This window comes from Oreochromis niloticus, linkage group LG3, assembly GCF_001858045.2.
Source record: "Oreochromis niloticus isolate F11D_XX linkage group LG3, O_niloticus_UMD_NMBU, whole genome shotgun sequence".
NCBI classification, from domain to species: domain Eukaryota; kingdom Metazoa; phylum Chordata; class Actinopteri; order Cichliformes; family Cichlidae; genus Oreochromis; species Oreochromis niloticus.
In genome coordinates, this window is record NC_031967.2 from 21,507,619 (window position 1) to 21,579,707 (window position 72,089).

General features: G+C 39.7%; 1 protein-coding gene across 1 annotated transcript; it reads right to left on the reverse strand.

Annotated features, from left to right (window-relative positions):
- Positions 1–21,611: 21,611 nt before the first annotated feature.
- Positions 21,612–54,256, reverse strand: LOC102078640 (uncharacterized). Its single transcript, XM_025904725.1, has 15 exons — positions 53,912–54,256; positions 53,698–53,800; positions 53,345–53,579; positions 52,542–52,557; positions 44,790–44,865; positions 44,640–44,672; positions 27,957–28,220; positions 27,172–27,435; positions 24,136–24,255; positions 23,961–23,976; positions 23,790–23,881; positions 23,513–23,560; positions 23,204–23,263; positions 22,165–22,205; positions 21,612–22,060 (listed from the first exon to the last, which is right to left on the reverse strand). Exons 1-13 carry the CDS (start codon positions 54,254–54,256, stop codon positions 23,211–23,213), a joined length of 1,665 nt encoding a protein of 554 aa, XP_025760510.1. The 3' UTR covers positions 21,612–22,060; positions 22,165–22,205; positions 23,204–23,210.
- Between the last annotated feature and the right edge of the window lie 17,833 nt (positions 54,257–72,089).

Here is a 72,089-nt window from a genome sequence, read left to right on the forward strand (position 1 = left end):
TATCTGTAATCAAAGTAGTTGAAATTATGATACTGCTGTAGATCATATTATACCCCTTAATATAGAGTGTGTGATCAGTATGTAGTTTTAGTTTGCATTATACTTCTGACTTAAAAGAGTGTGAAAATCATTAGATCTATTTGAGTGACCTGTATTATTCGACACTGTTGAATGTGTTACACTGTTTCTTGACATTTCATACTGCTGAATCATGAAGAGAATGTTGGGTGCAGAAGACCTTGTGTCTAAAATAGAAGAAGAGACGACCACATTCCATACCCCCACCCTTACAGAGAGCAGAAAGACAGGGAGCCGAGGTCATAACTTAGGCGCCGTAAGAGAGAAAACATGTGAATGTTTAGGCTTTTACGACTAGGTGGGGGCTACTAGAGGCTATAAAAGGCTGAGTAACCCGTCACCATTTTGAGACTTGCTGTGACCCTCTGCAGGCAACTCTCCCCATCATGATGGTTCTTATGCTCTTAAGTGTTGAATTATATGGAAATAAAATATTGTTGATTGAGCATATATACACCGAGTATTGTCCTTCCTTCAGCCCAAAGATTAAAAGAACTGGGAGATTTTAACAACTTGGTGCCGGTGACCCGGATCTTTGGCGTGCTGAGGAGGGGCAGATTTGGCCTGTGGTGAGATCGTGGGGCGAGGCGAACAGAAAGGACCGGTCCAAACAGAAAGGTAAGCACAGCCTGTTGTATTATAAATACCAAATGTGCATATTGGGCTTTCCAAATCAATCTGTTCGCTGAGTTACACGTATTTTCACATTAAATTTGTCGGTGTCTGGTTTTTGGCGCAAGATACTAACAACATAAGTTGAGCCTAAATTCCAGTGTGTTAAATAAACTGCTTCTACCAAGAAACTAATAATATACTACGTTGAGCTAGTTGCAGTTTAATTGCATCTACCAAGAAACTAATAATATACTACGTTGAGCTAGTTGCAGCCCACTTTACCTTCCACATTTAACTTTGTCTAAGACTGGCTTCTGTAGCAATAATACATTAGAATCTTTTGGAGACGCGGCCATAATTTCAGTACATTGAATAGAGGTTTTGAAGTGGGTTATGATGTCGGTTGAGTCCTCGTTGATGCGGTCATAAAATTAGTGTGAAATTAAGGTTAAGCAGATACTGGCTTACGGTGTCGGTTAAGCACTGGCAACGCGTAATGCGAAACACGTCCGTAGGTTTTGGTTTATGATACGGCCGTGTTCCGGTGTGGCGGCCATAAGTACAGTAGTGAGGGGTTGCTGGTTTCAGCACGTTGAAAAGAGGTTAGACGGTGGTTTATGGTGTCGGTTTTGAGCCTCGAGGGCTGCGGTCATAAAATTATAAGTAAAATATTTACTTCACCCCGATTAAAGGTAAAGTAGACGCTGGTTTATGGTGACGGTTTTGAGCTTCGGGGACGAGCATCACTTCTGTTTTATGATGCGATTTTGCCCCGTTGTGGCGGCCATAAGCGCAGTAAAAGGGGTACATGGTGTATGGTGCGATTGTGCTTCAGAAGAGTTCTAACAGTTGAGTTCAGAGGTTTCTGTGTAAATTTCCGCTGATGAGAAGCGCTCTCTGTGGGTCTCACTGCTGGTGAAACGCGCTGTGTGTGTGAGGCGCGCACTGGGTGCTGTTCTGTGTGTGAAGCGCGCTCTGGGTGCTGCTCTGTGGGTGAGGCGCGCTCTGGGTGTGTTTCCGTGTGTGAAGCGTGAACACAGTGACAGTGGCGGTTGATGTGTGAATAGGAGGACATTAGTGCGAAGAGAATGCTTTAAGATCAAAGGTTGACGCCTAGTGTACCTGTGGAAATTAATTTTGTCCTGGGGTTGGCTCCCCCACCGTGTGTCGGACGCGACGCACGGACCAGCGGCGTCTGGAGGTCCAGGCTTATCACCTGAGAACTCAGGGCCCTCAAACGATAACAGAGTAACACTGGAACGGCCGTGTAATCACGGGTTCACATTTATTCTGGAATAGAACAAGAGAATGCTTTGACATCTAAGGTTGAGTTCTATAGTAGTCAAAAAGAAAACCGAGGTTAGAATCCTCATTTCTTAAAATAGAGGTTAGAGTCCTCGTTTCAGTGACGTTTCAGTGGTTAAAATTGTTGTGTGCCTGTCCCCTGATAACGTGAAATTAAATAAAGAGGGAATTTGGAGCCACATAGAGATAGACGGGCATAATTGGGTGTATTACTCTGTGGTGTAATAAAAAATAATAAAAAAAGGAGAGAGAGAGAGTAAGAGGTGCGTAGTGGAGAATTATTGAGGAGCAGAGAGAGGAATGTGTTGGGAGACTGGCGTGCAGTTTGCGCTGTCAAGGTGGGCGTGTTGCCTGCTTATCTGTTTAACAGTGATGAAAATGATATTAAATAAATCTCTTAGTGTGTTAATACAGGAAGCTACGGACCTGGACCAACTGCCCCCACAAGCACAGCGGCCGAAGCAAAATTATAAGTAAGGGGAACCACACCCAGCAAGAATCAGCAGCTGTGAAACAGACAGCAGCGAGGAGAGAATTAGAGGAGAAACTAAATCTGTAAGAGCACATGAAATTGGGTTGAATTTTGGGGCCAACAGACTTGTGGAGGTTGGGAAGGCGTCCGGAGCATCACAACAAGAGGTGGAACAAAAACACACACGAGCAGAGAAATGTGAGAGAAAGGCTCCTTTTAAGGTAATGCCTAGTTTGAGAAAAAGTTAAAATTAACCTGCCTAAAAATGCACACACATGCAATGAAAAAACAGCTTACACTCATGAACATGTGAAGATTTTCCAGCAAGGTTAAAGCAGCAAAAATTAACATACTTCTGTTGTTAAATGATGAAGTTTATCCATTACTAACAAATAAACCCTCTGGGTTGCAGGACAACAATTTAATTTCAAAGAAAAAAAGAAAATAAAGAGACTGGTATGACCAACCAGTGAGGAAACAACAAATTTAGTGGTTAAGAGTCAAATTGTGAGATGTTTTCTGATGATTGAACAACAAGTGATTGGAAAGAAAATTTCTCTTTTGTGACTTTAAACATGATCTTAGGAATTTGAACATGTGCATGTTGTCCTGTCAACTTGGTGGGCTATGAGTTAATTATATCGTGAGAAAGAAAAAAAAAAAGAAAAAAAGGGGGAGAGAAGGCTGACACAGGGCCTGGCCCGGTGTTTCTCCCCTCTCGTTGTAACACAGCCAACACAACATCATTTTCCTGTTCGTACACTTTTGTTTGTTTTTGGTTTGTTTTGTTTTGTTTTGTTTTGTTTTTTTTTTTCTCTTTATGTTTGATTACAGGCTGCTTTGCTGGCCCTGAAAGCCGAGGCTGACCTGGACTCCTGCTCTCCCCTCTACGTGACCCTGACCAAATGCTGCAACAGCTGGACCCACAACAACAACCTGAAAATGTCAACAGTGCTGCAGGAATGCGATCTCATGCAGCAGAGACGGAGAGCATTAAACCTAAGGCCCGTTTCACTACAGGGGGGAAAATTCTCAGACAGCTTCAGCTGACAGAGCTGTGACGAGACGCCCGCCAAGCCCGAATGAAAAGTAAGGTCAAGCAAAAGGATGCTGATCTTGATAACTCTGCATTAACACTGTGCAGGACAGTGATGGACCAACACGCATGATCGGGCAGCAAAAAGGGGCGCGACAGAGACAGGAGGAGTAACTGAGGTCAAAAGGCACCTCAGAATGGACAAAATACAGGAGAAGAAGATGCAGGTTTCACCTACGGTGAGCATGGACATTGGAGAAAGGACTGCCCCAATTGGGGTTAGAACCAGGACGGACTGAACTTTGAGCAGCAGCAGCAGCAATGGTCGCAAACAGACTGAAAAGGAGGAGGGCAGGACCCCAGGGCACGCTTCAGGCTGTGGTTTACCCAAGATACCAGAACAGGAAAGTGATGAACACACACACACACACACACACACACACACGCACATTGGAATGCTGATTCACTGAGAAGTGATCCACACACATACACACACACATACACATACACATGCACACGCTTGTGCAACGAAGAGTGATGCGCGCACACACACATACACGCTGACGCAATGAAGAATGCTTTGCTAACAAATGCTTATGCTGATATGCAAAATGCTGCACACAAATATCCCAATACATAGTTTTTATGAGGGGCCATTGATTATCGTTGATTACTTAAAATGTGTTTTATGTCACCCAGAGTACATTTATGTAGATTTAAGGGGTAAGGTCTGAAACAGTTTGGTTATGAAAACAATGTCTGTGTGTGATGTCTGTTTATGGTTCAAGGCCTTGACTGAATTCTTTGCTGTGCTTCACACAGCCTGATGAGGAGCAGAGGCACAGAGTGAAAAGGATGAATTAATAGTGTAAGTTTTAGGTCGAAGTACTGCATTTTCTGTGATTGAAATTTAATTCAAGGAGGAACAAAAGGTGTTACGGTACCTGAGGTTCTCATTCCCACACAATATTGTCCCGACAGGAAGCAAAACGTTCCTGTGAATTTCTGGTTGATTTTTTGGTTTTGCTTAGCGCTAGCTTGATTTTATCAGTGAGCTTTGGGTTGTGTTCTTTCTCGTAAGCGAGAGAGGGATGAGTTTATGTTTGGACATGTCTGCAACGGGCCCTAGTTTGTGTTATTTTTATTAGTATTTTGTTGGTTACGTCTGTTTTTGTTTTTGTTACAGTGCACTGAGGAAAATCTGAGAGGTGATCCACCGGTGGTGATATTTTGTGAGTTCATGATTTAACAATCAGCTCTTTAAACCAGGCCTGAAAGATTGAGATTTAAAGCGCTATAAAATATTATTACTGTAAACAGTTGCAAAGTGTGCTTCTCCATGATTGTAATTGGCTTGAGAGAAATTCACTTATATGGGACACTGATCACGTGAGAAGTCCTGAGTCTAAAAGGATTGCAGCGAGTCAATCCAGTCCGAAAAACAAAGAATTGTTTTCTTTTTAAAATGATGACGTCATCTTGCTGGTGATGGATGCTCGAATAGGTCACGCGTGAGACTCCATTATCAGCAACATCTGGTATGAATGTGTGTGAATGAATGCATGTGACTGGACTGGGATGGACTGACTAAAAGTTTTGACTGACTTGATACTGAGACAATGACTGCACGAACTTTAGGATTAGTAAATGCTGACAAACAATTCACCCAGCCGGCAAGAGAAGGGTGGATGCTTCGCTTTGTTTTGTTTTGTTTTTGCAGGAGCAGGAGGATAAGAGAGACTGAAGAGGAGACGGTAGCTTCACATGAGAGTGTGGAACTGCAGATTTAACCCTTTGGTTGCTAATTTTGAGTTCTGAGATATGATGTCACTAACCTTCTCTTTTAATTTTCTAGCTCCGATGAATTGACACATGGGAGTGTGTCAAAAAGGGGGGAGTGGAAGTTGAGTTTTAACATCAAACAATGGTTTTATGAACATTTTATGACTTTATTTGTGTTTAATAATTTAGGTATGGTAAAACTTAAGCTTATAATGTGTTAGAAAAAAATGGTTAATTTGTTTTTGTTTTTGATTTCTTGATTAAACTAAGCGGTTATAATCACTTTCATAAACACATTGCAAATGTGCTCATAATGAGTTGACACTCAGTCTTTTGAAGGGCATAAGCTTCGTTCGGCGTGACTGTCCGGACTGATATATTGTAGGTATTGACTTTGAGTGCAGAGGATGCAAACACGCTTACACACATAGATAATGATTAGAATGAGTCCCTGGGTCACAGAGTTCTGAACATAATATTTTATACCAACTTTGAATCACTAGAGGAGCAATGGATAACAACATTAGATTATCAAGGCTAGGGAGAGAGGTGTTTTGGTTTTCTGTCTCTTACAGAGAAAGGAACAGACACCAGACGAGGTTACGGAGATACGAGGATCCTCCAGCAGAGACAGATGTAGGGACTGCCGAGACAGCAACTGGGGTCAAGTGTCATGGCGTTTGGGCTCCTCGAGAAGATGGATCCCATAAACACAGCAATAACCATGAAGGGGTTGGCGAAAATCTAGGAACACCAGACCAACGAGGTTCGAGAGGCTCTTGGCAAAAAGGGGGACACGGCGGTGACCCCAGAATACACAGATCTTTGTTTGAAATCGGGGCAGAATAATCCCCTGATCTGTGCAACGACTAAAGGGTGGTCTAACCCCAGAGGTCGAAGAAAGAAGCTGAGAATCACCCAACTGGAAGATACTGGTAGCTGCAGCAATAAAATAAAGGTTAAAAGCTCCTTAGACAGAGGTTCTAGTCTGAGTACATTTGAAAGGTATAAGGTGGCACCAAAATGGGGGTGGGAAACTGGAGCACCAAAATAAAGCTGTGGGAGAATTGGGGAGTGATGGGAGTGTCATCTGTAACTGCTGTTATGGTTGTAAATCTAATTTTTCTTGCATCTGAACTGTGCAAACACAGAGGTCATTTCACATATGGTCGACCCGTTAAAGGGGGACAGAGGGCCTCAGGACCAAGAAGAGCTGGATCTTGTAACGCTGGAGTGTATGTTATAAGTGATCTCTTTTTAAGAGATCAAAAGGGGGAATTGTGAGAGTATTCTGTTATCATATGTTACCTTATATCTGTAATCAAAGTAGTTGAAATTATGATACTGCTGTAGATCATATTATACCCCTTAATATAGAGTGTGTGATCAGTATGTAGTTTTAGTTTGCATTATACTTCTGACTTAAAAGAGTGTGAAAATCATTAGATCTATTTGAGTGACCTGTATTATTCGACACTGTTGAATGTGTTACACTGTTTCTTGACATTTCATACTGCTGAATCATGAAGAGAATGTTGGGTGCAGAAGACCTTGTGTCTAAAATAGAAGAAGAGACGACCACATTCCATACCCCCACCCTTACAGAGAGCAGAAAGACAGGGAGCCGAGGTCATAACTTAGGCGCCGTAAGAGAGAAAACATGTGAATGTTTAGGCTTTTACGACTAGGTGGGGGCTACTAGAGGCTATAAAAGGCTGAGTAACCCGTCACCATTTTGAGACTTGCTGTGACCCTCTGCAGGCAACTCTCCCCATCATGATGGTTCTTATGCTCTTAAGTGTTGAATTATATGGAAATAAAATATTGTTGATTGAGCATATATACACCGAGTATTGTCCTTCCTTCAGCCCAAAGATTAAAAGAACTGGGAGATTTTAACATCCGCTAATGTGTACCTAATTCTCTCCATATGTAGTAGAGCAGTCAGTTCTGTGAGCCACATTTTGAATTGAGGTACAATATCCTACTTCCAGAGAGTCAAGATAATTTTCTTAGCAATTACCATTCCGAACAAAACTGTAGTTTGTGCAGCAGAGCTGAGGTGTAAAAGGGAAGAGGAAGATCCAAACAATGCAATTATTGGGTCCGGCTCTAATGTGCAATTATAGATATCAGAAAAACAATTAAAAATGTCCAACCAATAGTTATACAATTTGGGACAAGTCCAAAACAAATGAGTTAGAGAGCCTTCTCCAAGTTTACAACGATCGCATATCGAACTGATAGAAGGAAAAATCCTGTGCAGTTTAGTTTTTGAATAATGAAGTCTATGAAGCACTTTAAATTGAATTAACTGATGCCTTGCATTTATAGAGCAAGAATGGATCCTACACAGACTCCTCTCCCACACCTCATCTCCAATCAGCAAACCAAGCTCTTCCTCCCATGCCATCTTCAAAAAGTCAGATTTAAAATTTAAATACTCAGAAAAGGCTTTCACAAAACCAGAAACCAACTTTTTAGAATCCAGGGAACTCAGAAGGAGTGCAAAAATTGACCCCTCTTCCGGAAGAGATGGAAAATTAACAATACTCTGACGAACATAGTTTCTTATCAGTAAATAATGAAAAAAATGTGACGCAGGAAGAGAGAACTTGTTCTGCAACTGAGTAAATGATGCAAATTGCCTGTCAATATATAAATCTTTGAGAGTAATAATACCTTTCTGTGTCCAGACCTCAAAAGAGGCGTCTAAACATGAGGGTGGAAATGCATGATTACCGTATATTGGAGTGTGGATCGAAGTGTCTGGTAGACCACAACCTTTTGTGATCTGACTAAAGATTTTAACGCAGTTCGAAACTATAAAATTATTGACCTTGGTTCGCGGATTAGAGGATGAAAAAAGAAGAGCAGGGAGGGAACTATTCTCAACCCCACCACTCTCTATGACCACCCAAGGTGGGGTATCGGCAGACTTAACTTTTTGTACCCTTCCTGCCAGTAAGCAAGAGTTCTAGCATTTGCAGCCCAATAATAAAACTGAAACAGTGGCAAAGCAAATCCACCCTTAAGTTTTGACTTACATAGATGAACTTTTGATATCCTGTGAGTTTTAAAGCCCCAGACAAATGGTAATACTACTGAGTCGATCACTTTAAAAAATTGCTTATTCAGAAAAATAGGTAAGTTTAAAAATAAATATAAAAATTTAGGAAGGGAAACCATTTTGATTACATTAACGCGACCTACCATGGAAATAGGGAGAGCCCTCCATTTCTCAACATCTATTTTCAATTTTTCTACTTGTTCAAGATAATTCAACTTAAAGATCAATTTAGGATCCTTAGGCAAAGTGACACCCAAGTATTTCAATCTGTCTGTAATTTTAAAAGGCAAAACTTTTAAAAAATCAACATCCAAATTTGCAGTTAAAGCCACAAACTCACTCTTCTGCCAGTTAATTGTGTAACCTGAGATTTCCACAAATGACCTCACCACATCTAAGAGTACAGGAACAGATCGCTCAGGATTTGACAAAAACAAAACAACATCATCCGCATATAAGGAAATGTAGTGCTTGATATTCCCCAATCGGACAGGGTCAATAGAGGGCTCATTCCTAATGGCTATTGCAAGAGGTTCAATAGAAACTGCAAAGAGCAAAGGGCTCAAAGGGCAGCCTTGTCGTGTCCCGCGGTGTAAAAAAAAAGGCGCTGATCTATCTTGGTTAGTAAGAATGGAAGAAGAGGGATGCCTATATATCATATCAACCCATGATATAAACTGTTCGCCTAAACCGAACTTCTCCAGTACCTGGAGCATATAGGCCCACTCGACCTGGTCAAACGCCTTTTCAGCATCTAAGCTCAGTACTGCGATCTTGGAAGCTCCCCAATGCCTATGATACATAATATTCATCAATCTTCGAACATTAAAGAAGGAAAACCTCTGGGGAATAAACCTGAAAACTGGGTTTATTCACCAAAGAGGAATCTAAAAGTAGGTAGGTGATGTTGTGTTGGAAATGGATGAACTGGCACCCAGAGGGGAATGGAGACTTGCAAGAGTTGTAGAGACTGTCAGTGGGAAAGATGGACTTGTGCGAAGGGTAAAGATCTCACTTGGAGAAAAGAGACTCAATAACAAAGGTCAACGCTCTACTAAACTATCAGTTGTGGAGCGTCCAGTACAAAAACTTGTGTTGTTGTTAGAAAGTTGTTAAGGTAACTCCTACATGGGTTATTTTGTTTGGGGAAAATTATTCATAGTGGTTCTTATGTAAACCAATTATTCATAATTTTGGTGGGAGTGTAAATAACCCTAAATGCCTTTATTTAGTTCCCTGCACCTTATTTTGACACTCATCGTTGTTTTCTACTACTAACTTCCTGTTTGGGTGTAGCTTTTATTTTGATGGGATGATTTCCCATAAGACTGTTTTTGGCGCAGTTTTCAGCAGCAGTCGCGGGAGTTTGAAATGTCATGGTTTACCGGAGCCTATGGAGATTTCTTTTGTTATTAGCAGCCCCCTTGATAGAGGCACAAGCTCTTACGGTGAGATTGATGGTTTACTGCCATTAAACCTTCAAAATGTCATCAGTAAAGTGTCATCCTTCATTCGGGGGGGTTCGCTACACATAACTTATACTTATTTCATTTTTCTATAGGCATATAGATGGAAACCACAAACTTGTGAGATGGAGGATGGTGTTCCATGGCTGTGTGGATGGTTTCAGTAGAACCATCATCTACCTTGCTTGTTTAGATAACAACAGGGCATCAAGTGTTTTGTCACTGTTCATGGTTGGTGTTCAGAACTTTGGAATGCCATCCAGAGTGAGATGTGATCGTGGACTAGAAAACACTGGTGTTGCCTGGTTCATGCTTTACAGCAGGGGTGTCAAACTCCAGGCCTCGAGGGCCGGTGTCCTGCAGGTTTTAGGTAACACCCTGGGTAAACACACCTGAATCAATTGATTAGTTCATTACCAGGCCTCTGGAGAAATTTAAGACAGGGTAGGTAATTTAGCCATTTGATTCAGCTGTGTTGGATCAAGGACACATCTAAATCCTGTAGGACACTGGCCCTCGAGGCCTGGAGTTTGACACCTGTGCTTTACAGGCAAGGACTGAACAGGCATAGTGTTATCACTGGCAGGTCAGTGCATAATCAAAGAATTGAGCGATTATGGGTAGAATTAAATCGAGTGGTCTCATATAATTTTGTTAATCTTTTCAATTTTATGGAGGAGCATGGTGTATTAGATTCACTTAATGAGGTCCATTTATTTTGTCTTCATTATATATATTTGCCACGTATTCAAAGAGCTGCCACAGAATTTCAGAACCAGTGGAATAACCATGGACTTTCAACACAAGGAGGGCAAACCCCTCTTCAGCTGTGGCAAAGTGGCATTGTCAACAATGCAGGAATACATAACCCAAATATGAATGGTATTTGTGAAAATGAATTTGGTATTGATGAATGCAGACCACTGCCAGAGCTGGAGACAAACAATAATGTCGTTGTTCCATCAATTAACATTTCCATCAGTGACGCCATGATGGTTACACTTCAACAGACCTTTGATCAATTTGAAGATGATGGCAATAACGGTATATATTTATTTTGCAACCTTGTTCATCTTCTTGAGAGACAATCCTAAAATATCAGTAAGGCCTCTGGAGAAATTTCATTTACTGTAATTGTGGTTGTGCAGCTTAAAAAGAATACAGTGCCAAGACTGTTGTTAGTTCAGTATTATTAGCAGTTTAGTCACAGCTTTAAATTTCAAGAATGGTACTATCAACCTTGCCATGCATGTTGATGGTTTGTATGTAATTTTAAAGAATTTATGAGTTGTATTATGTGAGTGTTTTGTGTTAAACCATGTTTTGTTTTAAAACACCTTGTTAAAAGAAAAAAAATAAATTTGTGCAACCACATTTTATTGAGGTTTTTGGTCATCACAATCACCAGGTGTATTGTCTCGGAACAAGATGACTCAAACTGATAACATTAACATTATTACAGTCAGTAAATACATCAAACATGGATCACTGATCAAATAGAATAGAAGTGTCAGATAAACAATATTGAAGAACACCAGAGAATAAAAGCAACAAACAAGTACAAAGCTAGAAAAAAATAAATAAATCACAATGCACATAAATTAATGCAATGAAAAAAAAACTGAATTGAATTGAATTATGTTAGTCCTTATAACTATTGTATACTTGTAGAAAGGTACCCTGACAAGCAAAAAGACATGAAGCAAATGAACATTTGTTAAAAGGGCAATGCAAAAATGGAGCCTCCAATCACAAAATAGGTGGGTGAAATATGAAATATGGCAACATGAAGTAAATTCAGCTTAGTCTCAAGTGTGTTAGTTGGTGTTTTAGGTGGAACTTTTTTTTTGTTTGTTTGATTTCTGGGAAAGAAAAAAAATCTTAGAATTACTTAATCATTGACACTCATTTATTTAACTTAGTGCAAAGCTCAGATTAGCATACTAACCTGACCAGGAATTAAGCTATTCCAAAACCATGTGTATTACCTAATGCAAAGTCCATATTCCCCTGAAAGTCTTTGTAAGAGGTATGAAGTGGTAACTTTAAACAATTGATGCACGTGTTTGCAATGGGTAGTTTAGACATGGTTTGTGCATCAGGCTCTTGGTAAAGAAATTCAATAGACGGTTGTGAAGAGAAGCCAATTGGTGGAACAGTGTTGGCTCCAGTGGCGAAGGCAAGAATTGTCCCCAGCTTCTGCGTTCCGTCTTGATCTAAAGAAAAAGCAATACTGTCAAAAATGGCATTAAAGACAAAAAACACAGCAAGCATTTCTACTTTTAACTGATTCAATGAAATGATGCGCTGCATTATAAATTGAACACACAATGCCTAAAACGCTACATTTACCTTCTGCATCTGTTAGGTAGTCTCTCTAGAAAAAAATGACAACTGCTTCAGCATGCCTTTTATTGCTCCCAGCTGGAGAAAGGCAGATGGTAAAGAGGCTGTCAAGAAGGTCAGCTGTAAGCACTGAAGGTGACCAGCACAGAAGGGTGCGAAAACTCTCTGGGTGAGCTTGGATTTTGTCCAGCACCTCAAGGGTCCGTAGTCCATCCTGAAATCTAAATGATAATCAGAATTACCTTTAAAATCACAAATCACATCAAAAATGAATGGATCCAAGAAATATAATCTACAACATATGAATTATATATACAATAATTTTTAACTTCAGGTTATTCACATCATCAAAAGTGTATATCCCAAATCTGCATTTTTCATGTGATGCTGGCACCTTTGGAGGCATGGTGTACCTACACATAAAGAAATGTCCCACAAAATTCCCAGAATAGAAGGCAATCAGCATGGGTTTGAGTTACTTATTGTACAATAATAAATACATACATACATACCTTTCAAATGGACCACGGACTTTGTGTATTACTTGAAACATGAGAATGTCTTCCAGCCTCCGCAGCGGCCTCAGGCAGCCAGCATTGGCTAAGTCAGTGGTTCCCAAACTTTTTTTGCTGGGTCCCCCTTTGTTTTACAAAAAAATGTTCGCCCCCACCCCCACCCCACCCCCTCCCGCGCGTGCACGCACAGACACATCCTCCAACCACACACACCCATATTGCTCCATTGCGGTTTATTTCACACCTCCAACATTTAGTAAACAATTAAGCAAATACAGGTAATCTGCAATAAATTACAGGTAGTAAGAAAATAAACTAACTCTTTTACGCTACGTCTACACCTACACGGGTATTTTTGAAAACGCAGCTGTTTCGTCAACACGTAAACGGCGTTTCGAATCACCGAAAACTGCGATTTTTTAAAACTCCTTTTTTGCGTTTACGTGTGGACGAGGATTACAGAGTTCGTCACGCAACGACAAAGGCATGTGCCTTTTTTCACGTCACGCTGTGGGCCACGTTATTGTTTACATGAAATGAATTGCAGAATGGCAGATAGAGACAAAATACTGTTAATCTGACTATCTTCAACTTTTACACGCTTACATATACACACGCAGTTACTGTCCCTCTATTTAGAAAGGCAGAGGCGTCATGTGTAGTTGTTTTTTTCCTGTGTAATATTTTTCAACATTGCTATCAATACATTTTTCAAAAAGTGCCTCTTTGTGCAAAATGGGTTTAAAAACATAAACAACTGTGGGATACTATTTGTCCGTGATTTGAACTGAGGGAACAAATCGTGGCAGGATCAGCCTGATATTATTTGTATCCCACTGTAACTTTACTGTATAAAGAGCTAACATCTCCAAAATGTCAGGAGTAGTCATTACAACAAGTGTTTGTGAACTAAAAATCAAGAATGTGGGATACTGTTTGTCCGTGATTTGAAGAGCCCAATGCGTGCTCCCGACGCAGGGAAAACCAATTCTGCAGGGAGACCTACTTTGGCACTTGTGCAGGTGAAACCAAAGGGAAGATATGCTTCACCATATTTTCTAGTCTTTGGCTTAGAATGAAGTTGGTTTGGAAACATATTCAGCTATGCTTCATCTCCTGCTTTGCGTTTCTGTGGGCGCCCCGTGCTAGCAGTGTCCAAGCGTTTTGCGCGCCCCCCCTGCAATGGCTCTGCGCCCCCCCAGGGGCGGGCCCCACACTTTGGGAAGGTCTGGGCTAAGTATTCCTGAAGTGGCTCAGTTGCTACTATCAGATCTTCAAAGGATTTACACTCTTTAACCTTCAAATAAAAAAAATTAAAAAATTAAAAATTAATGGCCCCCAATTAATACATGGAGTAGAACGAAATGCACACAATACTAAAACATTATCCAACAACTGACAAATCAGTTTTACCCTTTTAATTTTTTCATGCAGGTCACTATCGGCAACATCTTCTAAAACTGGTTTAGCCAAATCTGGGCCATCAACAAGGCAAGAGAAGAGTGTTGGGGACAGAAAGCCTGCTGGTGGACAACCTTGTATAAGGCTTACTGCAATGGCTCTGCCTGCAATGAAGTACCTGTCCTCCCTCATGGCTAGAAAAACATTACATGTAAATAGATGCATGAAAGCGCTTGACAAGAACTTCATAAAAAAAATATTGCATTACTCCAGGAATATCAGCCTAAAATCAATACATACCAGCACTATCAAGCGCCAAGTTCATTTTGCCTTCTTCACCCTCAAACATTGGAGACAGGGGCAAAGCTTTGATCAGAAGTCTTGGAAATTCTCTTCTTGGTCCGCCCAAGTCAACAGTCTCTTCAGGTACTCCCATATCATCAGAAAACCTGACAGAAATTGTGTGGCATGGATCATACAGGGAGTACAGAATTATTAGGCAAGTTGTATTTTTGAGGAATAATTTTATTATTGAACAACAACCATGTTCTCAATGAACCCAAAAAACTCATTAATATCAAAGCTGAATGTTTTTGGAAGTAGTTTTTAGTTTGTTTTTAGTTTCAGCTATTTTAGGGGGATATCTGTGTGTGCAGGTGACTATTACTGTGCATAATTATTAGGCAACTTAACAAAAAACAAATATATACCCATTTCAATTATTTATTTTTACCAGTGAAACCAATATAACATCTCCACATTCACAAATATACATTTCTGACATTCAAAAACAAAACAAAAACAAATCAGCGACCAATATAGCCACCTTTCTTTGCAAGGACACTCAAAAGCCTGCCATCCATGGATTCTGTCAGTGTTTTGATCTGTTCACCATCAACATTGCGTGCAGCAGCAACCACAGCCTCCCAGACACTGTTCAGAGAGGTGTACTGTTTTCCCTCCTTGTAAATCTCACATTTGATGATGGACCACAGGTTCTCAATGGGGTTCAGATCAGGTGAACAAGGAGGCCATGTCATTAGTTTTTCTTCTTTTATACCCTTTCTTGCCAGCCACGCTGTGGAGTACTTGGACGCGTGTGATGGAGCATTGTCCTGCATGAAAATCATATTTTTCTTGAAGGATGCACACTTCTTCCTGTACCACTGCTTGAAGAAGGTGTCTTCCAGAAACTGGCAGTAGGACTGGGAGTTGAGCTTGACTCCATCCTCAACCCGAAAAGGCCCCACAAGCTCATCTTTGATGATACCAGCCCAAACCAGTACTCCACCTCCACCTTGCTGGCGTCTGAGTCGGACTGGAGCTCTCTGCCCTTTACCAATCCAGCCACGGGCCCATCCATCTGGCCCATCAAGACTCACTCTCATTTCATCAGTCCATAAAACCTTAGAAAAATCAGTCTTGAGATATTTCTTGGCCCAGTCTTGACGTTTCAGCTTGTGTGTCTTGTTCAGTGGTGGTCGTCTTTCAGCCTTTCTTACCTTGGCCATGTCTCTGAGTATTGCACACCTTGTGCTTTTGGGCACTCCAGTGATGTTGCAGCTCTGAAATATGGCCAAACTGGTGGCAAGTGGCATCTTGGCAGCTGCACGCTTGACTTTTCTCAGTTCATGGGCAGTTATTTTGCGCCTTGGTTTTTCCACACGCTTCTTGCGACCCTGTTGACTATTTTGAATGAAACACTTGATTGTTCGATGATCACGCTTCAGAAACTTTGCAATTTTAAGACTGCTGCATCCCTCTGCAAGATATCTCACTATTTTTGACTTTTCTGAGCCTGTCAAGTCCTTCTTTTGACCCATTTTCCCATTTGCTGATACCAAACAACTTGAAGTCCTGTAGGATTAAAACAAAAAAAGAAAAGAAAAAAATTGAAAAGAACATCAGTAAAAACATTCATATACAAGGGCTACAAGGATATACAAAGTTTTGTCAAAATCAGAATCAGCATACTTTATTAATCCCTAAGGGAAATTATCATAATCATAAGAAAAATGTACAATGGAGTATATTGCTCAGTGGCTTTTTATATTGTTTATATGTTTTGGAGAACTAGAAAGCACTAGAGCAAAGAAACATGATATTTTTGAGTTTCAATGCACAATAAGTAAATTTCATTGTCGGATTGGCTTTGTTAAAAATCCACTGCCCAATCCAAATAAAATAAAATTTGCCAGCATTACAGCATTATCATTTGACTCTGGAGACATTATTCAAAAAACTGTTTTGTTAACAGCAAATATAAATATCATATATGCATATAAATATCTGAGGATGGATTACACGCCTTCACAACACTGGTTACAGAATTGGATTGCAACAAATATGGTGTGTTTAATTGGCTACTGTAAAACATTTGTATTTGAAACTAACCTTTCGCTCTGGAGGCTTGTTCGTATAGCCTGGTTAAGTTCCTCATCATCAGAAGACATGTCAGATAGTGGAGTCATGATTGAAAGGTAGTTATCGTAGTTTACAGATTGACAGTGTGTTGATGTAGAGGGTAATGCTGAACAATGATTCTCTGGATTCCTGGTCTGGTAGGGTGAGCTTGAGGTATTTTGGCACGTCAGGACCAGAACTGGATCACTTAAAGATGCAGATGATGAGGTAGAAGGCTGACTAGCGGAAGGGTAGATTTCTAATGAAGACACTGGGAACTGGCTGAAGGAAGTGTTTGTTGAAGCGCTGCTGTACTTGTGTGAGATACTACTTTCATGGGTCACTCATGAAAGTGGCCACTTTCATGAGTAAATCATATAAGTTTTTACTATTTCTTTTCCATATGGGTTACATCAACAGAGATTTTTTCTCCAAAGGCGTCCCTTATTTGTTCAGAGACAGTTTTCTGGTCCCAGGATTTTGGGAATTCAAATCTATTCAATATATGCCCTTGTTCATGTAAATGTTGTTTTGTGCGATGCTTGACAACAACACTGCTTGATGGCCGTGGAAGAAAGATGACATCTATGTTGAAAGTATCATGATAATGTGTCTTGGCCCTATAAAACAAAACAGAAACTATATTCAGATTTATGTATCCTTTGTTTTATTTACCTACACTTAGACACTATCAGTTCCTTAAGAAAGTTGCTAATGTCACTTGGTAGTGACCAGCTTACACATTAAACTGTTGTAGCTTTTATAAATAAAATAAAATGTTACTGAGGTCACAGTTCATATTTTTCAAAAAGTAGCACAGCTAGCCTTTTAGCCCACTTGAATATGTTTAAAGTTGCTCGTGTATGTAAGAGTTGAGTATAATAGCAAACACAAATAACAGAAATATAATTTGAATGAAAAAAATGCATAAAGTAATAGCATGCTTATAAATTGCCTTTGAAAAACATGGAAAATGTACGTAAAATAGAAAATGTTTTGGGGCTTGACCATCTTAATTCACTGAAGCTTGAATAGATAGATAGATAGATAGATAGATAGATAGATAGAGATACATACATACATACATACATACAAGAAATGTTTATCGTTTAAACTTTCATGCCTGCAGAAAAATATTCAGTAACTTCAGTAATCTTCAGTAACTTTGTGAGCGCTGGCTTATTTTCCAGCAAAGATCTGAATTTGAACATGTGGCCTGAAAGAGTTCATCTCAACTCTGTTGAGGTAGAAATTGTGACACCTTGTGGACAAATACTAATAGTGCAGGTTAGTGTTTTACAAATGCTTTACACATGCAATTCTATTAGCATTGCATTCCATATAAATGTTACAAATAATATTTCAGTGTGTGCTGGTTATTCCAATAATTGTTTATATTCATAATTTCTATAAACATATCATATCTTAACAATATTTCGTGAAAACCCTAGCTTGTCCGGTCATTTTCGAATAACATTTAAATTTACTGTAAGGGATTAAACAGCAGTGGGGAATACATTTCATCACAATAGATGTCTGTCTGAAAGTGCTGTAAATAGGTTTAAGTATGTAATTCACCCACTGTTAACTTCCTCAATGCCTTTAACCAACACAGAGAAGAGCAGCTACTCCAACAGACGTTTATTATCATATTAGGAATTTTACTTCTTTTAATTCAAGACTGCCTGAAGAAGTTCTATCATTAATTTATGCTTCAGTCTTAAATATGATCAACCCATCTCTAATAATTGACTATGTAACATAGGCCTTCAAGCTGGCTGTAGTTAAACCGTTACTTAAAAAGCCATCTCTAGAGCCAGTGGTCTTAGGTAATTATAGGCCAATCTCCAACCTTCCTTTCATATTAAAAATCCTTGAAAGAGTAGTTGTTAAACAGCTAACTGATCATCTGCAGAAGAATGGCTTATAAGAGTTTCAGTCAGGTTTCAGAGCTCATCACAGAAACAGCTTTAGTGAAGGTTACAAATGATCTTCTAATGGCCTCTGACAGTGGACTCATTTTTTTTTTTGTTTTTTTTTTATTTTTTTATTGTTCATTTCAGGCACAACAAAATACATATATTGAACATAAAGTGCACAAAACAAAAAACAAAAATTACCTGAAAAGGAGTGGGACGAAGAAAACTTATTAAATCCCACCCCTATACTCACTCATAAACAAAAAAAACAATAAGCTTCCCGCAGCTACGCCCATCGTTGCAAACCAAACAAACTCTGTGCTTGTCCTTCTAGACCTCAGTGCAGCGTTCAATACTGTTGACTATAATATCCTATTAGAGCGATTAGAGCAAACTGTAGATATTACAGGTACTAGGCTGCAGTTATTTGAATCATATCTTTCTAATAGATTCCAATTTGTTCATGTAAATGGAGAGTCCTCTTCACACACTAAGATTAATTATGGAGTTCCGCAAGGTTCAGTGCTAGGAACAATTCACTTTAGATTATGCATGGTTCCCTTAGGCATCATCAACAGTATCACCTCTAATTTTCTGCTTCTAACTTCAGATAAAGCTGAAGTTATTGTACTAGGCCCTCAAAAACTTAGAAATATGGTATCTAACCAGATTCTTACTCTGGATGGCATTACCTTGGCCTCCAGTAACACTGTGAGGAACCTTGGAGTCATTTCTGACCAGGATATGTCCTTCAATGCACATATTAAACAAATATGTAGGACTGCTTTCTTGCATTTGCACAGTATTAGAAATATCCTGTCTCAGAGTGACGCTGAAAACAAGTTGATGCATTTATTACTTCTAGGCTGTAATTCATTTTTATATTAAATCAGCAATCTATATATATATATATATATAAAACACCCAGCACGCCCCTGCGGGCGGTTTATCCTTCAAGCTCGGGTCCTCTACCAGAGGCCTGGGAGCTTGAGGGTCCTGTGCAGTATCTTAGCTGTTCCCAGGACTGCGCTCTTCTGGACAGAGATCTCCGATGTTGTTCCCGGGATCTGCTGGAGCCACTCGCCTAGCTTGGGAGTCACCGCACCTAGTGCTCTGATTACCACGGGGACCACCGTTACCTTCACCCTCCACATCCTCTCGAGCTCTTCTCTGAGCCCTTGGTATTTCTCCAGCTTCTCGTGTTCCTTCTTCCTGATATTGCTGTCATTCGGAACCGCTACATCGATCACTACGGCCGTCTTCTCCTGTTTGTCTACCACCACTATGTCCGGTTGGTTAGCCACCACCATTTTGTCCGTCTGCATCTGGAAGTCCCACAGGATCTTAGCTCGGTCGTTCTCCATCACCCTTGGGGGCATCTCCCATTTTGACCTCGGGACTTCCAGGTTATACTCGGCACAGATGTTCCTGTACACTATGCCGGCCACTTGGTTATGGCATTCCATGTATGCCTTGCCTGCTAGCATCTTGCACCCTGCTGTTATGTGCTGGATTGTCTCTGGGGCATCTTTACACAGCCTGCACCTGGGGTCTTGCCTGGTGTGATAGACCCCAGCCTCCATGGATCTTGTACTCAGAGCTTGTTCTTGTGCTGCCATCATTAGTGCCTCTGTGCTGTCTTTCAGTCCAGCTTTGTCCAGCCACTGGTAGGATTTCTGGATATCAGCCACCTCCTCTATCTGCCGGTGGTACATACCGTGCAGGGGCCTGTCCTTCCATGATGGTTCCTCGTCTCCCTCCTCTTTCTTGGGTTTCTGCTGCCTGAGGTATTCACTGAGCACTCGGTCAGTTGGGGTCATCTTCCCAATGTATTCTTGGATGTTCGTTGTCTCATCCTGGACTGTGGTGCTGACACTCACCAGTCCCCGGCCCCCTTCCTTCCGCTTAGCGTACAGCCTCAGGGTGCTGGACTTGGGGTGAAACCCTCCATGCATGGTAAGGAGCTTTCTTGTCTTTATGTCAGTGGCTTCTATCTCCTCCTTTGGCCAGCCTATTACCCCAGCAGGGTACCTGATCACGGGCAGGGCGTAGGTGTTGATGGCCCGGATCTTGTTCTTACCGTTCAGCTGACTCCTCAGGACTTGCCTGACCCTCTGCAGGTACTTGGTGGTTGCAGCTTTTCTAGCGGCCTCTTCATGGTTCCCATTCGCCTGCGGGATCCCCAGGTACTTGTAACTGTCCTCGATGTCTGCAATGTTGCCTTCTGGTAGTTCAATCCCCTCAGTTCTGACTACCTTCCCTCTCTTTGTTATCATCCGACTACACTTCTCCAGCCCGAATGACATCCCGATGTCATTGCTGTATAGCCTGGTGGTGTGGATCAGTGAATCGATGTCTCGTTCACTCTTGGCATACAGCTTGATGTCATCCATGTACAGGAGGTGGCTGACAACTGCTCCGTTCCGTAGTCGGTATCCGTATGTATATATACATATATATATACATACATACGTATATATACGTGTATATATAGGCGGGCCCGGGTCTCCTCCGCACCTGCCTCAAGCTTTGGGGGGGAGGGCTATGGCTCTCCACACCCTCCACACATGGAGAAAACTTTTGAACTTAATCGCGCTCATGCACACAGGTGTACACACGGGTGCTCACATACACAAACTATGTCTTCCTTGGCTGCGACCATAAAACATATTGTGCACTGTCGGTCCTGTGTTCTGCTCAATAACATTCAATATTTAGTATTTACTGTTAGTTGCACATATCTAGGTTGTTGTCTCTATATTGTGTTGTTCTCTTGTTGTTTGTTTTCTCTTTTCTTCTTCTAACTGGTGATCCAACAGATTTTCTCAGTGTCTTCTTTCACTGTTCCCCCTTTCCCTCTGTTTTCTTTCTCCCTTTCTTTCTTTCTCTTTCTCCCTTTCTGTATAATTGTCTGTCCAATTTGTAATAACTTAAAATAAAATAAAATAAAATGAAATTGGCATTGGCATTGGCATATTTTCTCCACTTCAGGCCTCTTTCCTGGCCTTCAGACAACTTTTCAGACAATTCTGATTGAACCGAACGGGACAGGCGAAAAAACCCCCAAAGAACTGATAATTGTGGATTAATAGTTGAGACAGTGATAACTGTGATAACTGTTAGAACTGTGAACCAAATGTAAAGTGAGGTATAATAAGCTTTAACTAGAGTCCAGATTAAAAATAGTTTGATGAGTTTAATAAAATCATTAATGTTGGGTTGTTGAGAGAGCACAAATCAGACATTTTGACGTAAAGCAAGTAAATCAGTAAAACTGGAAGACAGAGGATGGAAAACATGCAAAAAATCAATTACTGAGCAGAATTGTTGGTGGGAAAATCAAATCTTCATCATTAAGTCACAAATAAATTTGTGTACATTTAAGTTAATGAACCTGTTTTATATACACACATGAGTGGACATTAAACTTGTTAGTTTTCATGTATCGCTACTTCACAGAGTCCCAGCTGTAGATGTTCTGTGGTGACGAAAAAGGGGTTTATATTTATGTTGGAGGGAATGAAGAATCCAGCTCTGAGCTCAGGTGACTGAGGAAATGCTGGGTGCATACATGAGAAGCTGGTGGATATCAGCTTTAAGGATGTGTGTTGGGTCACTGGCTGCCCCTCGTGCCTGTCCCACTTGTGACTTCCTGTTGAAGAACAATAAAGTTTATTGTAAAAGCATCGTCTGCCCTTGAGGCAAAGTGAAGTTCTGTTTTGCGTGATTGAGTCTTTACAGAGAGTGTAAAGTTACCTGTATCCTTACAGGCTTTGTTTAGAAGGTGCAGACACACTCTGTGTGGAGGAGAAAATCATCTGGTTTTACTTTCATTTAAACATCTGGTCTCAGACATAAACACATCTTATCATTTGTTATGTGTCCTGTGTTGTGAAGATTTTTTTTGTGTAAAACATGTGAAACTGAAACACTTCTCTATCTTCTTCTGTATCATTAATACTTTTTCCCTTTTTGGTGTTCATTACCTTCACCTGGGATACTTGAAGCTATGGTGTGTTTTGTACTGCGATGCTGTTACTCGACTAAATGAAACTGACTGTCAGACAGAGATGAGCTCATGCTTTGTTCAGTTTAATCAGAAATGCTCAGATGTATATTATTGAAGGATGTAATTAAAGTGAAATACAGTTTATTATCCACTTGCCTTTGGTCCAGACTAATATATGGTTTTTAGTGCAGTGGCACTCTGAGATCACTACAATGTGTTGTCAGGCATATCTGACAATATGAGTTATTCAAACAGTGATACTAATAGTGCCTGTAATAGATTAGTTTGGCTTGTAAATTCAATAAATGTCTAGCTTGCAAGCTAGCTTATTTGTTTGGTGTTTAACTGTTTTTGCCATCTCACTAAATACACTATATACCATGATTTAATTAAGAAGAAAAGAATGAAATAATAGATTTACATACATTGTTTTTGTAATTCATGTTAAACAAATATACCTCAGGCATATAGAAGGTGTAAGAAAACTTTCCAAATGATGGCAAGAACATTACTTCAGAGTAAAAAAATTACAAAACTCTTTAGTTTTTCGCATAGATGGACAATATAATAGAATATCATTCTGTTTACGAAGCAGACAAACTTTAACTAAACTCTGAATGGCCTTTGATGTGTATAAGATTCAACTCTGGTGATGTGTAGTGGTATTATGTAATAGCTAATTTTGGTAAGTGAATAACTAAACTCCATGTTGACCTATAATTACATGCAACATAATGAAATAACACATTTGAGTACAAACACTGAATGAAAATATTGTGACTGTACCTGCAGCTCACATCTGTACATTAATGTAATAAGCATTCCCCTCTGGTTCATGATAGTCCCCTGTTAACATGATCAAATGAATCCACAAAAAAATATTCAATACTTAAAAATCACTCTGTGATCACTATTCAAAGATCTTTAAAGTCAATAAGAGAGAAGGTGACATTCTCATATTCATCTGCTCCTGAAATGTTCATATTTTTATTTACAGGATTGTAAAAACATATCACATGGAATTACAGAAATTTATTAAATCAAAAATAAATTTCATCTCTAACTGCTCTGTGCTTTTCAGCACGTATACTGTACCATTTCTGTTTTTGACTTGTTCGATTGATTCATAGAAGTTGGCAGTACCTAAAGAAAAAAACAAGCCAGGCTCACATTAATCATTTTATTACAGTTACACTAAAGATCAGAGCAAAAACAGAAATACTGTGTGAGTCAAAACCAGGACTGTAAGATCTTTTAAATGTTCTTTGAATAACTGCTGAACACAAACTGAACCTGAGAAATGTTTGTGTTAATGGAGGTTTAATAAAAGTCAATATTAATAATGACAATAAAGATCAGTTTAAATGCTGACCATGTTGAAGAGAGCCGTATTCATGAGTTTCATTCTGGTTGACTCCATGATTTGTGGAGGAGCCCGGACTGTGACTCTCAGACTGGATCGACCTAAAACATGAAATAAACACAATAAACTCAAAAGTAACTGATGTTTGTTTAAAATAATAATAAAAAGTATTTTACCAACCTGGTGAAGCAGGAATCTGTGAAAGAGACAAATGTTATTGCACATGTTTGTCATGTGTAAATTGTTCCACTGATATTTAGTGTCATGAGATCAGGATACATGTATATGTGTGAATAATTAAAGTGTATGTAGTAAATAAACTCTCTGATACAGCATGAAAAGAAGAGGCTCTTACACTTGGACTGTCTGCAGCGATACAACAAGAGCAGGAGAATAATAATGAGAGAGACTCCACAAACCAGTCCAACCATCAACCACACAGGAGATGAAGAGCTGTCAGCTCCTGACACAGTTACTGTAATGACTAATGACAATTAAGTATTAATAAAATATAATTATATTGGATATTTTACAAAGGTTCTTACAAAATATATCCAGGTGACTTCAAAAGTTAAAAGAGACAATCTAATGTTCCTTAAAATAATGAAAATCATTTTCAGAAATTGTCTAAGGAGCTTGGAAGGAAAAGCGGCTGGACTTCTCTAAGTTAACACTTAGCACTTAGTGTATGCTGTACAGTACAGAGGAGAATGCTCCGCCATCTACATTGGAAAGTCCAAACAGCCACTTCACAAGTCCATGGCACAACATACAAAAGCCACCACTACGGGACAAGACTCGACCGTCCATCTACATCCAAAGGACAACGGTCACTCTTTCAAGGAATGCCCATGTTCACATTTTGGACAGAGAAGTCAGATGGTTTGAAAGAGGAGTGGAAGAAGCGATCTATGTCCACTGTCAACGCCCATCTTTGAACAGCCACCTATAATCCAGTTTTGAGATCCCTTCTCTGATGCCTTAACGCCCACTCACATCCTCAGCCATTTGACCTTGGGAAATCACATGGGACTAGGTTTTTGAATGAGTTCACCTGAAACCTTGGCTGATTGTGACCTACACCCATTTTCACACCTTGGCTCATGTGATTAGGTAGAGGATCAATAGAGATTGAAAATGTGACGTCACTCTGGGGTAAAACCGCAAAGGATTCTGGGAGCTCACGGCAAGCGGTACTAGCCCATGCAGGCTTTCACATGAAAACAGTCACACAGCGATAAAAACAAACACCAAAAATGGCAAGAAGCTGTTGTATTATTAACTGCACAAGCCAGGCGAGCAACAGCCACGGGAAGCCGAAGGGTAAAGAGATCGGTTTTTATCGGATTACATCGTTGAAGAGAAATTGTTCAAGCCATGTTTCCGAAGTAACAAAGAGCCGAAGGATGGCCTGGATTGCAGCCATTCGAAGACAAGATGCAGTACACTCCAGCTCACATGTTAGTCTGCTCCAAGCATTTCCACAAAGGTCAGTGTTTTGTAGTAGTCAATACGTCATTTTTTATAACATAATTGGTGATATAGGTTACAAGCAAGTCTGGCGCTGAACAGAAATTGTCGCACTATGCTCCTTTGTTTATTGTGCATAAATAGTGAATTGTCCTGACACAATATTGCGTTTCACTTCTGTTATTACCACGGTACATTGACAAACATATACTTTTATTCACAGGATAAAACAGGTTTTTTTGTATCACTAATTGCCCAGTAAGATTACAGCATACAATATTATTGTCACTGCTACATTTCTGTAATGCCTACCAGAAATTATTTCCACTACTAATTAATTACCGTTGAGCTCAAAGGTCCTATTAATTAACGGTTAACGAATGTGTATTTATGAAGACGATTTGTGAGGTAAACCTACCTTTGTTCGTACGATGGTCTTTCGTTCTACACGGTGCATTTCAAGGTCCTGTACCTATCTGTCGGTAAACTGTACCCGGGGTTGTGTATGTGTATGTACTCACTCCAAGAACCGTATAATTATAAATATGAGCATGGTGAAAGTTGGGCAGCACGCTAACGTCTTTTGTCCACTCTGTGTGCTCGTAAGGGTCTAACCCTTTCACTCCTTTGATTTTTTCCTCGTATCTTTTCTTTGACTTTTCATCAAGTCTGTCTTTGTACGGACCGGCATTGTTCTCCTTCGTTTTGTACATACCTCTTTTGGGGGGCAAAGAAAAAGCAAGAAGGTATTGGAACCGGAGAATGAACGTTTTGCGGTGCTGCAAATTCTGGCGTTTGATGCATTGCTTTGATTGTTTTGCCACGAGTACCCGGCATGCAATGCGCGAAAGTCACGTGGTCTGTCAATCTCTATCCGGTCGTTAACTCTGACGTCACTAGCCGTGTCTGGGCCTAAACTCCGCTGCAGGTCCATATATCAAACGATCACTATGGCATTACTGAGAGTTGAAAAACTGTCTAAAGTCTTTCATCTTTAATAAAATGATCAGCGTTCTGCTCTACCAGGTGTAACAATTGAGTTTAACATCCAGGCATCCATGAAAACGGAATTTATGACATTTAACGGAGTTAGAAGTTATTAGGAAGTTAGCTCGCTAGCTTCTATCTAAATACAATATAGCATGTCCTGACTGCGGGGTTTTGGAAACAAATTCAAACGTACAGCTCTGTTATCACTTCCAACATAAATGAAGACAGAAAACTAAACAGCAGTGACGTTTGTAGGGTTACTGAAGTTTGGCTAGCTGGTATATAATGATGTGCTACGTGACCGCTAGCGACACAGCTATGTTAGCATAATATAAACAAGCTACCTTTTTTTCCACTCGATAAAAGTTAACGTGAGTGTTCTCGGTGGTCAGGAACAAATGTAATCGCATGGCAGGATGCTGTAAAAGGACCAAACTTCAGCCAGGAGAACAAGTGAGATAATCCATCCACAATACGAGGTTAGTCATTCATATACTGCTGCATGGGCTGTGCTGTAGTTACATCGTAAGGTTTTAAAAACTGAGCTTAAATAAATGATTAGCGGTAATAAAAGCCGAGGGAGGTCAACAGTGATCACTGACTGTTTTAGGAGCTTTTTGAGATTAAATAGAAGAAAATACAAAACATTAAACATGTTAACAACACAAAAGCCATATTAAACGCAGACTACTTTAGGCCCGGAAGTAGGATTCGTCACGTCATCACTTAACGACCGGATAGAGGGTCCATGTCCCTCTTGGGGGGATACTCCCACAGGGTTTAAATCTGGGACTCTCCACCATTTGACCTTAGAACTGAAGAAGCTTCCAGACGCTTTTCTTTCCAAACTCCTTAGACTTTAATGACCTGAATAACTGAGAACCTTCACAGACATTTACAGAAACACATGAAATGTTTTGATCCTGCTCACCTTTAACTGACATCCAGCTCTGTGCTGACTCTCTTCCTGAGTACTGACACTTGTAGAAACCTTCATCAGACTTTGACACTGCAGAGATGTTCAGCTCCCCTCGGGTATCATTTTGAATAAGTTTGTCATTGTGATAGAAAAACACATTGGAAAGTATTTTTTGTGTTTTCAAACTGCAGCTCAGACTAACAGAAGCTCCCTCAGTCACAGGATGAACAGGACTCACCAGGATAGGACCATAAAGCTTATAAAAATTAAAATAATCTGTGAAAAGAAAATACCATTTATTCAGTCAGATGATGTTTATAGGTAACTGCTGTAGTAGTGACACGCTGTTTCACAATAGCTGCAGGAGGAGAGGTGGGGCAGAGTACTTCATGGAGCTGTGCACAGTGCAAGTAAAATAAAGAGAGTTTGCTGCTCTGACTCCCTGGCTGGCTCTGCACTGAGGAGAACTCTCACACAGCACAACCTTTGATACAAATGCACATTTTTACATGATCATCTTTAAATATAACACTTTGATGAAAAACACATTGAGCTTTTTAGTGGTTTAAATTGAAGAGAGAAAGTATAAACAACTTTGTTGCCTGCAAATTGTGACAAATTGAATTATGAAAAGATTGAGTGAAATGAGTCCTACAACCAAGAATACTTTGATACTGTGGTGCCTATAATTGTCTGTTTTTCCACATAAAATCACTTCGCATACAACAAAGCTGGGACAAATGTTCATGTGACATCTAAATCACTCAGATCCAAGAAGTAAATGTATAATAACATACTCTGTACAGTGATGTTGACTGCACTGCTGAACTCTCCTGATCCAGACTCACACCAGTACACTGCAGTACCTGACTTTGATGTTTTGAAGTTACATGTGGATCCATTCATTCTCTCACATTTATAATAATATGAAGGATCGCCCTGTGGAACAGTCACCACTCTCCACTCAGTGAAGTTTCCCTCACAGGTCAGTGAGACAGAGTCAGAGATGAAGTGTTGCACTCTGTCAGGACTCACTGTGAGAGACGCTGCTGAATGAACATCTGGAAACAACAAGCAGTGAAGAGACAAAGATCACAGATGTTAGGATTCAAAATATCACAGTGAAAATATTCCTTTGTTTTTTTTTTTTAAGGTTTGTTTGTGTTTTTTGAAGATCAGCTAATAATGTAAAAAGACAGTGTTTATTTGGTGAAACTGCAGGGTTTTTTTAGATTACACACATTATATTTTTAGTATCTTTATATTAGACTCACTGGTCCAAAATTAAAAGAAAAAAACAACAAGAAAAATCATATAAAATAGATATTAAACATAAGGAGAATAAAATATGTGAACAAATGTTTTTTCTACAAAAACACAGCTGTACAAATGTCTCCATCATATTTGTACCAAATCTTTGTCCTTGTTGAACCCAGAATAGCTACAAATAAATCTATGAATGAGATTTCTTAATACAACTTAAAATGTAGCGTAGTGGTGAATTTCTATTCCAAGCTTTGAGAACTAATTCTTTGACTTCTTAATGTGAGCTGTCCAGTTTTATTTCTGGGTTGTACATACAAACAAAGCTACCACATCATGATGTCACAGTCAAAAATCTATTTGCTGCTACAGCACATTTTTTTTTACATTTATACAGCTGTTCCAATTATAGGGGGATCACACTCCTCAGCCCCCCTGGGAAAATCTATACCAGGGTGCTGGAAAAGAGAGTCTGTCCATTATTTGAACCTCAAACAGGAGGAACAATGTGGTTTTTGTCCCGGTCAAAGAACACTGAACCAGCGCTTTACCCTCTCAAGGATAGTTGAGGGTGCATGCGAGTTTGCCCAACTAGTCTACATGTATTTTGTAGACTGGGAGAAGGTATTCACAAGGTAGTCACTCTGTCCTGTGGGAGGTGCTTCGGGAGTACTGGGTGTCTGGCCCATTCAATCCTTATACAACCATTGCAAGAGCTTAGGCTGCGTAGCCAGCATAAGTCGGACTCGATTCCGGTGAGTGTCGGACTCCACCAGGGCTGCACTTTGTCACCGATTCTGTTTGTAATTTTTAAGGACAGAATTTCTAGCTGTACCCAAGTGACAGAAGGGTTGGGTGATCTCAGAATCTCATCTCTGCTTTTTGCAGATGGTGTGCTTCTGTGTGCTTCATCGGGCAGGAATGGAACGGCTCGCAGCCGAGTGTGAAGCAGTAGGAATGAGAATTCCTGCCCCAAGTGGGATGTTGGGAGAAGGAGATCGAGGTCCGTCATGGTGAAGAGAGAGCTGAGTTGAAAAGCGAAGCTCTGGGGGCAGACCATTGATTGTAGAAAACATGGACGACGCGACAGCACCCCAAAAATGAAGCCAAAACGTCTCTGTTGCCCCCTGGTGTCTGGCTGCAGTATAGGTCATAAACCCCGCCTCCTCCATGTTAGCGGATGGGACTGGGGTCAGACTAAAATTAATTAATTCTCCTTAGATAATTTTTTTCCAAAGATTCTTTCTTTTGTTTTCAATAGTTCTCATCATGCTGATTGATGTCCAAGAGGTCTCCTCTCCCATAAGTTTGATTCTAATTCCTACCCCGGTGATGTTAAATTGGGGTGTAACGTCATCATAACAGCTTTGACTGGCAGCTGCAGTCACGGAGAAACTTGCGTATCGGTGTTCAGGAATAACAGATAGAGCGTAGGCTCTGAGAGGAGGGCCAGCGTTTACGCTACGAAAACACGACCGACTGTTTTAACCTGACAGCCTGAGGTGTTCTTCAGTAAACTGGACTACCCAACTGAAGGACCCAAGGCCCCACTGCACTTTTTCGGTAAGTTAAACGTGTTTGTAAGCTACTCCGTAACTACCGTCCTTAGCTAGGTCCTGAGACCTTAGCTAGCTAAAGTGAGCACTCGGCTGTCAGGGTTCGTTTAGCTAACCCATGCAGGTGAATGAATTTACTAAAGAAATCAAGAGAAACGCCCCGGGCTACTCAGCCACTAATTACTGTTACTGCACTTTTATTACAAGTATTATACTGTAAAAGCAACAGGCTGCACCCTGCTGCAGCTCCTGTGCAGAGCTGAATATTAAATATGTGCAAACAGCATGTTTTCAGGCTCTTGCCACATCTGTAAAGACAGTAACATTTTTTAAACGCTTGTACTTCAGTAACTCCTCATTAATCAGTAACTATGGATTAAACTGTAGAACTGAAAAAATGTAAGAGAAGAACTTCAGATCCTGGGTTTGTGAGGACAGAGAAGGATCAGCTTTATTTCAGATTTGAGATAAACTTTATATTTGTGTTTGTGATGGTTCTGTTCTCTTTGTGATTACAGGAGCTGCCCTCAGATTCAGACCTCAGCACCACCCAGTGACAGCAGACAGATCATCCAACATGTTCACACGTTAACTGCAAAATGAACTGATGAAAACAGTACAAAGGTTAAAGTACCACATGTGCTGTCAGTGAAAGCTGCAGCTTTATTGATAAAGTTAAAGACAAAAAAAAACCAAAAGGATTAATCACTCATGTAACTGTGTCACTATATATCAGCATTAACAGGACCTCAGTTTGGTGTTTCACAAAGCTGCTGATCTCAGACCTGCACAGCTTCTGTTTTAAACACTTGATGTACTCAGCTGCATGAAGAGCATATGAGATTTTCTCTAACACAATTAAATAAAACCTGATGAAGGTCAAAGGTCGTCACTTGTATGTTGAACTACAAACTTGTCATCTGGAATTCTTTCACAGTTTTTTCCAGATAGTGTGTTATTTACCATAAAGTGATTCAGAGTTATTCATACCAGAGTAACCAGAGAGGATCATATATTTTTAAATATATAACTTTCTACAGGACTGAATATATTATGGTCATGTAAAAGTCCGGAGCCTCTGGGGAGTATCCGAGTATTTATAACATTACACAAAGCAAAGGTCTCATCACAGTGTTCATGAAATGCTGGGTTTATCCATCTCCTGGATCAGGCCTACGGAGGAATGCTGAAGATTTCCCTGTGAGGGAGCTGCTGGTGAAGATCATGAGTACTGCTTGATCAATGCGATGAGCTTCAGTCTTCCTGTTGTTTCTTAAATGAAGCCTCTCTCAGTGGGTCAACAGAACTTCTGGCACAGGACAGCTGTGATGAAAGAAAGGGAAGAAGTTTATCCAAACCTCTGGACCCAGGAAACCCAGTTTGGTCCTGATGGTCTCCCTCACTAGTTTCTCCCCAGGGTGACTGTAGCTGTTGATATAATATGGACTCTGTTATTAAATGAAAAGAACAAATTAGACTACACTACTGAAACGTTCTGCTGATGTTTTTAAAGTCTCTATGTTACCAGGCTGTAGAGGGCTCTGAAGATTTAAACAGTTTTAGATCCATTACACTCAGTCTTATGTTAAAATCTCAAAGGACAGCATTATATTTTTGATATTAACAGTAACTCTGGGCTTCTGTAGAGTGTGCAGATGATCTCATCGCTGTCTAAAAATGGATAAAAAAAACCCATAAGTGCTGAATCCTTCAATAACACAGACTATTAGAGTATTAGGTGTGTAGCATCGCTAACTAGCTAGCAACAAGCCTCCAACACAGTGCGTATGCTAGCGGCTAATCTAGCTAACGAATGAACAACAGAGTGATTTTAGAACTATAAGATGATAAGCTGTGTGTCTTTTTTTATAACAGTGACATGGTTGTATTTACCTTAATTAAACGAGTCGTCAGGCGCGGTAAACCAGCAAAAAACTCGAGTCACCGGGCTACGTAAAAAGTGTAGAGGGGCGTGTTAGCGGTCACGTCCAGCGGGTGTGTGGGCGGGAGCGTTACACAGTCGCTCCACCTCAAGTCACTACTGCGCAGACCCTGGCTCCAAATTTGCAAGATGGCAGCCTCCACAAGCGGGGTATTTTGGCTTCATTTTTACACAATGGGAGGAGGCGGAGTCGCGTCGTCCATCTTTTCTACAGTCAATGGGGCAGACCCTGGACATGCTGGAGAGATTATATCTCTCAGCTGGCCTGGGAACGCCTTGGTGTCCCCCTGGACAATGGAATAGGTGGCCAGGGAGAGGGAGATCTGAGCTTCTCTGCTTATTTGCTGCCCCTGCAACTTGGCCCCAGATAAGTGGAAGAAGATGGATGGATATACAACTACTACACATAATTTCATTTTCACTGATGCAAATTAAATACAGCATATACACTACTAATCAAAGATTTTAGAATGCACCAATCTTTCCATATTTGTTTTTTAAAATTATTCAGTTTAATATCTAATTTTACTCTGAAATGAATGCATAGTACAAATAAGCAATGAGTTTAAAAAAAAATGCATGGAATTAATTTAATTTAGACCAAATTTAGACCAAAATGGATTCTAAACTTTTGACTCATCAAAGTAGCCACCTTTGGCAGATACAACAGCCAAACACACCTGTCGCATTCTTTCTACAATGGAAACCAAATATTCTTCAGAAAGATCTTCCCATATCTATTGCAGAAGTTCTCATAAATGTGTGGCACTTCTAGGTTGCTTTGCTTTCACTCTTCTTTCCAGTTCATCCCAAACCAGCTCATTGTATCAGGGTGCCTCTCACTCTGTACACCGACGCTGGCTCCAGCAACAGCAACAGCCCCAGATGATCACACTTCCTCCTCCATGTTTGGCAGTTTATTCCACACACTGTGGAACCATCCTTTCACCTACTTGACGGCATACAAAGATCCTGCGTGAGGAATGGAAGATTTCAAATTTTGATTCATCAGTCTATAATGCCTTCTTCCAGTCTTCATGGCCCAGCCAAGCCTCTTTGTCTTCTTCTCTTGCTGCAACTCGTCCTGTCAAACCTGCAGCTCAAATTCTGTGGTTCTGTGAGCAGCCTATCATGCAAACGGTTAACTCCCAAAAACTTGTCCTCTGATTCGGTTGTGGCTTTGGGTCAGTCAGACCTCTACCTGTCAGAGTTTGTTCCAGTTTCTGAGTGACTTTTGATGGTGAAGGAAACTGTACTCACTGACACCTTGACTTTCTTTGCAATTTCTCTGTAGGAAAGACCTACATTTTTAAGTGTTATGATGGTTTGTCTCTCTTCCATTGCTAATTGCCTTTTTCTCACCATTTTTGCAGCAACACACTACTTTCTGCATTGCAGTACTGTTCAACTGATGCTCAGGGGGGTGTAGTGTGTGTGTTCCAACACTGCTTTTATGCAGACAGACAGGGGGTTGTAAGTAACCCAGAAAAGTTGAAACACCTGTAGCAATTAGTAGCACCAGCTTTCAAGTCTTGATCAGCCTCCATTGCTTCAGAACAGCTTTAAATTGTTAACCCATTTTGTGTTCCCTTTTTGTATATTTCTGAAATGTACATTTCAGTTTTGGGTAACCTTTTTTTTTTTTTTTACCTCTGGCAGTTCACCACTTACCTCCTGTTTTCAACCTGGAGACAGTGTGTGACATACAACATAAAACAATGAATACAAAACCTACTAACTACACAACAGAACACAACACACTAAATAAACAATCCAAAGACAAATCTCTCACATCTTAAAACTCGCTGTCCATATCACTCTCTCTCTCTCTCACTCTCTCTCGCTGAGGGATGAGACTGCAATATGTTTAGTTTAGGCTCAAAGTGTCAATACTCGCTTATGTTAATAAACAACACTGTCATGTGCAAACCCATGGGACTAGGGGTGGCAAGAGATCTTTTCTTTTGTAAGTGTGTAGCTACTGCCACCCTCTTCTAAAGGGGGTGTAATTCATCATTTAAAATTTTTATTAGAATATTTTATTAGAAGAAGTCACTTAGATGAGTGACGAAATGTTTGTCCCACTGACAATGCTAAGTCCAGTCAACTTTTTGGGACAATAAATCTACAGTACAGCATCAGAAGTTACATGAAAAGATGCAGATGAGCGGTTGCCTTAGCCTAATTTTTAAATCAGGCGGCTAGCTGACGACTGATTAACATCCACCCACCCACTTTCTGTGGCACCGATACCTGCAACAAACAGGGGTTTGTCTACACAGGAGCACGGGGTGCACTAGATCATGTTGATTTCAAGGCCTTCATAAAAAAAATTTCAGATGTAAAGTTAGACAACATAAAATATGGCATTAACTAAACTATGTTAATATTTCAAAATCTTTAAAAAAAAGCTTTTTTCTCCACAGGCCAATTAAAATGTACACGGCCCAGTAAAACTAAGAGCCACTGACCTGGGGCTGTTAGGCTGGACACAGAATTATTATTAATATTAATTAACATCTACATCATCACAACTTCTGTTTTTAGCAGCATAAAATTTTATTAAAGCACAGGGAAAACTTCAGAACCCTGATACGCTTGCTTTTCTCACACACACAAAACCACATACAAAACATACACATGAGCACACATGAAATCTACCTCATCCTGGATATAAAATACTTTCTTTTAATCTGTTTTTCTTCTAATTATCTCGTAAAGCCACCCTGATCACAGTTCAATAATTTGCTGTCATGTTTCTGTCCTAATTCTGTGATATTGTCTGTTTCACAGATTCCTTCTACAGTGAGATATTTTGCAGCAGCAGGACCAAAACTAAAAACCTTTGAAGGATATTTGAAATGAACAATAACAGCAGCTGTTATTTGTGACGTCTTCTTCTAGCGTCCATCTGTAGTCAGTGTTTTTCTTGTATTTGTCAGAGCTGTTAACCTGCCTGCTGACATCTTTGTTTCTTTATTAACTATATTTGACTTTTTTATCTGAACACCTACCTGAGCACTAAACAAAGAGTCTTAACTGTGTAAATCCTGTCTGTGCACTAAGTAAAAATAATCAGTACAAACAGTAACATGAGTTTAAATTTAAATTCAGTTTGGTTTGATCACAGAGAAAAAAGAAAATATTTAGTTCAGTTCTTCTTTTGAGGAGTTTTAATGTACACAGACATCAATGGTTGTCATGGAGATGAGACTTTAATAAATCTTGGTGAATAAAAATGATGACCTAACATGAGCTCTTTGAAAGGACAGAGAGAAACAAACTGACCTGCAGACCAGACAAACTTTGGTTGACTGTGATCAGTGTGATACTCTGCGTCTCCTCTTCCAGCTCTGCACACATATCCTGCTGTGTGTGTCTGTCCATGAATGATGTAGGAGTTATCTACAGTCCTTCTGCCATCAGGTAGCAGCTCATAACTGTAGGATTTCTCTATTAGATCAGGAACAGCTTTATACCAGTAGAAGCTCCATCCTGCAGACGGATGTTCAACCTGACAGTTCAGAGTTACTGAGGCTCCAGGACTCAGCCATGATGGAGACACAGTGAGGACAGGACGGGGTTTATCTGTTCAACAAAGATTTTCTCTCAATGTTTTATTTCGTAACTCTGAATTCAATTTCACAAAAATGTTGACTCACAAATATTTATTATGAACTTTAGGAGTGAGACTATCTAAACATGTCAAATATCTCAACGTGTACTAATAAAAACACTTTTACAAATTGTTTGTATTTTCAGGGAAAAAGCAAATATGACTTACTGTTAGAAACTGTCAGTGTGACTGAATCACTCCACTCTGTTTTATTCTGTGAACTTTTCATTCTGCCCTTGCAGCGATAGTTTCCATTGTTGTTTGATGAAGAAGATATAATCTTATATTCATTTTGATTTGGAGGTTTTATGGTGCTGTTTGTTTCCCACTCATAATCCCACTCAGTGTCTCCTCCATGGATCTCACATCTGACAGTGATCGTCTCTCCTCTGTATATCTCAGACCAGTTTGGATACAGAGTCACAATAGACCTGTTTGAGGCTGTTCAAGAAAGTACAGTAAAAACACATGAATGATAAAAGGCTCAATTACCATCAGATGCAGTGTTTAGTGGAAAGTTACATTTGAACTTATTAGTTGTGTCAATCCTGACTGACTCATTGTACAGAAAATACTCTGGAAATACTCTGAAATATTCAACATGATGATTTTTTAAAAATATTTATTTTGTGTTTTTACAATTAGATACATACATGCAGAGTTCAAATAATTAATTGTAGGTATGACTTAATCCTTGGGAGAAACGTTTCGTCACTCATCCAAGTGACTTCTTCAGTCTCAGCTGACTGCAGGTTGGTTTCCCCAATCTTATAAACAGTACATTTGCACAATGACCGAAACTAGCCCACTAAATGAAGAATTGTCTAGGAGGTCAGTTCCTTGATCATTAATATGCAAACTGTCATGACCATATATTAAATACCATTGATCAATGGTAATGAGTACCATTAACAGAGAGTTAGGGAATGTCTGCAATCAAAGCATTGAAAGATAGCAAAAGATGTACCCTTAGGCCCTCTCCTCAATTCAGAGATGGTCTTTCCCTTTTCACGTAAATGGCCTCCTTGACTCCCCACTCAAACCACTGTTCCTCCCTGTCCAGGATGTGTACATCTTCATCATTGAAAGTGTCCACTGGCCTGTAGGTGTGAATCAATGACTGTAGAAAACATGGACGACGCGACAGCTCCCCAAAAATGAGGCCAAAATGTCTCTATCGCCCCCTGGTGTCTGGCTGGAGTATAGGTCATAAAGGTATTGGGACTGGGGTCAGACTAAAATTAATTAATTCTCCTTAGATAAATTTTTTCCAAAGATTCTTTCTTTTGTTATCAATAGTTCTCATCATGCTGATTGATGTCCAAGGGGTCGCCTTTCCCATAAGTTTGATTCTAATTCCTACCGCGGTGATGTTAAATTGGGGTGAAACGTCATCATAACAGCTTTGACTGGCAGCTGCAGTCACGGAGAAACTTGCGTATCTCTGTTCGGCAATAGCAGATAGAGCGTAGGCTCTGAGAGGAGGGCCAGCGTTTATGTTACGAAAACACGACCGACTGTTTTAACCTGACAGCCTGAGGCGTTCTTCAGAAAACTGGGCTACCCGACAGAAGGACCTGAGGCCCCGCTGCACTTTTTCAGTAAGTTAAACATGTTTGTAAGCTAATCCGTAACTACCGTCCTTAGCTAGCTAAGATGAGCACTCGGATGTCGGGGAAACTTGTTTTGTAAAGTTCATTTAGCTAACCCGTGCAGGTGAATGAATTTACCGGGACTAAAGAAATCAAGAGAAATGCCCCGGGCTGCTCAGCCACTAATTAATGTTACTGTACTTTTATTACAAGTATTATACTGTAAAAGCAACAGGCTGCACCCTGCTGCAGCTCCTGTGCAGAACTGATTATTAAATATGTGCAAGCAAAAGCATGTTTTCAGTCTCTTGCCACATCTGTAAAGACAGTAACACCAAATTTAAAAAAAAATGCTTGTACTTCAGTAACTCCTCATTAATCAGTAACTATGGATTAAACTGTAGAACTGAAAAAATGTAAGAGAAGAACTTCAGATCCTGGGTGTGTGAGGACAGAGAAGGATCAGCTTTATTTCAGATTTGAGATAAACTTTATATTTGTGTTTGTGATGGTTCTGTTCTCTTTGTGATTACAGGAGCTGCCCTCAGATTCAGACCTCAGCACCACCCAGTGACAGCAGACAGATCATCCAACATGTTCACATGTTAACTGCAAAATGAACTGATGAAAACAGTGCAAAGGTTAAAGTACCACACGTGCTGTCAGTGAAAGCTGCAGCTGTTTTATTGATAGAGTTAAAGACAAAAGGTCAAAAGGATTAATCACCCATGTAACTGTGTCACTATATATCAGCATTAACAGGACCTCAGTTTGGTGTTTCAGAGAGCTGCTGATCTCAGACCTGCACAGCTTCCGTTTTAAACACTTGATGTACTCAGCTGCATGAAGAGCACATTTGACACAATTAAGTAAAACCTGATGAAGGTCAAGGTCGTCACTCGTATGTTGAACTACAAACTTGTGATCTGGAATTCTTTCACAGTTTTTTCCAGATAGTGTGTTATTTACCATAAAGTAATTCAGTGTTATTCATACCAGAGTAACCAGAGAGGATCATATATTTTTAAATATACTTTCAAATATATAACTTTCTACAGGACTGAATATAATATCTTTATGTAAAAGTCTGGAGCCTCTGGGGAGTATCCGAGTATTTATAACATTACACAAATCAAAGATCTCCATCACAGTGTTCATGAAATGCTGGGTTTATCCATCTCCTGGATCGGGCCTATGGAGGAGTGCTGAAGATTTCCCTGTGAGGAAGCTGCTGGTGAAGATCATGAGGTCCTCCTTGATCAATTCCATGGGCTTCAGTCTTTCTGAAATGAAACCTCTCTCAGTGGGTCAACAGAACTTCTGGCACATTAACAGTAACTCTGGGCCTCTGTGGAGTGTGCAGCTGATCTCATCACTGTCTAAAATGGATAACAAAACCTAATGAGTGCTGAATCATTCAGTAATACACACTATTAGAGTAACAGGTGTGTAGCATCGCTAACTAGCTAGCAACAAGCCCCCAACACATTGTGTATGCTAGCAGCTAATCTAGCAAACAAATTAACAACAGAGTGATTTTAGATTTTTTTAGAACTATAAGATGATAAGCTGTGTGTCTTTTTCATAACAGTGACATGGTTGTATTTACCTTAACTGAACGAGTCGTCAGTCATGGTAAACCCATCAGCAAATAAACTGGAGCAGCCGGGCTACGTAAAAAGTGTAGGGGTGTGTGTTTGCGGTCACGTCCAGCGGGTGTGTGGGCGGGAGCGTTACACAGTCGCTCCACCTCAAGTCACTACTGCGCAGACTCTGGCTCCAAAAATGCAAGATGGCAGCCTCCACAAGCGGGATATTTTGGCTTCATTTTTGCACAATGGGAGGAGGTGCTGTTGCGTCATCCATGTTTTCTACAGTCAATGGTGTGAATAGACTGCAGAGTTCTGGCCTGACAAGTTAGCTCTTCTGTGTTGTGGCATCTCCTTCGCCAGAGGTAGTTTGGTTTCCCTGATGTATTAGTGGGAACCCTGCCACTGCATGCTGTTCACAATTGTGTTGTAATCTGGGGTATAACTTGACATTGCAACTCTGAGTGAGTCTTGCAGATGTGCAACAAAGAGGTGTGTTCTGTGTTTGTTCTTGATAAAGTTCATGTCAGAAAAGGCTGATTCCCAAATATAGCTTGAACCAAATAGGCTGGCATCCTTGATATCTGCTGCACATACACTACTGTTCTTTTCTGTGTCAACAAGGCACAAAAAGTTTGGTTCATCCTGATAGGCTTTTGCAATTTTACAATTTCGATTTCCACATATCCAGCATCCAAGGTGAACATTGCACAGTTGCTCAGCAATGCATGTTGTGTCCACGTTTATGAAAGGATTGGAAATGAATGACACACATGACTCAAGCTGATCAAGGTCATAAAACCTGTTCTCAAACTCTCGCCCAAGTCTGTTAATGACTTGAGAATACTTTTCTGCAACTTTGTCACAAATCTCAGATGCAGAAGCATCATCTTTCAGCACCATCTGCACAGAGGGAAAATGCAGCACCTTTTTTCATCTGGGCTTTAAATGCATTTAAAGCACTTATAATGTCAGCAACAGTCTTACCTTTGCCTTGCAGCTCACAGTTTAAATGGTTCCATTTCCCAGTAATATCCATTAAAAATGCAAGATCAAGTGTGCACTCACTGTCCTCCAGTAGCAAGGTTTCTTCGCCTTTCGATTGCATGAACTCTTTGATCTCACCCAGAAGTGACAAAAAACGAAGCAAAATTCATCCCATGCTGAGCCGTGTATAGTAGCAGGTCACCATATTCAGCTGACAGCTCCTCCAATAGCACCTTTAATGTTCTGTGCTGTTTGGCCCTGAAGCAGATGCTGTTTATGACAAGCCCAAAGACGATCACCTTTGCACATAACGCCTGCTGGTGAATGATGCAGTGGTAATGCATAAAGTTTGGGAACTCTGTGTCACCTTTACAGTGAGCGATTAATCCTGTATGTCGGCCGATCATAGCAGGTACCCCGTCAGTAGTCACTGATACCAGCTTTTCCAACGTTACCTTTTTCTCCACGAAAAACTCTATAACTCGCGTTATAGATGTCAACTCCCCTCATATTTGTCTTTAGCGACAGTAGTAGTAGTCAGAAGTTGCTCTTTTGTGAAAAAAATCATCACAACCATCGAAATAAAGACCATGAGCTGTGCTGCACTGCTGCTGTCCACGGATTCGTCACACTGGATGCTAAACCACCTGCCAGATGCCAGTCCAGCTGATCGGCCAAGTTCCCAGACATAGTCCTTACTCTTCTAACCATTATAGTTGCCCTCATTTAGACATTGGAGAGTTGTGATTATATTCTCGTCTTTAAGCACAGTTTTTGCAATTATCATCATCGCTTCTTTCAAAACCTCCCTGTCTGAAAATTAATCAAGAAATGTGTGGGTCTGTTGGGTTTGGGGAGTTTTTCACTGGTCTTGTGAAAGACTGCTGTTCGCTCAAACCTGCCTTTAACTCGCTGGCTTTCTTTGCTCGTAGTGTGCTGCCCATTGGGTAGTCAGCATGAAAACTTGTGTGACATTCGGAAAGTCTCTCCACATTGTGCCACTTTGCCGTTGCCACAGTCGTTCCACAAACGAGACACAGGCATCAATCTTTCACAATGGTAAAAAGAACTCTTTCTCCCTTTCATTGTGAAAATGAGATGTTTTCTTTCTTTTTTCTACCATGTTTTCATCATCTCCTCACCTTTACTGCGCTGCTAGCTTGTCTCCACAGCAACCGTCGCTGTGGAGACAAGCTAGCACTGATCTAATATAGAACCTTTTTTTATATTTCTTTTAATTATTATTATCATTTTCAAATTTACACCAGTGCAAGTGTGATTTGGAAACTTGGCTTAACAATAACATTGCTGACAGCGCCATTCAACTTAACCGGCTAGCATGCTTTCAGACAGACAGACGTCTGGTAAGTCCGATAAGATAAGAAATTCTTTTGTAATGAACATGTTCACTGCGGCAAGAGGAGAAAGAAAAAACGAGTGCACAAGAATAGAATAAAATGGAACACAATAAAATTAAATAGAATACAATACAATGAAAATAGAATAAAGTAAAATAACATACCTATCAATACAAGTGACATACGTCGCGCAATGAATAAAAATAGTGTAGCATCATATAATGGGGGAATGAGACAAACAATCAATAACAAACAGATTAATAATAATACTGCACAATCTGAGTAAAAGACAAAGTTACATTAATATTAATCCTAAAAAGTCATCTACAGAGCAAGGAGGAGTTGTACACGATGCCATGCAAATTATTTGTGCCACTCCAAAAAAGAATTTCTGTCCACTATAAGACAGAGGAGCACATCACACCTGGAGACAGCATTTCTTGTTAGAAACAGTAACAGCATTGTAACGATAGAAACACTAATTAGTCAGATTACTAGTTACTGAAATGTTACTTTTAACACCATTATTAACACCACTGCATACAACCGTAGTCCATCCGACTCTCTTTAACACCAGATTATAAACGCTATAGCTGACCCTAAAGTAAAAAGTCAGTTTTAAAAATGCCAGGACTAGAAAGTACAGATATTAGTTAAATTAAAAAAAAAATAAAGGAAGTAAAACGCTGTCAGAAAAATAAATACTAATAATAATAGATAAAGCGCAGATACCTGAAAATTCTGCAGTAACTAAGTTTTGTACTTTGTTACTTCCCACCTCTGTGACTCAGTACTGTGATTTGTTCAGATGGTCAGATAAACATGCATAAAAAGAAATTGTTCTGTATCAAGGCAACAAACTGTTTAGTTTCTGTAATACCTGAGTGAAACATCTGCTCAAGTGGTCACACTCTTAATATGATCATTTTAATTGTTAACTGACACATTCAGTGAAATTTTAAATGTACTGTATTTTCGGCCCATAAGGCGCACTGGATTATAAGGCACATTAAGTGAAAAAAAACGGTCAGATAAGTCAAACTTTACTCAACTCATTCTTCTTGCTTCCTCCACTTCCGTACCATTGATTCATTATTGTTGAATTCTCTTGCAGCTGCTCTATTCCCGTGTTGTTGCAGTATATTAATGACTAACCTCGTATTGTGGATGGATTACCTCAGTTGTTCTGCTGACTGAAGTTTGTTCTGTTTAAAGCATCCTGCCATGCGACTGCATTTGTCCCTAACCATTGGGAACTCTCCCGTTAACTGTTATAGAGTGGAAAAAAGTTATCATTTATCCTCCAGCTTCACTGTGTTTATGTTATGCTAACATAGCTGTGTCGCTAGTAATCACGTAGCATATCGTTATATACCAGCTAGTCTAGGGTGACCAACCGTCCTCTTTTCCCCGGACATGTCCACTTTTCACGTTCTGTCCGGGGCGTCCGGGGGGATTTTCGAGATTGATAAAAATGTCTGGGTTTTCCCAGAGGACCCATGTGTGTGACGCCATCCCCGAACTGCTGCTTTGTGAGCGCTTGCTCTGTGCTCACAGACGCGACTGACAGCGCACATCAACTCACCTAATGATGTTTAAAAGATCCCAAAGTGCAAGTGCATCTTTTCAGATGAACTGCAAAAGAAATTTCCCTCGTACCGACCATAGCTGGACTGGCCATGGTGATTCTTCGTTTTTACGGCCGATGGTTTTGTTGTTGTTGTTGCTTTTGTAATGGTACAAACAATGAAAGGTGGTGAATTGGCCAGATGCTGGCCGATGTGTAAAAATAACTCAGTTATTTGGTGGTGTCTATGGCAGAGTTTCCACAGAGGCCAGCATGTAGATGAGGGAAAGGTGAGGCAGGAGGAGGAGAGACCCGAGGCGGCCACTGGTCCGAGTGTCAGGTGAACTGAATTTCAGGTAAGAAGTTATGACCTGCAGTCTATCTGGGTCAGATATAAACCAAGTTTAGGTGGAGTTTATTTTCGTTGTGCTGACTTTTTACAGTCAGTTACAATAACTCGTACTGCGTACTAGCTAGCATGACAGAGTTTCTATACAGCTGGGCGGGTACTATGATGTTACTGATAGTGATATGATATCAGTTTGTATATCTGGTGAGAGGGAAACATGAAGATGAAACCAGGAGATGTCCTTACTGAATCATCAGAGCTGAACAGGTGATGGAGAAACAGGTTTACCTTTAAGGTGGCATGAATGAGTTGAAGGGAAGTTATGAACTGTTTCTGAGAGACAAATGACACCAGGATCCTTTACTATGTAGCTGACAGCTGGTAACTGTGCAGGGGCGGGTCTAGCAAAGTGTTGCCAGGGGGCCAGGTAGGGCATTAACAGAGAAAGGTGGACACAAAGATATACTTTTCTTTCTTATTCTCATTTAAAATGTCCAGCTTTTAATAAATAATTATCTGAATCTTACAACCAAAGTTTTTATCTGATGTAAAATGTATAGAAATCATACATATACCAACAAGACACTGTACATAACTGTCACAACAGCGTTTGTTTTCATTCAAAGGCCTCGTGGCTTTTCCTATAATACCTGGTGGGCCGGTCTCTAGTCAAAATGCCCCGGTCAATTTTTTGTCCCAGTCCAGCCCTCATACCGACCCAGTACTGGTAATTTTTCTTATGCAGATGAGGCATTATTTCTGTAACATTATTTAATTCCAGAGGTTTTTAAGTTATTTTTTTTGCACTTGTTGACTAGTAAAAGCCTATATGACATATTTTATTTCACAATTCATTAACCACACAGAGAAGGCATCGTTTAAATATGTTAAATATGTTTCTTTAAACAAGTTCTTTATGAGTGAGCTAAGTGTCCTCTTTTTTGGAAATCAAAATATGCTAAGCTAGTCCAACTTCAGTAACCCTACAAATGTCACTGCTGTTTAGTTTTCTGTCTTCATTTATGTTGGAAGTGATAGCAGAGCTGTACATTTTAATTTTTTCAGATATCTCTCAGTCAGAACATGCTATATCATGTTTAAGTGGAAACTATCGAGCTAACTTCCTGCTAACTTCTAACTTAAATTTAATAAATTCTGTTTTCATGGATGCCTGGATGTTAAACTTAATTGTTACCTCTGGTAAAGCAGCAACGCTGATCATTTTATTAAGGATTAAAGAATTTAGACAGTTTTTAACTCTCAGTGATGCCGCAGTGTTCGTTTGACTTTGGGACCTGAAGCGGACCGAGTTTTGGACCCAGATTACTCCATGAGGCTCCTGACTATAGCAGCCGTAATGCTCCAACAATCCATCAAGCGGTGCGGCTTCGTAGCTTACCAAAGTCGTACTAAAACATTTTTTGACAGATTTTTGAGCGCCGTGTACCACATAAAATCGGTTCGAGGTCAGTAAACACAACCAGAATTCATACACATGGTGCACCGGATTATAAGGCGCACTGTCAATTTTTGAGAAAATTAAAGGATTTTAAGTGCACCTTATAGTGCAGAAAACACGGTAACATGACATTTAAACACAAGAAGGATATTATTTAGAGTATTATAGGAGATAACAGCAACAAAAGAAAACTGTTTCTTACCTTCAGCATATCCATAGATGACAGTAGTGAGCACTAAAATAATGAATAAAACCTCATCAGGTATTGTACCACTGGGAAATTCTAAATCAATATAAAATAAGGCTTTTGTTATTGAGTCAGTGCCATTCAAACAGTCAGACGTGTACTTACAGAAAAAGCCGGCCATGCAGAGCAAAGAGTGCCCCATCATCACATCCAGCCTGCTGCACTCTGATCCACTGATATTCTGAAAACAGTTTTAATTTACAGAAAAGGAGGAAGTTGTGTTTTAGTGAAATGTAAGCAAAGCAATCCTCATTTAGTGGCACCATTAGCTAATAGTTAAACTATAGACAGTGTGTATGAGGAGGTATTTTAATTTTTTTTCTTTCTTTTTTTTATACAATGCTCTCTATTCTATACATACATTAGTCTTACAGTTAATTCAGGGCAAGGAGTTGATGAATATTTCAAAACTGATGAAAATGGCCAGGAATAATTGTTAGGTAAAAGACATGAGCAAAGAGAAGTTAATCTTTAGCAATATGGACATTTTGAGATGAATATGTTGCTGCACGTCTGCCTTTTGAAAGTCAAAATTCTTGTTTCAGTCTCTTGCAAGAACATCTAATATTGCCAGAAACTGAATGTGCTGCAATTGAGGCAATTGTAATGCCTTAATTTTTTTAATATTTGTGTGCAGCTTGGTGTTTTTGAGTATTCAATAACCAGACCTTTGACTTTTGTTTATTTTATAAAGGATTACATAAGTGAACAAAAAAACCAAAGTTTTGCTAAACTGAAAAAGGGACTCTGTTGTACTCATTCCTTTTAAATTTATTAAATTTAAACTTATTCCCATGGGAGACATGAATGAAAACTTTAAATTGTAGTTACAAAATATTTTTTAATTTAATTATTAAACATTTTACTGTTCTTTTAGTCAAAAGTTACATGTCAAATGTAATCAAAATACTGGCGTTCTTGATAACTTTCAGCTTTTAAGTTCATCAATTTAAAAAACTCAAGGCAATCGTTTGCCTCAGTTTTTGTTTTGTTTTTTTAGCTCTGCTAACTTCTTTGAATTTACAGTGTGGTTTTAACCCCAATAGGTTGATTCTGTTCATTGGGGAAAATGTTTTGCCACTCATCCAAGTGACTTGGCACCCAGAATCAATTTTGGGGGTTTTCTTAACCTAGATGATTGAGCATGCATGAAGACAGTGTGGTTTTAAGTTTGGTTGAGACCCAAACACAGGAAATGACTCCGTGTGTTGTTGAACTAAAACTAAAGATCTGCATCTTTAAAAAGAAAAAAAGTAACTAAGAGGGCAAATACATTCATAGTTAAATTTATTATCCATTAGTACATCAAAACAAATAATTCATTTTTTTTGTCTTCATTTGGCATGTACAAGTATGTGTAAATGCACACTGAATTTCACGTGTGATTACATGTAAACACAAAAGGAAAAACTAACAGATGATGTGAAACACTTACTGAAACACTGTAATATGATATATGTAATAATGATGTTTGTGTTGAGCACTACATCCTACCAATCCAAATTATCTGATTCTGTCAAGAGTAAGTTCAAAAAGCAGAACTAAATGTAGCTCAGGACTTGGTATAAAACAAAGGTGACCTTTATGATAAAGCTGATTGCTTCAGCCACAATGGTGAGAAATAAAGAAAAGGGAATTACAGAAAAATGATAACAGGAACAAAAAGACTTCCCTTGGGCATAACAATTTCTTCTGTGTAATCTCTATTGGGTTTACTACTTGCACCCAAAAGTGTGCGTGTATCTATATACGCAAACACAAGACGAACACTCAAACTCCATGCAGCAAGTGCCCAGGCAAGGTGGTGGCATTGAACTCAGGACCTTGTTGCTGTGAGGTAACAGTACTAACCACCGCTCTCCCAGTTTTTTAATAATTATTCATTTAAAACTTTTGAAAACTCACGTTGCCACAGTACCTTTAAAATTTGAATGCATAATAAATACAGCAAACACCAGATAGATAGATAGATAGATCCAATTTATATATACACACACATATACATAAGAAACCATTTAAACTTTCATGGTTGCAGAAAAATATTCAGTAACTTTGTGAGTACTTGCTTGTTACTTTTCTTGTAGCCTCAAAGATTTCGACCTCTCTCTACTCTGTTTAGGTAGAGATGCTGACATCATGTGGACAAACACTAACAGTGCTGGTTTGTGCTTTACAAATGCTTTTAGCCTAGCAAACCATATAAATAATAAAATAATAATAATGTTTTAATATTTCTGTGTGTAAATCTCTTTGTACTTTCTATAAACATCAGTTTGGATTTTAATGTGTAAAAGAAGCACTCATCAGGAGATATCAATTACACTCAATGCTCTGATGGGCAGTGTATTCTGTACTCAGTGGCCATATTGTTATTATCTACTTGTTAAACTGTTCACACTAATAACTAATCAGCCACTTGCATTGCAGCAATCATTTAGGTATGCAGATATGGCACTCATACATTTCTAGTATCTAAACAAGCTAATTGACAAAACTGTCTCAATAATAATGTACATGCAGTAGAAAAGACCGTTCACTGTTGCTTATATAATAGTACAATTAACTTTAAGGTAAGATAACATGATCACATACATTTATAACATGACTCCACAAAGGTTTAGCTGAGAAGTCAGCCACTGGATTCTCAGCAAAACATGATCATAAAGTTGTAGCTCACATAGCCCTTTTTATTACCCTGCGTTGTTATTTCTTAAGAGTGGGAATACTCATTGCCTGGAAGGACCCCAAGTTGACCACAGAGTAAAAGAAATATAAGTCTAAGAAACAGAAAACTAAAACTTGAAAAGAACTGAAGAAGCTTCTCAGATGAGAACAGAAACATCTTCAAGTATCTTAAAGAAGTCCAGTCACTTTTCTTTCCAGGCTCCTTAGATAAACAGAGAATTAAAACAAACATCAAAACTTTTAATCAGCAAATGGCAGCATGAAAAATTAAAGAGACTTAAGATAACGGAAAAGGAATTTAAATATTTGAACATTAAAGGATTTTGGCAACTAGACGGAGGAAAAAAACTTTCTGAACAACCGGGCGACAGTTTGGAAAATCAGTAGAGAGACGGTTAAGACTTTAGACAGCTGAGGAACAAATTTGTAACTGAGCACAAGATGAGTGACTCTGAACAGACGAAACAAATCAGCCACTAAACAGGAGAAAATCAAGTGCAGCACAGTGGCTCTCTGAGGTCATTGCAGTATCTTGTGATGCATGTCTGTCAATATGAGTTATTCAAACAGTGATGCTAATAGAGCCTGTAACAGAATTTACTTTGGCTTGTACAATAAATAATGTAGGTTGCAAAGAATGAATGAATATATTTTTTTTTATCTTTTATTTGTTTGGTGTTTAACTGTTTTTGCCATCTCAATATAGATGATGATTTAATAAAGATTAAAAGAATAAAAGAAAAAATATATACAGCTATACGTATAGTCAGATTTTAAAAAATTTAAAACCAATGTATTATTTTCATACAACTTCACAATTGTGTGCTACTTTATGTTAGTCTATCAAAGAAAATATCAATAAAAACATTTAAGTTTATGGTTGTAAGGAGACAAACTGTGTTAAAGTTCAAGTCGTTTGAATACTTTTCAAGGCACTGTATATATAGTTTAAATTCTTAAAATTAGCCATACTTTGCTTTGATTACTGCTTTGCACACTCTTGCCATTCTCTCCATGAGCTTAATGAAGTAGTCACCTCAAATGGTTTTCCAACAGTCTTGAGGGAGTTCCCAGAGATGCTGAGATGCTTTTGCTTTCACTCTGTGTTCCATCTCACGCCAAACATTCTCGATTGGGTTTAGGTCAGGTGACCGTAGAGGCCATCTGACGCAGCACTCCATCATTCTCCTTCTTATTAAAATAGCCCTTACACAGCCTGTAGGTGTGTTTAAGGTCACTGTCCTCAAACACATCTTTCTCAAACTGGCTCACATGGGGACCACGCCAGGAAAGGAAAACCAAGAATGCTGCTCTGCTGCTGAAGATAAACCACTACTGAGGAAAAGCAACAAGCAGAAGAGATTTGTTTGGGCAAAGAAACAGAAGGGATGGACATTAGACCACTGGAAATCTGTGCTTTGGTCTGATGAGTCCAAATTTGAGATCTTTGGTTCCACCGGCCATGCCTTTGTGCAACGTCAAAAAGGTGAACAGACAGTCTCTACATGCATGTTTCCCACTGTGAAGCATGGAGGAGGAGGTGTGATGGTGTCGGGGGAGCTATTCTGCTGACACTGTTGGAGATTTATTCACAATGGCTAATGGCAAGATGGCGCCGAGTATGGCAGCCTCGCGACGAGGCTGCCTTGTCTCGAGCTCCCCCAAGCAACAGCTGGTTTTTGTGTTTAATTTTACTTTTACTTTATTTTTTCACGAGTAGTCTTCTTGTGTACGGCCGACATACCTTACTGGACATAAGAGATGGACTTTCTCATCACTTTCCGGAGTTCAAGTTTTGCAACACGCACCCTCCGTTTACAGATCCCTCATTCATCTCACCTGAGACGCCTTTGTTCTGGGCCCCTGGAGGCCGCAAACGCCAACGCAGAGGGAGAAGATCCGGCGTTCTGGTTCAACTGAAATGGCACACTAACAGACCACCGCTCCCCAGTTTATTACTGGCTAATGTGCAGTCTCTGGAGAACAAGCTGTGCGAGCTTCGAGCACGGATCTCATTCCAGCTAGAGATGCGGGACTGCTGCGTGATCTGCCTCACAGAAACCCGGCTATCGGACAAGGTACATGACTCCACCATACAACTACCGGGGTTCTCCGTGCACCGTGCGGACAGGTTACAGGAGCTAACTGGGAAAAGCAGAGGCGGTGGTGTATGTTTCATGATCAACAACAGCTGGTGTGATTATGCGAACGTGCACCCGGTCAATCATTCTGCTCCCCTGACCTGGAGTACCTGATGATTAAGTGCCGGCAATTCTGGCTAACCAAGGGAATTTAACAATACCTTTGTTCCCTCGAAGCTGGACAGGAAACTGCAGGATCTAGGACTGAGCAGCTCTCTCTGCAGCTGGATCCTTCGCTTCCTGTCTGACAGACACCAAGTGCTCAGACTGGACAGCATCACCTCATCCCCAGTCATAATGAACACTGGTGTTTCACAGGGGTGTGTACTGAGCCCTCTCCTGTACTCACTCTACACCTACGACCGCACGGCCACTAGCAACTCCAACATCTTTGTGAAGTATGCGGACGACACTACAGTGGTGGGTCTTATCACCAAAGGAGTTGATAGTGGACTTCCAGAGGTGCAGAGAAGCACATACCCCATTCAGCATTAATGGAGCTGCTGTGGAGAGAGCACCGTTTCCTTGGTGTACACCTGGCGGAGGATCTCACGTGGTCAGTACACATAAACAGAACAGCGAAGAAGGCGCAGCAGCGCCTCTTCTTTCTCAGGAGGCTGAAAAGATTGGCATGAGCCCCCGCATCCTCAGGACCTTCTACTGCTGTGCCATTGAGAGCATCCTCACTGGATGCATCACCATCTGGTATGGCAGCAGCACCGCTTACAACTGCAAAAATCTCCAGAGAGTAGTGCGGTGTGCGGAAAGGATAATTGGAGGTGAGCTTCCCTCCCTCCAGGACATCTACAGGAACCGGTGTCTGAGGAAAATGGGGAGGATCATCAAGGACTCCAGTCACCCAGCCATAAACTGTTCAACCCACTTACATCAGGCAGGAGGTTCTGCAGTATCAGGTCCCGAACCAGCAGACTGAGAGATAGCTTTTCCATCAGGCCATCAGACTGCTGAACACTTCATAGACACCTCACCCTCACTTACCGGAACTCCAACATTATACACTCCATACTGTACATAAATGCCACTTGTTTTGCACATTTCCAACTGCTGATCCCTGTATATTTTATTTTTATTTAATTTTATGTATATGTATACACACACACACACACGTAGATACACATATTTAGGATACATATATACAATTACTTTTTTCAAGTAATGAGTAAAGTAAGGGATTACTGTTGCAAATTAGATTACTGTTACTTTCCCGTAAGCATGTTGCGTTACTGCGTTACTAAAACCGTGATTTTTTTGCGAGTGTCTCATGACAATGACGTAAGCGAGTGCGACGCTCGTGGCAACAGCTGTGTGCAGATCAACAATGGATAATATATCGAGCGCGGAGAGAGTATGAGCGTGCAGCGTTTAAAGCGTGGAAGTACTGACCTTACTTTGACTCTGATTCCGTAAAAAGTGACAAAAACATTAGCGTCCGTTGTTTACTGCGTGGGAAGAAAACTTCTTTTTACAGCGAAAAAAACCCTTAACTTCCGAGCAAGCGCCGAGTATGTTACCACGGAATGAGAAATTCACAGAGAAACTCGCGGATTCTTCCACTGACCGCACCTGCACCAGGGCAAACATCCGCCTGCTATACAGGTGAAAATAGAGCAACAGGACCGCGAGTCTTTGATTTTATTTATTTTCTGCTGTGTTTTACTTGCATCTATTTGAAAGAGTGAGTGTAAACACAAAAAAATATTTTATTTTATGTGCTGGAATGTGCAGAAAATAGGTTTAAATGTTAAACAAATTTCTTCCAGTCAGAGAATGTTGCATATAATTTAATTTTTGCTTGATGCATAAAGTTAAAAGATTAAAACTAATAAAACCAAGTTTTAAAAAGAGACTTTTCCATTTGATTACATTTTGTATGATGGATTATGCAGAAAAAGTAGAACTGGGCTGAAAGATCTATCGCTTTATCACCTATTCAGGTTGTAAATCGTGTTATTAAAAAGTAACTAACTAGGTAATTAATTACTTTTGAAAATAAGTCATCAGTAAAGTAACGGGATTACTTTTTTGGGGAAGTAATCAAGTAACTTGACCAACACTGTAAAACACACATCCAGGATGTGTAAGGGCTATTTGACCAAGAAGGAGAGTGATAGAGTGCTGTACCGAATAGCCTGGCCTCCACAGTCACCTGATCTAAACCGATGTTACATGTTAATACATGTTAACCTATAATTACCCAAAACATATGACACATTTACAAACACTGAATGAGACTGTTGTCACTGTACCTGCAGCTCACATCTGCACATTAACGTAAACACTCTCCTCTTGTTTATTATGCTTCCCTGCAAAGATGATCAGATGAATCGACAAAAGAAAAGCACTTCATGTTTAAAAAAAGAAAAGAAAACATCATTCAGAAAGTTTGTTTTCGAGCATTATGTTTTGTGTACTCACGCTTCATTCTTAGATCTTTAAAATCAGTGAGCAAGGAGGGGACATTCTCGTAATCATCTGCTAGTTAAATGTGCATATTTTTAGTTACAGGATTGTAAAAAATATCACATGGAATTAAGCATTCTGTGATTCTGTGATTTGAAAAACATATACTGTACCATTTCTGTTTTTCACTTGTTTGATTGATTCATAGATGTCAGCAGTACCTAAAGAAAAATAGAAGCCAGGGTCATGTTAATCATTTTATTACAGTTACACTAAAGATCAGAGCAAAAACAGAAATACTGTGTGAGTCAAAACCAGGACTGTAAGATCTTTAAATGTTCTTGGAAAAATCACAAACTGGACCCACAAAATATTATTAAAGGAGACTTTATGAAAGTAAATATTAATAGAGATAATAAAGATTGGTTTAAGTGCTGACCATGTTGAAGAGATTTGTACACATGAGTTTCCTTCTGGTTGACTCCATGATTTGTGGAGGAGCTCGGACTGGGAATCTCAGACTGAATAGGCCTAAAATATGAAATAATCACAATAAAATCAAACATAACTGATGTATGTTTAAAACAATACAAAAAGTAATTATACCAACCTGGTGAAGCATGAATCTGTGAAAGAGACATATCAGAATCAGAATACTTTATTAATCCCTGAGGAAATTATGTCACAGTTGCTCCAAGACAGTAAGAACAGTATCTGACTAAACTAAATGAAACAATATAAAATATTACAATGTTACAAAACGAGATGTAGACAGGCACAAACAGATACAAATATGAATTCCCACCTTCATGCACACATATACAAATACTCAGCACTCACCCAACATGGAGACAAACAGAAATGAACACTGTTCCCACACACACACACACACCAAACATACTCTATACCCCCAGGTCCAGGCACCGCACCACCACCCCCAGAGGGGTGATCGCTCCCAGACCCAGGAGATGTTTCCCTTTGCTATGGGATGGAGACAAGCAGACTGCCCCCGGTCCTGCAGCAACAGGGAGGCCAGCATCCCAGACCCCAATCACATGGCAAACTCCTCTTTCCGCCCCCCGGCCCAGATGGCTTTCTTTGTATTATAATGACATTTAGGTTTATATAGCTTAGTCTTAAGATTAGGTCTCTTTTATGTTTTCCCGTCTTGTCTCTCGCTCTTCTGAGGTTATTATTCGGTTTAGTTTTACCAGCTTAGTTATTGCCTTCTGCCTTTTGCTTACATTTGTTTGCTCAGACTTAAATAAACGGCTTGCTCTTGGTTAAACCTCAGTTTGTTTCAACACATCTGATTTTGAGACCACACTGGTAACACAAGGTCTGCAGCAACAGACTCGCAACACGTATCAGTTTCTCAGGTGGGAGCGGCTAGTGTTCTTTAGGGTCCTGCACCTGTTCCTGTTTTTGGGGAGGAAACAGATGGGCTTCTTCATCCATCTCAGCTGGCAGTGGAGGTGGGAGATATTGTCCAGCATTGTCCTTGTCTTGGACAACATCCACCTCTCCAACACCACTTTAAGAGAGTCCAGCTGCGTCCCCACAATATCACTGACCTTGCAGATCAGTTTCTTGAGTTTGCTGGCATCTGTGACCCTAAACCCAGCATGCAACAGCATAGAGAATGGCACTGGCCACAAGAAACTCATAGAAAATCCTGAGCATTGTCCAACAGAGCCAACCAACTGCAGAGTCATCCAAGAAGTGAAGATGGCAGGTCTCTGTGCAGTGGCAAAAGTCTGTGGTACAGAGGTTGAAGAGTAAAGGGGAGAGGATGGCCCCTTGTGGTGCCCCTGTGTTGCAGATCAGCTTGTCAGACACAATGTTGAAGACACACATACCATGGACTTCCTGTCAGGAAATCGACAATCCAGGACACAAGAGAGGATAGGTGTCAACTTATCACCCAGGAGGGTCAGCCTGCACTGGAAAAGTGCATTCAGTATCATAAAAAAAAATGACCCTCATAGTGCTCGCTGGCTGATCCAGATGGCTGTAAACACGATTGAGCAGGTAGATGATGGTGTCCTCAACTCCGAGGCTGCACTGGTAAGTGAACTGAAGGGGGTCCAGATGTGACCTGGTCATAGGTTGGAGCTGATTGAGGTTGAGTTTTCGCAGGGTCTCCATGAAATGGGAAGTCAGTGCCACAGGTCTGGGCCACTGGGACTTTGGTACAGGAAAGAGGCCTGACTTCTTCCACAGCACTAGGACCCTCTGTAGACTCAGACTCAACATGAAGAGTTTATGAACAAATGCATTGTCAAGGCAAATATCCTGGTGCATCCATGATTCGGTGAAGCACATCACGCTACACTCCTGATATCTCCGGGGCCAGCTATACGCTAGGGCAAGAGGGAGCAATGCCCCCTTAAACAAATGTCCTGCCCCCTTAAATCAAACTTTTAGAAGTTGAGAAAGAAAATAATAGATTAGCTCAAAACTGAATATGGGCACGATTTACTACAGTAGCTGAAAAATCCGCTGGAAAAGGCACAAATGACATTATAGGTTTCACCCCTGGTCCGCTCTTTCCCTCCGTGCTCTGTTTGTGTGCAGGCTCACACACAGTGTTGCCAACTCGTCAGTAAGGAAAATCGCTATTGGCTGTCCTAAAAGTAGCTAGAAGTCGCTAAATGATGTCATCACCTAATTTGCATAATTGGTCATGCTAATATAATTGTAACCTACCTACGTTGTTGGAGAGAGAAATAACATCGTGGAAGAGACATAAAGTGAGTAAAAAACGTCCTAAATGCATTTAGAATTTTTTTAGAACTACAAATCACATTTCTTTTAGCAATTATTGTCACAATTACAACTCTGCGCTTGTATCCGGGCTTGGACCGGCAAAAGTGACCCAAAATAGGAACTCTGGTGGAGTTATTTTGTGTGTGTATTCATAAGTAGTTTTAAACTTTGTGATCCACAAAACAGCATAACAGTAAAAGAAGAACTGACTGCGTTACAGTCAGTGCGGGAGCAGCGGCTTCGCCCATGCGCGATTCATTTTAGTGATGGTAAATTCGATTCTTTTTACTGAATCGAGTTTTAATGAGTCACTCAACAAAGTGAATCGGGTTTCTTGAGTCATTTGAGTCACTGAGTCAGTTGACCAGAGAGTGCAAAAGTGTATATTTTCACTCAAACTTAATTTGTTTCTCTTTTAATGTAAATCCTACTGCTAAGATGAATGATTGTAAAAGAAAACAACTATTTTTTTTAGAGCAAAAAAGAGCAAAAAAAATTCTAAAGGGAACATTTATTTATTTTTATTTTATTTTATTGGTATTTTCCTTAAATGTGTCAAATATATATTTTCTCATCTAAAATGTCCACTGAGCTGTGAGCCAGGGGGCGGTAAAGCGCCTTAACATTGGTTGCCAACCAAGAAGAAGAAGAAGAAGCTGTGAGCCAGGAGGGAGGGGGTGAGTGATTCGTAACAGGAAGGGAGGGGGTGAGTGAGTGAGTCAGTGATTCGTTCAACTCGTTTGAGCTGTGAGCCAGGAGGGAGGGGGTTAGTGAGTCCTGAGTGATTCGCTTATGCTATGATTCAGCACAGCAAGGGAGGGGGTGAGTAACTCAAATGTGCTGTTAGCATGCTAGCTGAGCAATGCTACTGTGAACTGAGGAGCTATTGTCTTGATGTGAGCTTCTACTCAGGGTTTTTTCTTCCAGTTCAGAGCAGAAATGTTTTTGTTAAGAAACTGGCTGTTGTTTTTTTCCCCACAATTTTAATTATAAGCTAGATATATTTCTACTAATGAAATTAGTTTGCTAACCTCAACAGGGATGAGTCAGTGAGTCAGTTGCGCTTGTGAATCATGATTCACGAGTCAGTAAAGTGATTCTCGAGTATTGAACGATTCGTTCATGAATCGAACATCACTAATTCATTTGCAGTTTGGACGCATAGGGGTGAACATCTCCTGCCCTGATAGGAGCTGAGGGAGGACTATCCTCCGCCTGTGAACGCTTTGGCACGGGCGAGGTGCCCACGGCAGCACCGCTGCTTGTTGAGAGTAAGAGCAATACGCGCTTTCACATCAAAAAGTCGTCATAAATTAGTCTCCAATAACACCAGAAAAAGTCGCCAGATTTGTCGCTAGTCGCTTTTTAGAAAAAAAGTCGCTAAGGGGGTCTGAAAACTTGCTAAATATAGCGACAAAGTCGCTAAGTTGGCAACACTGCTCACACAGCACTCACCCTCCCCCCAGCTAAACAGCCAATCACTGTTAGTATGCAAATGAGCCGGAGTCAGGTTTCTCAGTAGGCAGGGCAGAGAAAATGAAGCAGCAAATCTGTCGTCAAAATCATAGCGACTCATCAGATAATTAACAACTAAAAAATACATCTATATTTGTACAGTCAATGGGAGACTAGTCCATTGTTCTTCTCACAGTTTCAGTCTGGTAGAGAAGTGTTTCTTTCTGTGAGCCTGGCTGCTGCATAAAGCCACCTGTGTCTGTCAGACTCGACACAAAGCCCCGCCCACTTTGTTGACCTTTGCTAAATAAAAGAAAGAGGGATTTGCTGATGTTGCCCCATGAGAAGTCCAAAACAAATAACTTGGATATGAATGAATCTGTAAGAGGTTTTGGAAAGTGAAGCAAGAGACTGTTGTTGTAAAGTGGATTGAGGAGAAAGGAGAGTGGAGCAGTTCAGTTGCAAAGAGAGTACAGTTCCTTGCAAAACAAACAGGCTTAAAACAAGACAAAAAGAAGAAAAAAAGTTCAAATGTTCTGTTCTACAAATTAGTTTGAGAATTGTACGAAAAGACACGGTGAATGTTTTTTTTATTACTATGCCAACCCTTTCTAGTTTTGTAAATACTGACTATATTGAGAGATCTTATTTTATTCTTACTTTATTTTGCAAATGTATTTGAGAATTAGGCTTTTCAATTAAGATATATTTTATGGTGTTGGTTGTAAAGAGATGGATGGATATTTTATTTTATTCTTCATTTTATTTTCTATTCTATTTTTCAGTTTTATTCTTCAAGAATTGCCTTTTTAAATAACTTGGCCTACCCTATTTAGTTTTGTTAATATTGGCAAAGGGGGCCCTCGGGCCTCCGGCCTCGGGGCCTGCAACTCGGTTCACTCTGGCACAGCTGGCTGCCGGCAGAGCCGGCGGGCACGCCGGTGCAGCCCCCTCTGGCTTCTGCTCCGTGGCTACTGGGTGACCCCCTCGTCTGGGGATCTCCTCAGCCCTTCCCAGGAAGGTGGCACGGATGCCCCTCCGGTGGTACTCCTTGGGCTCTCGCACTCTGGGTCCTCTGGATGTCTGGAGCCTGGATCTCCTCCATGCCTGCTTCATGCCCTGGGGGACGGGGCTATGGGCCTCCACACCCTCTAGCAGACTGTTACATGGGAAAACCTTTTGTATACAAGCGCGTTGATCCACACAGGTGTGCACACGGGTGTTCACTGTTCGTAGACAAACTACACCTTTCTTAGCGAAAAAAATTAGAAAAAAAAAAAAAAAAAAATATTGGCAATTGTTATATTTGATATAAGCCATCCAATTAAGGTAAATGTCATGTTTTTAGTTGTTATAATCTGATGAGGAGGATTCTATTTCAATTATGGTTGTTTTATTTTTCAGTTTTCCCCCTGAGGGATTGCTACCTTAACATTGTCAGCGGGTTTGCATGCCTCAGTAACACTAAGAGCTAAGTTGGTCAGGTCTTAGGGTAGAGGCCTGACAAAGTGCAATCCAATTACATGACAAAAACAGTTATTTAGAGCACCCCACCACCACCACCATTTTCCTGTCTCTGTTGCCACCATTTGCCCCCTTTACATTTCTGCTTGCCCCCTCATATATGCCTGTCTAGAACCGGCCCTGCTCAGAACTAGTGTTTATCATATTTGCTAGTGACTGAACGTTTCCCATTATATCATGATTCATGCTCAATCATCCAGGTAACGAAATCCCAAGAAGTTCATTCTGTTCATCTGGACGTAGCATTTTCAATTGGGAAAACATTTTGTCACTCATCCAGCTGACTGCAGGTTCCCCCAAAAGGACTAAAAATCTGTTTCTTAATGATTAATGTTCCAAGTATCAGGACCATTTACCATTAAACACATGTAAACATTTCTTTAATCTTCATCAAATGTGTTGAGACATCCTTTCAGCATGTCATGCACTCTGCTTTTTTTGGTTTTGTTTTGTTTTTCTTATTTATCCAACTGCTGAAAACAATTGAGCCACAAATTTGGAAACACCATGCGGGTGTTTGCAGTAAGAAGCAACGAGCCTGTTGAATGTCATCACCTAATTATGTCAGTGAGTCACTAAGAAGCTGGAGAAAGGGACAGCTTCACTTCGCAGACACAGAACCTCACGATTACATTTAAAGTCTAAGCATCCTGGTTTTTACAGAAAGAGATAGGGAACCAAAATTTGTGCATTTAATTCAGACATAATTCTCAAACAACCTAAGCAGTCTCCTGTCAAGCATTTCTGTCTGGGTGGGATTGGACAGGGCCTTTTTTTTCTTCTTCTGTGTTCCCATCATATTAGTCTTTATTGCTACTGATTTAGCCCTGACTATAAGCTCTTAGTACCATGGCTCTGGGTCATTTTGACGCAGCATTTTGAGTTTCTTGTGTTTGAGGGTCATTTTGTATTATGGTTTATGTTTTAGGTTCATTAGTAGCCTTAAGTTTAGTCTGTTTTGACTTTCTTATATTCCCTGTTTGGTTCATTGTCCATTAGGTTCCCCTTGTGTCTCTGTCCTCTGTGTCCTTCTGTGTCCTTCTGTGTGTGTGTGTGTGTGTGTGTGTGTGTGTACGTGTCTTTATGTGTGCATATGTGTCCTTTTGTCTTGTTTCCCCTTTCTGTTTCCATGTCCCCCCTCCTCATGTTCATTCCATGTTTCCCCAGCCCATCATGTCCCTCACCCTCTCTCATCCCCTCTCACTCTCTTGTGCTCTTTCAGCCTTGGTTACTTGCTCCCTCGCTCTCTCTCTCTCTCTTTGTGTCTCATCTCCCTTAACTGTTTCCGTGTCCCTCTCGTTATCTTCTCCCATTATCTCCTTAGTCCATCTCGTTTCCCTAAGTGTTCTGTTCTCCCAGCTCCTGTGTCATGTTGTGTGAATTAATCTGCATCTTAGTGCTTCCTGTTTTACTTTGACAGTCTCCTGTCTGGTGTTAGTTACCTGTATTCTCCAATTCAATTTTATTTCTTCAACATTCCAGCAATAAAGCTGCCTGCCTGCCGAGTCTGCATTTTGCATCCTATTCTGCCTGCTTCATGCAGCCAGTCCATGACACTCAGGAAATATCTATATGAAGTTTTTCAGAAGTATTTCATGTTTCACCATATTTCTCTATGGTGATAGTTTTAGCATTTTGCTTTTTGTTCTAACTAATTCGCAATCATCCAATGACAGTCCACATGGTGGGAATTATAAAGGTTTTTAACTGGGGAAAAAAAGAACATTTGCACAATGACTGCTGACTACCTCCACTGTGTCAAGAAGACGTCCCAGAACAGAGCTGGTCTTCTTCATCAGACTGTTCAGTTTCTTTCATTTACAATTATTACATTTGATGGTTCCACTGATATTTTGTGTCATCAGATCAGAATGTATGTATTTTTTTTAATAATTAAAGTGTATGTAGTAAATAAACTATCTAATACATTATAGCAAAATGTGCATATTTTAGTTACAAGATTGCAAACATTTCACATGGTATTAGTCTTATTAATCAGTCAAAAAATAAGTTCAATCTCTAACTTTTCTGTGCTTTTAAAAACATATACTGTACCATTTGTGTTGTTTTTCACTTCTGTGATTGATTCATTGAGGCTGGCAGTACCTAAGGAAACAAAAAAGCCGGGCTCACATTAATCATTGTATTATAGTTAGACTATAGATCAGAGCAAAAACAGAAACACTGTGTGAGTCAAAACCACGACTGTAAGATCTTTAAATGTTCTTTGAAAAACTGCTGAACACAAACTGAACCTGAAAAATGTTCATGTTAATGGAGGTTTAATAAAAGTCAATATTAATAATAATAATTAAGATCAGTTTAAATACTGACCATGTTGAAGAGAGCCGTTTACATGAGTTTCATTCTGGTTGACTCCATGATTTGTGGAGGAGCCCGGACTGTGACTCTCAGACTGGATCGACCTAAAACAGGAAATAAACACAATAAACTCAAAAGTAACTGATGTTTGTTTAAAATAATAATAAAAAGTATTTTACCAACCTGGTGAAGCAGGAACCTGTGAAAGAGACATATGATAAGTCTCAGAGTTTACACAAAGTATAGAAATTTAATTCTTCTTTGTCAGCCTGTTCAGTTTCATTCGTTTACAGCATTTTGTGATGTATAAATTGTTCCACTGATATTTTGTGTCATGAGATCAGAATACATGTATATGTGTGAATAATTAAAGTGTATGTAGTAAATAAACTCTCTAATACAGCATGAAAAGAAGAGGCTCTTACACTTGGACTGTCTGCAGCGATACAACAAGAGCAGGAGAATAATAACGAGAGAGACTCCACAAACCAGTCCAACCATCAACCACACAGGAGATGAAGAGCTGTCAGCTCCTGACACAGTTACTGTAACAACAAACAATAAGTAAGTATTAATAAAATATAAATATATGGGATATTTTACAAAAGTTCTCCCATAAAAGATCCTGGTGACTTCAAACCTTAAATAAAGAATCTAATGTTATTTCTCTGTCATCAAAATTATTTGTAAAAATACATCAACACCTGCTAAACTCTTCTGAACTCCCTGACTAGCTCTGGAATGAGGAGAACTCACACACAGCAAAACCTTTGACAGAACTACAACTGATGATCTTGAGGAATAACACTTTGATGACAGAGATATTGAGCTTTTATTGGTTTATTACCAAAAAAAGAAAATATAAAATGCTTTTATATATAGAGAGAAGTATAAAATACTACTGTTTGTCTGCACATTTTGACAAACTGGATTATGAAGAGATCGAATGAAATGAGACCAAGAACAAACAATATTTGCAAAATAAAATTACTTCACATACAGCAAAGCTGTGACAAATGTTCATGTGACGTCTAAATCACTCAGATCCAAGAAGTAAATGTATAATAACATACTCTGTACAGTGATGTTGACTGCACTGCTGAACTCTCCTGATCTGGACTCATACCAGTACACTGTAGTATGCGACTTTGATGTGGTGATGTTACATGTGGATCCATTATTTCTCCAACATTCAGAATACAGTCGGCCGTCCTCAGAGAACTTCCTCACTCTCCACTCAGTGAAGTTTCCCTCACAGGTCAGTGAGACAGAGTCAGAGGTGAAGTGTTGCACTCTGTCAGGACTCACTGTGAGAGACGCTGCTGAATGAACATCTGGAAACAACATGCAGTGAAGAGACAAAGCTCACAGATGTTAGGATTCAAATATCACAGTGAAAATATTCCTTTTTTTTCTGAAGATCAGCTAATAATTCAGTGAGATTCAGCATTTATTTGGTCAAAGCCAATTTTTTGGATTGAACACATTATATTTTTAGCACCTTTATATCAGACTCATGGTTCAGAATTTATTACGACAGATCACCAGGAATAGAGAGAACGCACTCAAAGCCTTTCCATCTTCACCCTCAATTTGAGGCCACTTTGATGCCTTTTCGATTAGTGTAATAGCGACCTTTTGCTGGTTTTCATATTTATCTTGAAGCAGCTCCAGGGCACTTTCATAGACCCAATGTTCAGGCATATGCTTCACCAGATCACAAGATTTGCCTTGGGTATGCTACTCCAGAAAGTAGAGCTTGTCTGAGTTGCTCTCAGCAACACCAGGATTCATCCAAGATGCAGACCTCTCCATATGTTTGGCTTCCATGGCGTGTTTTTCACATTGCCATGTCTGTTTTCATCGTCCATCATCAAAAAGTCAAGATATGGCATTACTGTAGGTCTGGTCTCACTCACCTGAGCCTTAGCCCCTTCACGTTCTTTATAAACTTTCATTTTGGCAGCAGACACTGCAATAGCTGTTTCAATTTCCAGGCATCATGTCTGATATCATTTTACACACCAAAAGCAGAACATGTGTGAAGGAGCTGCTGGAAACCAGCACTACCAGGCCTAAAGACCCTGAGTACACAATGTGGTTCACAGGAGTCCTGCCAGTCATGCAGCCAGTTTTACAGACTTTCAACTTCTTCAACATATAATCATTAAAAAGAGCTGAGGACAAGATTCCTCCTTATCTAACTGCATTACTCACCCCTAACAGGACTGAAATGCTATCAAAAGATTTTAGTGGAGTTAATAAACATGTTTAATCTATCAGCAGGATTCTTCCTAAATGTTTTAAAGCTACATAATCATCAGAAATGTCTACTTTACCAACTTTCACCTTGATCAGCACTAACAGAACAAAAAACACTGAGTATGAAACCTCAGCCCGTTCTCACTGTTGGAAATCTATCCATGACTCACATAGTAAAATAAATGGAAAGCAAAGGAGCCGAATACTGACATGTTTAAGGTGTTCAGGAAAAATGTGATCTAACCCACTTTATCTTCTAGCAGCTCATTTATGGCTTGGTGCACCTCATGCAACATAATAACCTTTGAGCTATATGTTTCAACTAAGGCTGAAAACCATTAATCGAAAAATTAGAATAACTCAATTTGAAATCCTTGATGCAAAGTCTTTACTTGGGTGGTTGAGGACTCTGTACCACTCAGTCGTCAATGCAAGCGATTCACCCACATTTGTGACTAAAATCACCTGCAAACAGAAAGATATTTAGGAGCACCATGAGAGTAAAAAAGTATGACAACATTAAGCCCATGCATCTCCCAGTTTTTATACAAAAACACTGGTAACACAACAGCAGCAGCAGAGCCGGAGCACTTATCGAGACGATAAGCTCACATGCAAAGAAAACATGCTTCTAGCATCCAAAACAGCAGTGCTCGTTCCTGTAATCACCATTAAAACCTTAGATCCAAAAAGTCCTTCATCAAAGCACCTGATCAACCAACTGATGTAAAGAAACACAAACTATGGAGCTGCCCTTTCCACTGCCCTGTGTTTTGCAAAGCAACAAATCTACAGATCTATTCATAGATGATTGATCATTGGTTAAGACAATTTGCATATTAATGATCATGAAACTGATATCAGAGCCCATTGTTAGTGGTCCTAATTTTAGTCATTATGCTAATGTACTGTTTATAAGGTTGGGGAAACCTACAGCCAGCTGAAACTGAAAAAGTCACTTGGATAACTGACAGAACATTTCTCTCACTGATGACACTATGTCCAGATGAGCAGAATAACTTTTTGGGACAACAAATCTACAGCAAGCCTCCAGAAGTTACATTAAAAGATGCAGATGAGTTGTGAACTTGGTCCGATGTAAAACAGGCAGCTTGCTGTCGGCTGACCGACATTCTTCCCAACTTTCTGTGACAGCGATACCTGTAACAAACGGGTGTGTCTACAACCGTGTTTGTTTCAAGGCCTCCATAACTTATTTTTCAGATTTAAAGTTAAATAATCTGAAATATTACATTAACTAATTTGTATTTATATTTAAAAATATAAAAATAAAAGCTCTGTATTTCCACAGGCCAATTAAAATGTACAGGGATCCTGGAGATAAAATACTTTCTTTCAATCTTTTTGTCTACTATTAATCTCAGAAAGCCACTGTAAACACAGCTCAGTAATTTGCTGTAATGTTTCTGCCATAATTCTGTGATATTGCCCTTTTCACAGAATCGTTCTACACTGCATGAGATATTCTGCAACAGCATGACCAAAACTAAAAACCTCTGAAATATTTTTTTTTTATTTAACCTTTATTTAACCTGTAAGATCCCATTGAGAAAAAACTCTTTTTCAAGGGGAACTTGGCCAAGATAGGCAGCAGCAACTATCTCACTGTTACAAAAATTACACAACACGCAAATAATAATAATGATAATAATAATAATAATAATAATTAATGCAGTTCAGTTTTAATTCAATTAAAATGACAAGCAATCTTATTGAAACAGTTGCATGTTTTGGAGTTGGTTTCAAGGACTCGTAGTATTGATTTAAAAGCACTTGATGAAATGAATTTTGTCATTTTCCAGTCATTCTGCAGCTCGTTCTAGGCCAAGGGTGCTAAATGGACAAAAGCTCTTTTGCCAAGTTCAGTTCAGGCAAATGGAACAGAAAGCAACAAGTAACCTTGTGGGTGAAGAGAATAATGACCAGCATGTTTCATTGTTTCAGTTTCTTCATCATGCCCCTACTCTACTTCTCAGCTGTGCTCTTCTCGGAGAACTAGACATCACTAACTGCATTCACGCCACCTCCCATCCACGCTCCATCTCTCTGGAAGGATCTCTTGGGTCTGCTTTTGGTTCACAGTCACATACAGGCCTACGGGCCCCTTTCGACAGGGGGTGGGACAAAGAACTGCATGCTTCCTTGATGTTAGCATGCAGTAGGTCTAAAATTAAGACCAAATACTGTGTGAAAGTATGCACCACTGCATATTTTCTAATTAACACCAATTGACTAGTATTTTCTGATAAGGAAGTTTATTAAAAATTATCATCCACTGATGATAATTTACTCATCAGAAAATTTTAGGGGATAGATGAAGGCTTCAACAGAATATTATAAATGTGATATATATCAGAAACTGATTGGAAAAAATACTTTATTTAATTTTAATTTAATTAAAAATTTTCCCTACAGACATGCTGATGAATGTTAGGATTCCCTATTGTGGTTCCATAAAAAACTTAATTATGTTTGTGTCACACATTTACTAAACTGTCATCTTGTAAACTGTTTGGATGTGCTAGGGAAATATTTTATTGCACAAAGTAGTGCTGATTTTATCTTGTGAACATCTGCTTTGCCATCTGATTGTGCCGCTCAGCCCATACATGCTACAGGATGTAGAAAAATCAAACAGATGGGGTACCATCAACCACCAGTGCACCTGATTCAAACGAGCCCTCATCCACACAGTCCTCATTTATAAAGTCCTCTACAAAGCCCAACATTATGGCTAATAGCTGAATTTTCAGTGCAACAAAGTAGCCAAAAAGAAAGAACCACTTACTGCTAAAGAGACAGAGACTGAGGCTACGTCCACACAGATTTGAAAACCGCGTTTTCGTCTGAAAACGCTCTGCTTACACACTAGCGTTTTCAGTCGTTTTCACAGAGTTGTGCGTCCACATTGAAAGGGCCGAAAACGCTTACGTTCCAGTACTGAGCATGCGTGAAACGTAAGAAGATTCCGCCCGCCTCATTTCTGTCTGCCGTTTATTTACTTTCCGGCTCTTTGACACATCGCAGCAAAATGTCGAGGAAAAGCACCAAATTTTTTTAATGGACTAACAATGAGGTGGAGTTGTTGCTCCAAGTAACACAAAAGTACAAAGTTGCAAAAGCGAGTGAGAATTAAAGAATTCGAAGAAAAGCTGTCTGGAGCATGTACACACTGATATTAATCTTTAATAGGGCTGTCAAAGTTGAGAGCAAACAAAACAACTGCTGTATAATGACCTCCGCTATCTTTGTTTAATTGGTCACATGACTGCATCATATGACTAACATGTGTCATCGTTTTAGAAAGTCTCCGTTTTTGCTGTCCACAATGCGATGCATAAACACCGTCTTCAAATGTATGTGTTTTCGAGAGCGTTTTCAAAACGCTGCATTTTCATTCGGGGAAAACGCCATCTCATTGTGGACGGGAGGCCAAAAGAGGACACTATAGCTGTGTCCCAAAACGTCGGCTGCATCCTCCGGAGGCCGCATTTGAAGGCCGATTATGTCACAGCCAGGCGACGAAGGCTGTCCCAATTCGTCGACTCCTTCAAATGCGGCCGACAAATGCGTCCTTCATTTCCCCGAATTTGAAGGATGGGTCGGGTGTGTCCTTCGTGGCCCACCATATCCCAGAATTCATAGCGCGGACCAGCAAAATTTCAGCTGCCAACAATGGCGGCCGTTACTAAGTTTTAAAATTAGTCTTATTAATCTTTCTGGGTCACAAAATAAACTTTTAACATATTTTCAGGCGAGAAAGTAGCTGTGTAAACTTCAAATATCTGCTTGGTTTATCAAGACATCGCATATTTGCAAAAGTGCGCCGACGTTTTCGGAGACGTCTGTTACCCACCCGCTCGATAGCAAGCCGGGGGTTCAATGGTTGCTCGAGCCGGCGAGAGCAGCGGACTCCCGGCTTCATCGTTTTCAGACCCCCGCTCTTTCGCTACTCAGGTTAAACATGATATATAAGTCACTCGGATAACTTAAAAATGTAATTGTTTGCCTTATTTCGGTTTTATTTGTTCCGGAGTAAATCGGTTTGGCTGAGATCAAAGTTATTAGATTATTAGATTAAATAAAACTTTATGAATCCGTCGGGTGGGTTCCTCCGGGATTTTCACACAACTGAATAAACGTCAAACAGAAAACTGATTAAACAGAAGTGTGAGACGGTCGATAATTTACGCCAGTGTCCTGTTATATTTTAGATAGCAAGGCATCTGAAGGCTAGACCGTCCCATTTCACAGCCTCGCACTTCCGGCCTTCTCGGTCTTCAAAGGACCCGGCCCACGTAGACCGCGAAGGCCGGGTCCTCCGAAGGATGCAGCCGACGTTTTGGGACACAGCTTATATCCTGATTGTGACCTACACCCGTTTTCACACCTTGGCTCGTGTGATTAGATAGAGGATCATTAGGGGGTCCACATTTAAGCTCCCACAGGGCTTAAATCTGGGACTCTCCACCATTTGATTTCACCATTTGAAGCTTCTCGGATGAGAGGTGAAACGTCTTCAAGCAACTTAAAGACGTCCAGATGCTTTTCTTTCCAAGGTCCTTAGACTACGATGACCCGGATCACTGAGAACCTTCACAGACACAGTATATCCTTGTTTTTTAACATAACACTCACTGATGCAGCCAAGGCCAGAACAAAAGTGACCCATTTAGACTGCTTTTTAGTTGCCTTGTTTTCCACTGAGTTATCAATTTTGTCACTCTGTCTGTAAAACTAATCCATTTTCTCCGACACAATTAAATAAATGATCATTTTTCAGAGCAGGGAGGGACCCATTTTGTAAATTAGTCTTCATATATGTCGTTTTTCATGACCATTTTAAATGCACATGTTAGTGATGCAAAAAACATGGAACATCTGAATATTTCGCAGTTATTTTATTTGACTTTTAATTTACTCCAAAGAAGGCTTGTGCATGTGATTCATTTTTATATAAAAGAAGACTTTTTCCTACCTTCATATCCATAGATGACAATAGTGAGCACTAAAATAATGAATAAAACCTCATCAGGCATTATACAACTGACAAAATCAATATAAAGTAAGGCCTTTGTTAATGAGTCAGTGCCATTCAAACAATCAGAAGTGTACTTACAGAAAAAGCCCATCTTGCAGAGCAGAGAGTGCCCCATCATCACATCCAGCCCTGCTGCACTCTGATCCACAGATAATCTGAAAACAGTTTTACTGCAGAAAAAAAGAGAAGTTGTGTTTAGTTTAGGTGCTAAAGGAGTTTTTCCAGAGTTTCTTGTTCTGATTGGTCTCTCTGTGCTTCCTTCCCTTTTACACAGCTCCTATTCACTGCAAACATAGAAGCTTGTTCCTTGTGTTGTCATCTTTCACTGTGACATAAAAAGCTGTTCTGTTGCTATATTTCAGGAAACATATTTTGTCAGGTCGTTTTTGCAGCGTCCTTTGGATCATTGTTGTGCTGCAATATTCCTCTTCCAGCAGACTGGGAGTCACTGGGAGTGGATGTACCAAAACACCTTTTCTGCTTTGCAGCCAATATTTTCATATTTAAGTCTTTAATGCATTTATTTTCATTTTGATTGTTTATCAGAGGAATTGTGTTTAAAGTCTTGTTTCATACTGCATAAAACATGTAGATTTTATTTGACTGTTAGCTCAAACATTATCAGGCTCCTTTGACCTTGTGGTTAAATTCTGGTTTTACGTTTGGTTGAGACCCAAACACCGGAAATGACTCACTGTGTGGTTGAACTGAAATTAAGACCTTTACGTTTTTACAATTAAATTAACAAAAACAGCAAATAAATGTATTATCTATTGGCACATCAAAGCACATGTGACATGTTACAAACCAAGATTATGTAATTCTGTCCACAGTCCACAGGACTCAGAACACAGAGACTTACCGGTGGGTCATCACAAAACCTTCTGTATGGTCTTTATTAAGACTACAGAAGTTGCAACTTACAACATAAATAAATAAATGAGACTAAAATATTGTATACTTCTATTAGAAGTTCAGTCAAACTGTCTACCTATGTATACACTGATATGTCAGAAGATATTATGGTGTCCCTACAATATGAGTAAATGAACCCTAAAACATTATCAACACTTATTCATTGTTTTCAGTTTTACTGTGGATATTAATTATTTATTAAAAACAAATCATTTGCAGAAGATTTTGTGTTGTGAATCTAATAGTGGTAGTAATTATTCCTTAAAAACATTTACCTTCTTTTTTCTCAAGTTGCCATAGTAACTTTAAAACTTCAGTGCATACTGAGTAAATACACAACGTATTGCAACAAACCACATGTTGCTTCACTGTGTTAAACATTTCACTTATAATAGGATTAAACATCCAGTTCCTCTTTGCAAATACTGAGGTTTGATAGCAAGATAAAACAACACCACATTCACATCAGAGCTAAAGTGTTTTTAGGAGACATCAAGTTTCATCCTCTTTAGATCTGTTTTGGGGGGGGCGGGGTATAAATGTATATATAATAAATGTAAATTGTAATATGTAAAATGTAAATAATGCAAATTGTCAATCCAACAATTACAGTTTCTACACAACACAAAGCGCAGACCCACTGATGTGTCAAAATCTGTGAGCTGTCGGTTTTCAGCCCCGACGGTGTGTCAGCGTACGTGCCATCGGGGGAGAAAGCCGACATCTCACTGATTCTGATGCGTCGGGTCCGCGCTTTGTGTTTACGTCTTTTTGCAGAATCTGTTTACCTGCTCTCGTTTACTGTTTTAGGTGTTTGGCAGTTGTCAAAATAGTCATAGTCATAATGAATCGATATCACTTTATTAAAGCTAAAATCGATTTTAATCAGAAAATCGGCTATCAACACCCACTCTTATATCTGATATATTTTGACAGACCAGAAGTGTAGTGTTTCTCTTGATAAAATCTTTAACATGTAAGTACCAGAAAGTCCTTGTTTGAAACATTGTTTTTTATAATTAGTTAATTAAATGAGATCAGGGTAGATTCTTCCAGGAGATCCTGTGATTTTGAGTTGCTGTTATCCTCGGTAAAAAAAAAAAAAAAAAAAAAAAAAAGTTTATCACAAACTGGCAAAACTATATTGTTAAACTATATTGAAATGGGAAATAAGTTTACTGATTTGTACACCTGCTGGTGATATGATTTATCATAACTTTAAAATAATGGCTTTATTTTTATTGGTTTGTATATCACCATATCTACCACAAGTTTAGATTCCAAGCTTTCAAGTCTTTCCTTCAATTTTAAATAAATAATAATGTGGTCTTATAGAAACAATAGTTTTAGCTGGATACATGCTTGGACATACATGGTGACACATTTGTGTTTTAGCCACAAACTGGGACAGGACTCTGTCTGATATGGACAACCAGAGTGAAGTTAATGAACTTAAGCCTGCATTCTGCTGAGCCACCGGAGTCACCAATCACTGCTGATCCCACACGATCTGATGGTAAGCATTAATCTTGGAAAGTAATAACTGCTTGTGTATGTGTTGTGACAGAAGACTTATGTTAGATAATTTTTCCTTTGCTGCTTTCAGACATCTTTCAGTGTGGTGCACAGTCCTGTGCAGATGTCAAAGGAATGTTCTGCTCCAGTAGGACCTGATGGTATGCTTTTCATTCTATGCATGGTCTTTACATTTCTTTAAAATATGCACTTATTGAAATTACTTTCTGATTCCAACTGACCGAAACATTAATTCAATTTGCTTCCCACCAGACATTTCCCAGTCAACAGCAGAGGGTCCTGTGCAGCCTGTCCTTAGGGTTTTCCCCAAGATGCAACATGGACACTGCAGGAGGGCATTAATTTGCGTTACAGAGACTACACATGGTTAGAGTACTCCATCAGTACAGACCAGAGGAAATAATAAGGGAATTTAAACAAAGTTGGGAGTTCAGTGTAATAGCTGATGAAACCAACCTTCATGAAAGCTTACAGCTCAGATGCAGCAAAGCTCCCTGCTTTGATAATAAAATGCCTTGAAAATATCGCAACAAGCTGGTTGGTCGGGGCTCCAAGCACTTTACCCTCAAAGCATCACCTTTTTGCAAAAAGACACTCTTTTTTCCTTTGCTAACGTTTTATTATTTAAATGTTGATGACTTGGCCAACCAGCTGTATCAGATCAAGAGAGTTTTGGAGAGGAAAGAAAAAAGTGGAATGTTGAGCAAAACACTTCTAGAATTTGTAATATTACTAGAACCATTCAAGATGTTTCATAAATTGTTGAGCCTTGGAAAAATAGTCATTGTTATACCAGTGAGCAGTGCTTCATGTGAGCGAAGCTTTTCAGTCCTAAGTTTGATTAAAAATCATTTACGAACAACAATGACAGATGAGCATTTGAATCATCTTGATGTCATGGTCAGGTGAATCTGTGGTTAGGTTTTGGTTATTCTGTATTTTGGTTCTTTGTCATGGTTTTGGCTTTTGTATTTTGTGTTTCTTAGTTATTCTATTGCACTGCTGTGATTTTCTAGCCTTAAGGTTTTGTCTCTGCGTGTCCCTTGGGTTCCTTGTGTCCCAGCTGTGTTTCCCTCCTGTTTCCCGTTTCCACATTACTCCTTTGTATATTTAAGCCCTTTGCTTTCCATTGCCCTTTGCTGCGTCGTACCCTTGTAGCTGTGTGGTTTTCCTGTGCTCCGTGTTCCCTTGTAACTCTTAGTTTCCTGTTCTCTAGTCTTAGTTTAAGTTTTCCAGGTTAGGTTTTTTTTTGTAGTTTAACAGCAAATTAAAGCTGCCTTTTTAAGTTCATCCCCGTGTGTGCTGAGTCCTGCATTTGGGTCCTTCCTCCTGCCTGCCCGAGTACGACATGACAAAACAACACGACCAAGACATGGAACCAGCAGGCTCAGCCCAGGAGAGCGATCTGACCCGCATCCTAAGTCTGTGGAGGACAGTTTCTCATGTCTCGGAGACAAGAACAATGTCTGTTGGGATTAATGCCATCGAGGCAATTCTTGTAGTTGAACTAAAACTAAAGACTTGTATAGGGGTTTTTTTGTTTTGTTTTTTAAAGTAACAAAGACAGCAAATAAATTTAAAGTTAACTTTATTATCTGTTTATAAATCAAAACAAAGCAGAAGCTCATTTATTCTGAATTTTTTGTCTTGCTTTGAAATGTACAAGTACGTGCAAATGCACACTGAATGTCACATTGATTACATGTAAACACAATAAAAGAAAAACTAACAGATGATTTGAAACACTGACTGAAACACTGTAATATGATATATGTAATAATGATGTTTGTGTTGAACACTACATATTGCCAATCCAGATCAGTTTAAAAAGCAGAACCAAATGTAGATCAGGACTCCAAACAAAGGTGACCTTTATGATAAAGCTGATTGCTTCAGGCCACAATGGTAACAAATGACGAAAAGACTGTTATAGAGAACTAATCACAGGAACACAAACACTTACCTGTGGGCATAACAAATACTTCCGTTTGGTCTCTGTTCAGGTTACAAAAGTTTTGACTTATACAAACAAGATAAACAACAATAGTAGTTTAGTAAATTGTTTGCACAGAGTGAAAAACTGAGGAGTGAGATGTCATGATGTTTTTTGTTCCGTGTGTAATTGTATTTTAATAATTATTCCTTAAAAACTTTTACCATCATATGTACTCATGTTGCTACAGCACCTTTACAACTTGACTGGATACTGAATAAATACACAAAACACTGCAATAAACAGGGCCGGACTGGGACAGGAAGTCGGGCGCCTGGTATTTTTGGTCCAGGCCATACATCTCTATAATATACACATAT

What these genes read in the sequence shown, in the direction of transcription:
- LOC102078640 (XM_025904725.1), bottom strand. Translation starts at nt 54,256, where the DNA reads ATGTGCTTCACCGAATCATGGATGCACCAGGATATTTGCCTTGACAAT. An exon ending in AGCCAGCGAGCACTATGAGG is followed by an intron (nt 53,801 to 53,911) that starts GTCATTTTTTTT and finishes ATTTCCTGACAG; the next exon opens with GAAGTCCATGGTATGTGTGT. An exon ending in ATACGGCTCTCTTCAACATG is followed by an intron (nt 23,561 to 23,789) that starts GTCAGCATTTAA and finishes TTTTTTCTTTAG; the next exon opens with GTACTGCCAACTTCTATGAA.